Source organism: Pituophis catenifer, unplaced genomic scaffold, assembly GCF_029215685.1.
Source record: "Pituophis catenifer annectens isolate HBS135680 unplaced genomic scaffold, rPitCat1.0.hap2 SCAF_2, whole genome shotgun sequence".
Classification (NCBI taxonomy): Eukaryota; Metazoa; Chordata; class Lepidosauria; order Squamata; family Colubridae; genus Pituophis; species Pituophis catenifer.
Window position 1 is genome coordinate 97,990,770 of NW_027256882.1, and position 53,651 is coordinate 98,044,420.

Consider the following 53,651-nt stretch of genomic DNA (forward strand, 5'->3'; position numbering starts at 1 on the left):
AGCTTCAGGCAGAGATGGGTTTCAGCAGGTTCTGACCAGTTCTGGAGAACCAGTAGCGGAAATTTTGAGTAGTTCGGACAACCAGTAGTAAAAATTCTGACTGGCTCCACCCCCATCTATTTTCTGCCTCCCAAGTCCCAGCTGATCAGGAGGAAATGGGGATTTTTGTAGAATGGAGATTTTATAGTATCCTTCCCCTGCCATGCCCACCATGCCACGCCCACCAAGCCACACCCACAGAACCGGTAGTAAAAAAATTTGAAACCCACCACTGGCTTCAGGTCACTTTCCTTAAATGCTGGATATAGCGTGACCTAAATAGTACTCCTTGTGGATAGTGGCACCTACCCTTCCCCAAAACCTGCATGTTCTTACCCTCTTGGTCTTCCAAAAAAAAGCTCCTTGAGGACTAGGTTTTAGTGAGTATTAAGTTTTGATGATAGTGTTGCTTCGCCTGCTCCAACACAGTAAATTGGGGTTCTGTGTTCAATTGCGGGCAGGGATGAAATCCAGCAGGTTCTGACAGGTTCTGGAGAACAAGTAGCGGAAATTTTGAGTAGTTTGGAGAACTGGCAAATACCACCTCTGGCTGGTCCCAGAGTGGGGTGGGAATGGAGATTTTGCAATATCCTTCCCCCAGGAGTGGGGAGGGAATGGGGATTTTGCAGTATCCTTCCCCTGCCACGCCCACAGAACCGGTAGTAAAAAAATTTGAATTTTACCACTGATTGCGGGTGATCTGAAGTCTCAATGAAAACCTCTTGGCCACTCTCTGAGCCCCATTCCTGATCAATATTTGGTTTCGTGCTTCCTCTACAGACTGAAATTCACCCTCCTCCTCTGAACTTGCATTCGAAGAAGGGTCTGGGGGTGGTTCCATGACAAACGATAACACTTATTTCTATTTGTGAAGTTGAATTGAGAAATAACATAAGATACACAGTAGGTTTTATAACTGAGATTTTAAACATGGGCGCCCCCACCTCTTGATAGTTTTTTTTTGTTTTTCTACACGAGCATTTACCTTTGAATAACCAAAGTTAATCAAAAGGAAATGCTTTACTTTGTACAAATGCAGCTTGACATTCTGTAACTGCTCATCAGAACTTGCTAAAGGATGGCTTGGCAGACTAATCTGAGGTTTTGATTCTTTTGGAAGGAAATATAATTATGATAGTAATTATGCATACATATACACTTTCATCCACATCTAGGGCATCTTGCAAATTTTTATATGGCAAAAAATAATAAAAGAAGGTGACACATTCCTCTTAGTTCCAATCACAAACTAACTAACCATTCCTTCTAAGAGCAAATTCAATTGTCAAGGAATGGGACCAGAAAAAGCAGTGAAAGATGTTGGCATGCTAAAGGGAAAATTATTTTTCATAAATCCATAAATATTTCAATTGCTTTAAATGTCCATTTTTCATGATGACAGATTATCTATCATTATTTCAGGCCGGCATGGAAACTTAAGACTATGGAGATCTCCATTCACCCCACATGATTCATTGCAAGGATTTCCCTTTGCAGGTCTGGGAACAATAAACATTTCAAAGACAAGAGCTTTTCTCCAACTCTATAAAATTTTTAAAAATATACTCCGTGTGATGATAGTATAGGGGATTTAATGCTTGATTACACATTTTCAAGGCAATTGCTTCTACTGAGTAGAGCAAATTCAAGAATCTGGATCTGCTCAGTCATCTGCATCTCCTTTGTTGGGGGAGAACATCTCTCAAGGCTTTTGGCCCAGTCATTCCCCAGAGATTAGAGAAGAGAAAAGCTCTTAGAAGAACTAATTGTCTCCTCTTTAACACTGCAACATCTCTTAAAGCATTTGCCTCTTGCTTCAAAATATCATATATTGATGTCAATGAAGGTACTTAAAAACTATGATTGGTAGATAGTGGAGGCTTTGAATCAAGACGACCCCCCAATTTTCTTCTAAAATTAGGCTTTAAAATCACTTCCATAGATGTTGGTGACAGAGTATTTTCAGGAGAATATCTGTGTTGTTGTCTAGACGAGAACATCAAGGGCTACATATCTGCCTACCTGGTGATGTTATGTGGCTACAAACACATTAATCCAGAGCCAATCTGGTCTTTGAAACAAAAAGAGTTTCCTACATATCCTAAAAAAGAATGCACCCTGAAAACAATACTGTGATAAATAGTTCTTACGTACTTAAATTAATTTTAAATTTAAAAACTTCCAGTTATGAACAAAAACTAGACTGCATCCTTTCAATGTTCTTTTGCCCGGCTTTTTAATTTCAATTTTAATGGGATATTCTGTCCAGTATAGCAGCAAGAAAGAGGTGTCTTAAAGCTTACTTCTTCTGAAATGAGTGTGAAAATTACTGTATTTGTGCATTGGACTATGTGGCTTATTTAAAACTGGTGGAAAATGTTGTATAGTTCAGGCACTATGAAGTGCTATGGCTCTTAAATAAAAATAAAATAAAATAAAATAAAATAAAAAACATTTTATTTTACAAACCAATATTGAATTCAGATATGGTCAGGGGAGGTTCATGTAAGTGGAGAGGTTTATTTGTAAATTAACAAGTCTGTTTTAATTTTCATATAAAAATGCAAACTTGAGATTCCCACGAAAAAAGAATCCAGAAATGCAGGTATGAACAGAATTTAATAGCCATGATGAATTATTATTTGTATTTTTATCTTGCCTTTTTTTATATATTTAGTCAACTCAAGCCAGCGAACATTCCTAACACTCCATATTTGTCTTAAAAAGCATCAGACAAAGTGCCCATAAAATGAAGCAACTGTCTACAATCTAGTTATGGCGAAACAGTTACATTCCTTGGAAACATATGTCATTGTGCTGCCCCTTTTTTAGTGAAAGGAATTATGACAAGTTTCAAAAAATGCTTAGAAAGTGGAATTATTGGGTTGTCACCCAGTATGTCCCAAGTTGTGAGGAGAAGGATATGCTGTGAAAGCAGAATGTTTGACTACTGGCTCAGAAATGGTTCCTGAATTATACTGATATTTCCACAGTGTTTTACATGAACATCATTTCTGAGAATTTACGCAGCCACAAACTGCCTATTTTTAGTGGGCTGTGCAGGGTCAATATCTACTATGAAATGTCACACTGTAAAGCTTCACAGGGAAGAGAAATGTGGCCTTCATTAAGGGAAAATTAAATCAATACAATATGATTTTCGTTTAGCTGCCTCACACTAGCAATAAAGTGTATCACAATTGCAACAACTCTCTGAAAGAAAGATTTAAGCAAGCTACTGAAGATTAATCATCGCTTATAATGTTGGAGCCTTCCACTTGCCACTAGGACTCTGGAAATATTTATGTTCTTCAAAGAACACTGAAAACAGGTATACAGTACTTCAAGTGTCGTCCATTCATACAATATGAATACGGTACATACCAACACTACAGTAGAATATATGTAAGAAACAGCCATGATTTGCTCAATGAGCCATACGATGTGCAAAAAGTTATATATTTACTGCTTCCCCCACTCCTCCCAGCATTTATTCTGCCTTTCTCAAGGACTAAAAATGTAAGAGCCAAAAAAGACATTAATACCTTGGGCTGAAGCAGTATTTGCTACCATGAGAGCCCTCACCTCCTCAGTCAGAATCAAAAAGTACATACCTAAAGAATAATCTTCTTTACCAACAGTTTATAGAAATGGTCATTAATCACAAGGGGTAAGTTGTGATGCCTACAAATCCTAAAAAAGTTATTGTTGCTGTCTGCTTGGTTTAAAACTGCATTGTGTGAGTTTGATCAAGGACTCATCTAAGGCAAGGAATTACAGGTAGTCCTCGATTTACAACAGTTCATTTAGTGACAGTTCAAAGTTACAATGGCACTGAAAAAAGTGACTTATGACCATTTTTCAGAGTTACAACCTTTGCAGCATCCCCATAATCATATGATCAAAATTCAGATGCTTGGCAACTGACTCATATTTATGACGGTTCAAGTGTCCCAGAGTCATGAGATCAATTTTGGGGATTTTCTGATGAGCAAAGTCAATGGGGAAGCCAGATCCACTTAACAACCGGTCCCAAAGGTGGTTTTTCAGGAGGTAACTGGACTTTCTGGTTTTTCTTTGAAGACGTTTCACTTATCATCCAAGAAGCTTCTTCAGCTCTGATTCTTAGATTCCTAGAGCTGAAGAAGATTCTTGAATGAGAAGTGAAACATCTTCAAAGAAAATCCAGAAAGTCCAGTTGCCTCTTGAAAAACCATCTTTGGGACAACCATGACCTGGAAGACTGAGAATCTCCATAGACACTTACTAACTTATCAACTGCAGTGATTCACTTATTATTGAATCATATTGATTATTGACTCTTACTAGGAAATATTGATTATTTCCTAGTATGATTCGATTGATTATTGTACCATATGATTGTCACTGGGTGTTGTGCCTTGTGATTCTTGACAAGTGTATCTTGTCTTTTTATGTACACTGAGAGCATATGCACCAAAGATAAATTCCTTGTGTGTCCAATCACACTGTCCAATAAAGAATTCTGTTCCGTTCCGTTCCGTTCCATTCCGAGGCAAGAAAGGTGGTACAATGGGGCAAAGCTCTCTTAACAAATGTCTCACTTAACAACATAAATTTTGGTCTCAATTGTAGTCATAAGTCGAGGAGTACCTGCACTTCAGCCGGGAGAATTAGCTGCGGTGAGGGGGGAGGGCAGAGAGAGAGGGAGGGAGGGAGAGAGAGAAAGAGAGAGAGAGAGAGAGGGAAGGGCAATGTATACTTCCATACATTCTTGGACTGCATCCTCCATCCGGCCGCAGTCATCACCAACATTACAGGGGTCACCAAAAGCAATAACCTGTCTACATCGGTAGGCTTACCCTACCTCGCTTTCTTACAGAAGCTCCCGCGCAGCATCTCCCAACTCTTCCTCCTCCTCCTCCTCCTCCTGGACCCTTCGGGGGTCTCTCCCTCCCCCGCCTCTCTCCCCTTCGGGGTGGTGGGGGGAGGGGGCGTGACTTCAATCCCACTTCCTCATCGAAGGGGGAGGTGAAGAGTCGGGTTGGTGCAGTGCGCCTGCGCACCGGGCGCGACACCCCAACCGAACAGTCGGCGGCTGGCGGTTCGGCCGTAAGAAAGTGTGTTGGCGAGCGCGGAGGAGCGCTGTCGGTTTGAGAGGGAAAGGAGAGGCCGACGGTTGCTTTGGTTGGTGGGTGGGTGGGGCCGCGCGCGCTAATAACCTGCCTGTAGCTTCGGGGCGCCCGGGACGAACAAAGGGCAGGGTCCGGAGCAGTGGGGCTGAGGGCTTCATGGAGCTCCCGCTCCTTCCTCCGTTGCGGACTCTCGCCTGCCGTTGGGAAAGGTCTGTGGAGGCTACGTGCGTGGAAGGGCTCCGCCTCGGGACCCAGTCAGAAGCCTGAGGTTGACCGGCGGCTGCGAAGCCTCAGGGGCGATCGAGAAAGCGACGTTCAACGGCCTCTCGCTCGGGGATTGCAGCAACCTGGAGGAGGAGGTGGCGGCCTCAACGACGACCGTCGTTCTTCGAGCAGAACGGCGTCGCTAAAGCCTAGTGGCCCCCGTCCTTCCCTCCGTGTTCTTCTCCTGCTTCTCTCTCCCGCCGCCCGTTTTCCCCTTCCCAGAAAAAAACAAAGCTCTGTCCGAGGAGCTGTTGCCATCGGCTGCGCTTCTTTGCCCCGGGCTTGACGGGACTGCGATTCTGGGGAAGCCCCAAGAGAGGCACCCAGGCAGGCCGGAGGTGGTGGTGGTGGGGAGCTCTTTTGGGCCACCCAAAGGGAAAGACTGCTTGGCCTTGGCTCCAAACGGCGGGATACGAATATTTCTCCTCTCTGCCCGTGAATAAACTGGCTGCATAGCCTCAGGCGTATCGCTTAGATTAGAACAGGTCCGGGTTTATTGGATGTGATTTGTTTCCTCTTTTTTTTTTTTTTTTCTCTAACCGTGGCAATTTTTTTTTTCTTCACTCTCCCACCATTTTAAGTCTTTTCGAACAGTATTGAAGTGGGGTGACTGGATGGAGAGATATACGAGATTACTTTTTGGCTTCTTTTGATTGTGGAGCAGATTGATATGACTAGGTGCCTGTAATAAACACGAGCATCTCGTCCAGAAGGATTTTTAACAATAAAATAGCGATTTTTTTAAGAGCTGAAAATGATTCTGAAGTGGATTTTGCCTTACTGGAGCTACTTGTCCTCTGTGCCCATTTTGGTCCTGTTTAACTGTTACCCTCTCCGAGCTAGTGCAGATAATTCCAATCTAATATATTATACAGCTCTCATAAATGTCACTGTGTTGAATCCTGATCGTTCAACATCTGCTTCAATAACACTTGAACGTGCACGCTATGGACAAACTTCCCCCAAAATAGGTGTCAAAGGCCTACTTCTGGCACCTTTGCCAATCAATGGAGGTAAGTCTTTTTTGTAGCTTTTCCTTCTATGTGCTATGTTACTATGTGCTGCAGTTCGGAGCAGTTCATTTTGATTAAAAGTATGTGCAGAAGTCTCTCTTCATTCCAGAATCCAAGAGTTCAGGATGCATTTTTACATATCCTTATTTAAGTAATCTACTATAATGAAGCTGAAGTATTTTGAAGCTGACTAAGGTAAATTTGGATAATATCTATGTGTACATTATGTATAAAATTAATAGAAATGTACATATAAAGCCACATTTATAGTTTATATGTTGTGGTGTTTAATGCTGTAAGCCACCAGAGTCACCTGTGTGTGAATTCAGCGACCATATAAATGTTTAATAAATACATGGAATAGTGTATCATAAGAATAGATCTAGACAGGACAGGACAGGAGTTGGAAGGGACCTTGGAGGTCTTCTAGTCCAACCCCCTATACCATAGTTGTGTTGGAATCATAAAAGCATGAATCATGAAAATCATGATTCTTGAGAGCCAGTTTGGTGTAATGGTTAAGGTGCTGGCCTAGAAATCAGGAGACTGTGAGTTCTAGTCACATTTTAGGCATGAAAGCTGGTTGGGTGACTTTCAACCAGTCACTCACTCAGTCCAATCTACCTCACAGTGTTACTGTGGAGAAAATAGGAGGAGGAAGGAGTATTAGGTATGTTTGCTGCCTAGAGTTACTTATAAAGTAATAAAGGGCGGGATAAAAGTCAATAAATAAACAATGAAGGCTTACAATGGTGCATTTTATTGGTAATGTTATCAACCAGAGGAATAAATAATAGCTTCCTATTAAATTGCTTCTTAGAAAAATCTTGATTTGTTTTCATAGAAAGTATGGAATGAATTTTAGTGAGTATTCAAGGTCATTGAAGAGCATTTTTAGGTAAGCTTCTTTTAAAAAAATAAAACCATAGAATCAAATTGGCTGTTGAAAAAAGTTGCTGCTGAATGTCATGATTTTGAAGAGCATAGCATTAAAATGTATGTAGGGATGAGTGGTGTGCATAGAATCTTTCATAAGTTGATCTAAATAAAATATCAATTGTATTTAGAATTTCAAACTTGTATTGTCATTTTTGAAGGTAAGAAATTGGGCCAACTTGTTTGAAAAGAAGAGTAGGATATAAATCAAATACGTAAAATTAATGTTTTCAATAACACAAACTTTGTATAATATTCAACACATCCATATATTTCTTGACTGCCTCTAGAAATAGTAATGATTAAATTACTTTCAATTATCCTGGAATTTTATTTAGCTTGCTTGTAAAAATGCTTAAGAATCCTCATACACAAGAAAAAAATATAAGTTGACATATTTATTTAGAAGTTGTTTATTCTTTTTTCTAATATGAGTTGAAGGAAAATGTGAGAAACCAAAGTAAAAATGTATTGTAGAATCTATGTTTTGAAAGTGAAAGTATTTGCGTGTATTGGTAATTTTTTTCCTTGAAGGATGAGAAAGTGCCATAAAGTTCTACTGTGTGTTGTTTCAGAGCTAATTTGAAAAATAAGTTTATATTTACATTTATTTATTTGTATCCTGTCTTTATTTTTTTTATTTTTTTTATTTGATTTATATGCCGCCCTTCTCCGGAGACTCAGGGCGGCTTACAATGCGTTAAGCAATAGCCTTCATCCTTTTGTATATTTATACAAAGTCAGCTTATTGCCCCCACAAACTGGGTCCTCAATTTACCTACCTTAGAAAGGATGGAAGGCTGAGTCAACCTTGAGCCTGGCGAGATTCGATCTTACTTTAATTGCAGACAGCTGGTGTTAAATTGCAGAGCTCTGTCTGTTGAGCTATCCAGGCTCCTTATTATTTTTACAAATAACTTAATATGATGAACATATCCGATATACCTTTGTCCTCCTATTTTCCTCACAACAGTATCCTGTGAGATGAGTTGGCTGAAAGAGAATGTCTCACCCAAGGTCACCCAGCTGGTTTTCATGGCTATGGCAAGACTAGAACTCATGGACTTTCGTTTTCTAGCCTGGTGCCACAACCACTAGACAAAACTGGCTTACCTTTCTAGCCTGGTGATTTTATTTACACACAAACATAAATATACACACATTTGATATAGGTAGCAAAATCTTAATTGCCTTGAACTTCAGTTTCATTTCCTATTCTTTTGAGTCTTTGGGTTTTTTTTTTCAATATTAGGTATATTATTTTTTGTATTTTAAATTGGCTGGAAATATGCATTTGGGGCACTTTTGGATTCAGTATTCAAAGTGTCTTAAAATACCATATCATGTAAATCAATTATTGCTTCATAAAACAGCTGTTAATTGCAAAGAATTAAAAGTAAAGTTTTCATGTTGTCAAAACTGAAATAGCTAGAGAATGTTTTGAAATGCTAATGTATGGTGCAAAGAAATGCTGTTGCGTATTCTTAAATTTTATTTGCCATGATCTTCAGAAGATTTCTATGATATGGTAAATCTAGACCATTTGGAATATGATAATTATCAAGAGACATCAAATGGGGGGGGCAGGAAGGGGAACAGAGAATTTTCAGTTAATCGAGTTGTGACAAAATCAGTAGTCTTTCTCCAATCCAGTGTAACAGGAAAGAGAACTGGAATTATGCTTCAGTGCAGTCTCTTCTGAAGTAGGTCATGATGGCAAAGTCTTTACACTCTCTTGTAACACTCACTGCACATAAGCAAACATCCCCTTGTACAAAGCAGCCAGCTTCTCTCTTGTACTGAGGTCTGAGACCCTAGAAAGAGTGCAGAAAAGAGGAACAAAGATGATAAAGGATCTGGAGGCTAAATTGTGTGATTAAAGATTGAGAGAATGTCTAGCCAATCAAAGAAAGGTTGGGGGAAGGGGATGATAACTCTCTTCCAGTACTAGAGGGGCTGCCTCAGAGAAGTGAGGATTGACCTATTCTTCAAAGCACCAGAGAGCAGGATAAGAAGTAAATGGGTGGGCATTTGTTAAAAGAGACCTTGAAGTAAGGAGAAATTTTCTGATGAGAACAAAAAGCTTGTCTCCTGGAGTTGTGAGTGATCCATCACTGAAGGTTTTAAAAAAATAGAATGGACAACCATTTGACCGGGATGGTATAAGGTCTGTTGCCTTGAGCAGGAGATTGGATTAAAAGACTTCTGAGTCCCATCCAGCCCTATGGTTCTATATTCTGTGTGCTAAATCTGCTCTAGAGAACCTTTCAAGTCTCCAGAAAAGAGTTGTGTGAGGAGGGAATGGGAAGTCTGTGGAGTGGTGGGGGGACAAATTGACTGTTTTGTTGCTGGTATATTTGCTACTGTAGAATGGATAGCATCCTTAGTTGTTTATACCATAAAGTGGCATGGGATTTTGGCAGGATAATGTGCTAATGGGGCCTGTGAATAAGTGAGAATTTTAGGGCAGTAAACTGTAATTTGAAACTATGGCTTGTTGGCTTCATGAGATGAAATAATGTTTTGTTTGTGGGTTCCTCAATTATTTCTGCTTTGTTTTTGTTCCTTATCTAGGCCTCTGACAATTCCATAAAGGCTTAAAGTGAATGGGTTTAAAAATGGCAAATGCAATTTAATATAAGCACATGCCAAATGATGCACATTGGCAGCAGAAACCCTAGAGGTTCCATATACGTTAATGGGAATTGTGCTGATAATGACAGGACTGATCATAGAGTCACAATGGGAAATTCAGTGAAAATGTCAACTCAGTATATAGTTGGTATTTTAAAAAGATAAATGTCATGCTTTGAATTAATGGGTAGGGAAGTGAACATAAAGCTACCAATATAGTCCTTATATAAATCTCTGATGAGTCATATTAAGTTATACATGGTATGAAAAAATATGACAAATATTACTTTTTTGTCCCTCTCAGTCTTAGAATTTAAGTCATCTATTTAAATGTAGGGACAGACAAATCTTAAATTCTTTACAAAGGTAAATGTTTGATTGCATTGTCAATTAATTGAGGATTTAAAAGGGAACAGGATTACTTCATAGAGGTTTAGAGTGATGGTGGCCAGGAGTCTTGGAGGTTTACTTTTTCTGAATCACAATAACATACCTTAACTACCAACTGCTAAAGAGCGAAATGAAAAAGGCTTCCACCTTTCTTTTTATATGAACTTACTAAATAAAATTTAGTTGGTCAATGATATCTAGAATGCTAGATAAATCATTGAAATGATCCAGCAGATTTCTCATCTTAAAGCAGAAGCAACCATAAAGTGGTGAAGAATCAATCATAAAATTAGAAATACAACATATACACGTGACTCATTATTAGTAATAACTCTGTTTAGTAAACTAATAGTTAAAGCAAACCATAGCTCAGCGTGATGTATGATTTAATAATGAATCTTCTTATGGCTGCTATTTTTCCATGGGAGAAAATGTAATAGGTGTATGCTATTCTGCCCCAAACAGACCACTATTCTGACCAACCCCAGGGGGAAATACATATATTTTAGTACTTTAAAAATTAGTAATAACGTAATTCCATTGATAATTGTACAATATTTAGGAAATGTCTCAGCTTGGAGGGATTGGGGACAGTAAGTACTTTCCTATCATAGTCTGTTGCTCATGATTGTTTTAGTTTATGTAATGTTCATATATATGTAGCAGACCATGTTACGATACGATTTTTTTAAAATCAAGCAAGCAAGCAAAGAGTATGGTAGTATTTTTTTTAAAAAAATCTCTATCAGTAGTTGTATCCCAAAGGTTGTTTTTTTAAAGAATTTAAAATAATTCTTTTGTTTATAACTTTTCTAATTTTGAATTCATATATTAAAATCTTTATTTTTGCAATTTATTAACAGTCTTAATGTCATTTTCATTTATTGATAGCTGATGGGCTGTCTAAGGCAGTTGCGGGAGGTTCAATATAAACCACACATGAGTGTCTCTCTATTTGTAGGGAACATTTTCAGCGCCAGAGCAAACCTCCCAGGGTCTCCCCTACACTTCTTAACCAGGATGTCATCCACTTAATGATTGCAACCAGAATTGCCAGGATTACGGTCATTGAAGAAAGAAGTCATATGACATCTGTCTCACTTGATGATTGTTTTACTCAGATTCCAGTCCCAATTGTAATCTTGTGAGCTACCTATAGGTTGGAAAAGTCTACCTATAGATTGGAAAAGTGCTCAGTCCAACAGTTTTGTACTCCTTCTAGTTCCTTAGTCCTTCCTGGTATTTGAGCAGGCTTCACCCATCAAACTGCAAGGGGGAATCTTTATGATATTGAAGAACTCTCTAGTGACATGTATGTTTGCTATAGTGTTCCATTTACTTAGCCTTTATTTGCCACTACTCATCCTGCATTTCTCATAGTTCTGCCTTTACCGTGAATAGCACTTCAAATTTACCTGTCTTACAGACTAATAATGGATCAATTTGTCAGTCTGTATAGGCCTTGTTCTTGGTCTGGAGGGCTATTGAAATGGTGATTTTCATCAAGCCAGTCTTGGTGCTCTCTGTTTTCAGTCTAAGAACAGTTTTTGCAGTCTGTGTGATGACATCCTTAAACTACATCCACTTTTCAGAACAGGTTCCTTCAAAAGGTAAATTGCTGGAGGGTCTTTCATTAAGTATATCTTGAAAACATTGGACTTATCCTTGCTGTCTGCCAGTGTTGAATGGTGTTCTTACAATCCTTGGTTGCATATGGCATAAAGGTTATGTGCAGGTTGAGGACTCACTGGACCAGCCTCTGATCTGTCCAGCACTCAGTGCTTAGCATGACTGAAGTGAGGTGTCTTTAATGTCATGTTGATGTATTATGATGTAAGTGCCAGTGGGTGGAACTCAGATACATCCAGCTAAGTGTGTATTTGTTTGCAAATCTGAATATTGTGTTAATGATGCACAGGTTGTGCTCAGCATACGTGCTTAGAAACAGCAGACTATTACTGTTTAGTTTCCCCACCCCATGCCGCCCAAGGACTCTATCCCAGTTGTGGCTGTTTGTTTGTACCCTGGTATTAAAGTCACTGAGAATGATGACAGTTGCAGAATTGTCATAGCCATTGAGTTTGAATAATCTGGTCCGGATTCATGGTTCATAGAAACATTCCTTATTCTTGTTTGCTCTCATGAGAGTTGGTTTATAGATAGTGACAATGTTGATGAGGTGGATTTGCTGAGAGGAAAGCAGAAAGTTCATAATACATTCAAGTGAATGGAATAGAGATCCTCTTCAGCAAAGCAGTTTTGATTGCAAACTCTACTCCAGGAGTCCTGTTGTCTGACTATGCTTTCCCTTTCTAAAGGGACATATAGTCCCTTGCTGTTTCCTATTACAATACATTGTCTGCATGTCTGGCATAACACTCTTAATAATCAGCTCTAAATCCATTATTAAAAGGTTCTTAATAAAGTATCACATTTCTCTTGCTTTTTCCCAACTTTCATAGCCATACATATCACTGGAAAGTTCATTTTAAAAAAAATTCTGATATTTGTTTTCATGAAATGTCTTTGTCACTGCAAGAGATAGTAGGTACAGCTTCAAGGAAAGATATATCACAGGTAGCCCAAATTGCGTCCAGTCGTTTGGTGACCATTCCAACTTACGATAGCACTGAAAAAAAGTGACTTATGACCGGTCCTTCACTTACGACACTCCAGCATTTACCGCTCAGGTGGACTGTGGGAATAGAGCTCAGATCTTCAGAATCTGTGCTCTGTTTCTGCACAGTGCCAAAATTGTTCAGCTCCACTCAGCAGGCAGGTCTTTCAATTAGTCCTCAGAGATAAGAGGGAATCCTCTTGATAGGCAGCACCAACCTTTCCTCCCGGCTTCCCCACTGACTTTCTGAGGAAGCTAGCAGAGATTGTACAATTATGGGGCACTTTGTAACTGGTTGTGAGAACTGGTTGCCAAGCACCCATATTGCAATCATGTAACTGCAGGGGGGGGGTGATGCAACATTTTATGACAGCTGGAAGGACTTTATGGGCAATAAAGCACAGTCCATCATAACTTTGGATGATTGTTAAAACGGCTATCATAAATCAAGGATTACATGTAGAAAGATAGTAGAAGAGTGATCTTTCCAAAAGTTAAGGGTCTTAAGAGGAATAGCTGTGCAGAAAGACTTAGGAAGTAAATAGGCCAAGTGACAGAATCAGCATCTGATGGGAAAACAAAAAAAAAAAAAGTATATATTGAGCTTTTCTGTAAAATGATATAAATGACATCAGATTACATCTTTTTAAATAGGTGATTTGTAGAAGTTTGAAATTACTCTTAAATTGCTTTTCATTATATCATGGAGACTTTCCAACTTGGATATCCAGAATCTCTAGCTTGGGAAAAATATATGTTATAAATGGATTCTGAATAACTGATCGTAGATGACAGATGGTAATGGAAAACTATTGATAATTAAATTTGCTGACATAGTTGTCTATGTCCCTTAAAATGCTGATTGATAAATCAGGCACTTTAGGTGTATAGTAGTATTCCTTATTTCCAGTAACTATTGAAATATGCTTTGGATACCCTAGTGATTGCTTAAATAATTGTTATGGGACTGTACAAGTTTATTTATTTATTTATTTATTGGTTTGATTTATATGCCGCCCTTCTCCGGAGACTCAGGGTGGCTTACAATGCGTTAAGCAATAGCCTTCATACTTTTGTATATACCTGCTTAGTAGGGCTTTCGCCCCCCCCCCCCCCCCCCGCCCCAAAAGCAGTGTTTTTTTAATACAAAGTCAGCTTATTGCTCCCACAATCCGGATCCTCATTTTACCTACCTTGAAAGGATGGAAGGCTGAGTCAACCTTGAGCCTGGTGAGATTCGAACTTGCAGTAATTGCAGGCAGCTGGTGCTACTTAACAGCACTTTAGTCTGCTGCGCCACCAAGGCACTTAACAACTGTTGCAACATACCCATGGTCACATGATCAAAATTTAGGTGCTTAGCAACTGGCCTGTATTTGTGACAGCTGCACTGTCCCATAGTCCTGTAATCACCATTTGTATCTTTCCCAGCTGGCTTTTTACAAGCAAAGTCAATGGGGGAAACCAGATTCACTTAACAACCACATGAATCACTTATCAATTGTGGCAAAACAGATTATAAAATGGGGCAAAACTTGCTTAACAACTGCCTTGTTTAGCAACAAAAATGATGGGCTCAATTGTGGTCGTAAGTCAAAGAATACCTGTAATTTGATGTTGGGGTAATTTTTAAGTATTTAAGAGTTAAGTAACATACCTCAATTTATGCTTTGTTTTTCTTAATGTTTGTTGCATGTCTAATAAAAAGATGAGTAGAAGAAGATGACATGGTAATTATCCCAACTTTTATTCTAGCATGAAACCTGACCTGGTAGTCCCAAGATTCATAAAATGTATATTAGGCTAAAGTTCTGCTGGTAGAAGATAAGAGATATTAGGCACAGATCATTTGCCTCTCCATGATGATATCTATTCCCAAACTCTGGAGCTCCCTCTGTTTGTGTCATTGCAGTGAAAGTCATTAATAGATTTCATGCAATCAAAAGTAGCAAACTTCAAATCGGGGGATAAAAAATCCAACCTAACAATAAAACAGAACTGGACCATTGCAATGCCCACTCTCCTCCAAGCCCTCACATAATGGAATATTATGATTTCTTTTGTCACTATTAACTTTTTCTTTCTGATTTCCTTTTATTCAGTGAATAGATGAATGCTAACTCCAGTATTGAGGATTTCAAATGTAAGATGGTAGAGGAAAAGGATTATTGCAGGCTATAAAACCTAAAGATAGTTTATCAGTTAAGGCCACAAATAACAGAAGTTCAAATAGTATAAATGAATAAAATCATGCAGTTTATATCCCAAGAGTATACCACGGTATAATATCAGATGCTGCGGGTGTGATGTTGCATTAGTTTTTTGGCATTCAATCTGTCCTTCATCTTGTCTTTTTGAATTTAATAAACTAGTTTACAACCTTGAAATCATTATGATAAGTGCATTTTTCCTTCTTTTTCGCTTTTCCATTTCCTTTATTACTAACTTCAGAATACAAAATATATTTTCAAGAAAATATTAGCTTGTGTTTCTTTAAATTGTAGACCAACAAACTCTGTTGCTGATTTAATATAATAATAAGAAGTGGCCGAAACATTGCACTATAAATATGATATTAAAATGGTGTCACAATAAAGAACACAAACAAGAACCCTTATAATAATACATTCAATGAAACCCATTAATTAGGAAAATCTTAAACTTGGAAAATTGGTCTTAACATGAAAAACAACAGTGTTGCATTCAATAAGAGCTAATGCAATCTTTCATTAGTATTCAAATCAAACTCAAGATCAGAGATTTAATGATATGGAATGTTTTACATAAAGGTTCAGCTGAAGTTGGAAGGTTGTAGAAGATTGCAATAATTCTGCCATTTTTATGAACTAGTTAAAATACTATGATGTATGTACTGTATATCTGCTTTCAGGTTAAATTTGCTTTCCTGTGGATTACACAGAGATATCTATGCAGAAAGTTGACTTTCATGTCATTGCCTTCTGGTATTTTTTTCCCCAATTTTTCAATTTAGCCATGATTTTCTCATGAACTTTCATCCAATCCAATACTATTGTAGAAAGAACCTCTTTTTAATCATTAAAGCAATCGTGGCCCTTTCCCAAGCTTCTGTGGCTGTTTTGGAAGATTTTTCCAACTGTCTCTGGATGCGTTTGTATTCAAGGAAGGAATTTTCCTTGGATCTGGAAGATAAATCACCCAGATCCATTCCCAGTTGGATGCCAAGCTTGACGCAAGCCCTGTGGAGATGCTCAGGGAACGGACTTACCCAGTTAAGCCATAGACTCACAGCTCTTGCTCCGAGTGCAGGTGTCAATCATGAATACAAAGATCTTTGCTCAACTTTGTATTGTGCACCAGTTATACCCTTTCCTGGATAGGGAGCTCTTCTTTTTATCACTCACACCCTGGACATCTCCCATTTGGACTGTTGCACATGAGAATGCAACCACACAACCACTAGGACACCCAGAGATAGTGTATGTAATACCTCTGCTTTAAGGCCTGCATTGGATGCCAGTTTGTTGCCAGATCGAATTCAAGGTATTGATTATGACCTTAAAGCTCTAGATGGTATGGGCCTAGGTTACATGTGGAACCATTTTTACATCAGCCTGACCCATCCGGTCAGGCAGGGAGGAGGGTATGTTGTTGCCTCTGCCAGTTAAAGAATTTTAACTGATGGGGTCCAGCAAGAGAGCCTTCTCTGCTGCTGCCTCTACCCTTTCGAACATTCTCCCCCAGAGGTAAGGCAGGCTCCCATTCTCCTTGACTTTTGTAAATTATGCTAATTGATGTGATTTGTTAATTAGAAAATATCTTATTTATTTATTTATTTATTTAATTAATTAAATTTTTATACCGCCCTTCTCCAAAATAGGACTCAGGGCGGTGCACAGCCAAGGTAAAAACAAGACATATATACAAACATGGTGAATCTAAAAAAAAACTATTTAAAATAATTAAATGTTTTGGCCGAATTAAAACCATTTCCAATTTAAAATCAATTTAAAAATTAAAAATTTGGTCAAGCCAGCCCAGCTTGTTGGAATAAATAGGTTTTTAGGGCCCGACGAAAAATCCGGAGGTCTGTTATTATGCGTAATTCTGGGGGGAGGGTGTTCCAGAGGGTAGGCGCCACCACAGAGAAGGCTCTCCCCCTGGGGGTCGCCAGCCGACATTGCCTGGCGGACGGCACCCTGAGGAGGCCCACTCTGTGTGAGCGTACTGGCCGGTGGGAGGCTATTGGTGGCAGAAGGCGGTCTCGTAAGTACCCCGGCCCTAAGCCATGGAGCGCTTTAAAGGTGGTCACCAACACCTTGAAGCGCACCCGGAAGACCACCGGGAGCCAGTGCAGCTCGCGCAGGAGAGGTGTCACGTGGGAGCGCCTCGTCGCCCCCATGATCCCCCGCGCGGCCGCGTTCTGGACCAGCTGGAGCCTCCGGGTGCACCCCAGGGGGAGCCCCATGTAGAGAGCGTTGCAGTAGTCCAGGCGGGAGGTGACGAGGGCCTGAGTGACTGTGCGTAGGGAGTCCCGATCTAGAAAGGGACGCAACTGGCGTATCAGGCGAACCTGATAAAAAGCCCCCCTGGCCACGGCCGTCAAATGATCTTCCAAGGACAGCCGTGCGTCCAGGAGGACGCCCAAGTTGCGAGCCCTCTCCGTGGGGGCGAGTGATTCACCCCCAATAGTCAGCGATGGCGTCAGCTGGCTATATCGGGACGCCGGAAGCCACAGCCACTCGGTCTTGGAGGGGTTGAGTTGGAGCCTGTTTCTCCCCATCCAGGCCCGCACGGCCTCCAGGCACTGGGACAACACTTCAAGGGCATCATTGGGGTGGCCTGGGGTGGAGATATACAGCTGGGTGTCATCAGCGTATTGATGGAACTCCACCCCGAAGCCACGGATGATCTCACCCAGCGGCTTTACATAAATGTTGAACAGAAGGGGCGAGAGTACCGACCCTTGTGGCACCCCACAAGCAAGGTGCCTCGGGGTCGACCGCTGCCCCCCTGTCAACACAGATTGCGACCGGTCGGAGAGGTAGGAGGAGAACCACCGCAAAACGGTGCCTCCCACCCCCAACCCCGCCAACCGGTGCAACATGATACCATGGTCGATGGTATCAAAAGCCGCTGAGAGGTCTAACAGGACCAGGATAGAGGAATGACCCCTATCCCGGGCCCTCCAGAGATCATCCACCAATGCGACCAATGCCGTTTCCGTGCTGTGCCCAGGCCGGAAGCCGGACTGGAGCGGGTCTAGATAGACAGCTTCATCCAGGTACCGGGGAAGCTGTTGCGCCACCACACTCTCAACAACCTTCGCAACGAAGCGAAGGTTGGAGACTGGACGATAGTTAGCCAAAACAGCCGGATCCAGAGAGGGCTTCTTGAGGAGGGGCCTCACCACCGCTTCTTTCAAAGCGGCCGGCAGGACCCCCTCACCCAAAGAAGCGTTAACAATCATCTGGAGCCAGCCTCGCGTCACCTCCCGGGAGGCCAGTACCAACCAGGAGGGACACGGGTCCAATAAACATGTGGTCGCGTTCAGCCGTCCCAGGATCCTGTCCATGTCCTCGGGAGTCACAGGATCGAACTCCCCCCAGATAACACTCTCAAGACCTGCCTCAGTCATCCCGTCCGGACATACCCAGTCAGAGGCCAGCCCTTCTCGAATCTGAGCGATTTTGTCATACAGATATTGCACAAAATCCTCAGCTCGACCCTGCAAGGGGTCATCCCGCACTTCCAGATGGAGGAGAGAGCGGGTCACCCTAAACAGGGCGGCTGGGCGATTATCTGATGACGCGATAAGAGCGGCAAAATAGCTAGTTTTCGCCGCTTTTATCGCCACTAGGTAGGTCTTAATATGAGACCTCACCCGTGTTCGGTCAGATTCGGAGCGGCTGGTCCTCCAGCTACTCTCCAGGCGTCTTTTCCGGCGCTTCATCTCTCTAAGCTCCTCGGAGAACCAAGGAGCTAGGTGAGTTCGGTGCCGGGTCAGAGGCCGCAAAGGCACGACTCGGTCCAAGGCCCCGGCAGCCGCACTGTCCCAGGCGGCCACCAGGTCTTCCGCCGAGTCATGAGCCAGAATCTCAGGAAATGGCCCAAGCTCCATCTGGAACCTGTCAGGGTCCATCAGGCGCCTGGGGCGGAACCACCTTGTCGGTCCCGCCTCCCTGCGGCAGGGTGCAGCGGTTAGAAAGTCCAGTCGAAGGAGCGAGTGGTCAGACCATGACAAGGGTTCGATGACTATATCCCCTATATCAAGGCCACTCAACCACTGACCAGAGACAAAAACTAAGTCCAGAGTGTGTCCCCCTGTGTGAGTGGGGTCATGAATTAACTGAGTAAGGTCCATGGCCGTCATGGAAGCCATGAACTCTCGAGCCACCTCAGACGTTTCACCGATGGATGGCAGGTTAAAGTCCCCCATGATGGCAAGTCTGGGGGTAGCCACCGCCACCTCGGCTATAACGTTAAGGAGCTCGGGCAGGGCCGTTGCCACGTGGCAGGGAGCCAGGTACGTGACCAACAAGCCCATCTGTACTCCATGACCCCACTTCACAAAGAGGGACTCACATCCGGCTATCTGTGGAACAGTGGTCTCCCTTGGATCTAGACCTTCCTTTATAATAACCGCCACCCCCCCGCCCCTGCCCTGAGCCCTCGGTTGATGAAATGCACGGAAGCCTGGTGGGCATATATCCACGAGGGGGACTCCCCCCTCATGGCCCAACCAGGTCTCCGTAATGCCCGCCAGGTCCGCCTCCCCCTCCTGAATAAGATCGTGAATGAGGGGGGCTTTATTAACAACGGACCTGGCATTGCACAGCATCAGCCGGAGGCTCTGGCCCTGAGAATCTGGACAGCCTGGGGAACAAGAAAAGCATTGGGGGCCGGAGTGCGCAATCGCTCTAAGATAGCGAGTGCGCATTCCCCGCACATGATATGGTCCCCAGCTTCCGCCATATCTGCCCCTCCCACTCACTATGCTGATGGAACAGCCCTCTTCAAATCGAACTCCAACCCCCTCCCCGACCTCCGGTTCTGCGTCCCTAGTGTCGCAGCCCTTCGCTAAGGCTGGTCTTGAACCCAGTGGATTTCCCCCAGAACCCACCCTAATCCCCCCCGAACCCCTTAAAATTTTTGTTAAAAACCCACTAAAAAACCCACTTAAAAAACCCCTCAAACTCTTCTTAGCCGCATGCCATCTCTCGGGGCTCCAACGCCCGTCATCAAGATAGGCCCTCGATAACGAAGAGGGCCAAGCCTGCGAGAGGGGGGAGTCTCGCAGGGCACGAAGGTCATTCCCCGAATACATCAACGTCAAGGGAGGTGATAATTCATGGCCAATAGCCAGGGGCCAATTTGATGTTAACACAGTCAGAAGGAGTGGAATGCCAGATTTCAATAGAGTTCCATTGGGGCATGTGAGACCTCAGTGCCCTCTCACGGCAATGGCGGGAGTAAAATGCTGTTTCGATCCGGCAGGGGTGACCCAGCCCCCCTCTCACGGCGGCTGGTCAACCACGATCGTCCAGAAGGCCGGAATTGAGACAGTAGTTATAGACCCACTCCACCACGACTTGAATCCCCAGATGTAAACCTCCATTCAATGGAGGGAAAGAATGGGATCAGGTCAGTCCACAAAGTCCAAGCAGGCTCAAATAGCGGAGATCATAACCGTCATTACCTCCGGGGAGGTCAAGATGGCACCTAGACCTGGAGATGAATTGTTCAGCAGGCATACCCAGCATGACATCACCACATACAGGGGGGGGGGAGAGCGAAAAGGAGAGCAGAGGCAACAAACTCCATAGGGGGAAAACCCCTCAGTCATAGTCCAGCTCTCCCCTACCCCTCCCAGATCTTCTTTGCAGCCATGCTGCTTGCCTCGCCCAACCTCGCCCAGCCTCCATAAGTCCACATGGAGGCCTCTGGGATGACCGAGGGGCCAAAACAACGCCCCACGGTCGCCCAGGAGATCCAAAACGGCCAGTGAGCGGCTGCCAACCTCTCCGACGCTCCCACGCACCAAACTATGGCGGCTTCTTTCTTGTCCCGGCGGCCGCCATTTCCACGCCGCCAGCATCGCCGTCGCCGCCGCTGCCAGCCTCCCCGTCCCTACCTCGCCCCCCCCTCCGCCCCTAGCACATGTCCAGGGCGGATTGGGTTGGCGAGGATCCCAGCGAGGGTGCTGCATCGCCGCCGCCGCGGCGCCGGCGCCGTCATCCTGGCTCTGCCGCCTTCGCAAGGAAAATCCGCCGCCGCCCTCCTCCTTCGGGCCGCTCTCGCCGTCCTACGGTCTCCGCAAGCCTCAAGGACACTCTAAGAGGCCGGAGACCCCTCAACAGAGAGCCCCAACACTCCTCCAGCTGGACCAGGGCTGCAGCGGTCGAAATTCAGCCCTCCAGAGGCCCCCTGGAGCCATAATCACCCCCCCGAGGATCACCCGGATCACAGGGAAGCTGCCATCTTGCGCATGCGCAGAAAGATACATCTTGATCAATGTATATTTATAGGGCTTTTGTTTAAATTGTATAATTAAATTAAAACCAGGATTCTATATTTTTAGTTCCAGATCGTTTAGGATGTGATCCACGAACACGGTTTCAAGTTCCTCCAAATACAAAGCAGTGGATTGCTCTATTACAGCGAGGAAATTGTACATTTAAACAAAAAATTCTGCGAGCAGCTTCACATAATGCTTCAGCTGTGGTAATTTACAACAATGTATCTGGCAATGAGCCTGTTACCATGACTCATCAAGGTAAGAGCTAAGATATTAGACCTTCTTTTCAGCTCAGGCCATTTCATCTATTATTTGGAGCTTTTAAAAAGGTTTATTTAATTAAAACTACAGGTTGTGATTAATTATATAAATAAATGTTACTGGCTGTCATTCTGAGCCAACTAATGCCCAAGGTAGCCCTGGTCCCCATTCCTCCCAGTTTTACCTTGATGGAGTAGATTTGAAGTGAAAGTTTAACTGTGGTTATATTGTCAGTTTATTTTGTAATAATTAAATATCTTAGTTAATAATTACTGCTGTTGTTGGCCTTCAACCTTTTTCCAGTCAATACTATCAGATGATCTTGAATTCTGGCTTTTAAGAGAATTTTTGTTATGGCTCTTCACAAACTAATAAATTACAATAAATGTATATAATTTATAAGTATTATTTCATTGAGCCTTTTCAGTAAAGAAGAGTTTGATCTATAATGAAAGTTCTTTTCTGCTAACTGTCCCAGTTTTATAGTTTTCCTGAATTTCTGAGTCTCATTCACATAAAAATTCATAAAGCCAATATTTTGAAATTCTTGCATTTTCAAATTTTAATTTAATTCGTTCTTTTTGGTGCTGCCTTACATTGGAGTAAACTCCATGTTTTGGAGAAAGAAATGGAAGACATTAATCATTTTTATTTCCTGAAGATGCTGGGATTAAAGAATGGTGAATTTAGAACTGAGAAGATGAATGTTTTTTTTAATTTTCATCTTTTCCTGGTATTATAATTAGCAGTTATGATATACCGTATATCATTATGAAATCAAATTATAGTAAGGAGATACTTGTGACATATATGAATATATTACTTAGAATATTTTGGTTATTTCCTAGTTTCTTATGTTACTAATTATAGATGTTTTAAAGACCCTAAATTTAATAAGAGTTCTTGTTTCTAATAGCATTATGTATAGTTGGAAAAATTCATAATGTATATTAACATATCACTCAAATGGTTTCTCCTGTATATATATTTATTTGTTTATTGTAGGAACTGGAGACATTGTTACGGTCATGATCACTGAAATGAAGGTTAAAGAAATCTTGAATTACTTAGAAAAAAATATGTCGGTCCTAATTGCAATAGCCGTGGGAACACGCCATCCAAGCAAAAATGTTAATCGAAGCTCCCTTGTCTTTGTATCCGTATCATTTATAGTTTTGATGATAATTTCTTCAGCATGGCTAATATTTTATTTCATTCAGAAGATCAGATATACCAGTGCACGTGATCGAAACCAGGTAATCATTCTAATCATAAAGAATTTGAAGTTTTATCTAGTGTTAATGCCTTGATAAAAAATATGTATACTAAGAATGCAAAAGGAGCTTTGCTGAATGTTTAGTTTTTTTTTTTAATTTATAAAACAAAAATAATACTTTTGTGGCAGGAAATGTATTAAGTTTAAAAGGTCTCCTGCTTAGGTGAGCTATTTTTTCCATTCTGTTTTTAATGTCATAAAAAAAACTTAGTTTCTGGTAAAAAGAATGACATTAATCCTGGGAGTTGCAATTAAGTTAATGTAAGAATATTATATAAGATGCGCACTCAGTCACAGTAACTAAATATTATTGTTGTTCAGCAAAAAAAACTTTCACTCTGAATGGGCTACTTTTAAAGGGTTTTTAAAAGAATAGCATTACCATACTCATGAAAAGTGTCTCTCCATCCTGCATATAAAACAATAAAATATTCTTTATGAAAAGCATCTAGTCTACTTTCAGAGTGGAAGTTCCTATATTTGCCCATTAAATTGTAAGGAAGTTTGAGTGGGACTTTAAGCTGATGTTTTTAAGGGATAAGGACAAACAGAGAATCGTTATTAAATACAGAACAGTTTCAATTAATTGTTCTGAAAAGTATAATGCCATTTGTTAAGGAATAGTTTAGCATCAATTGGATTGAAATGCAATCTTTACTTTTATAGATGTGAAATGCAGTTGTCATTTCTCTAGCATTAAAAACATTGTAAATATACTATTTTGGCTAGCAATATAAAAGTTATATTAAAAGATTTTGTTCTTTTGTAGTACTGCTTAGTTTTCTTTTTATCTCAGAGAAACTATAGTTCTATGTTAAAGTACTTGTAATTAATTTGAATGTGAATATCTCCGATTGAAATGAGCTTGATCACTGATACCTGAGAATCTAGAATGGCTGCTTTAGTTAGAGTCGAACTTTAAAAACTCAAGTCAAACATCAAACAAATTCTGTGATATAAAACTATCCCTGCAGTTTTCTTCATAACAATATAAAAGTGGTTTTCATAGGTTTCCTCAGGTCTTCTTTTGGTTTTTTACTTCTCACTCCAGCTGAAAAGATTTCCTTGTGGTCTCCAAATATTAGCTAGGTCTAAACTTGGAATTCTAACAAAAATAGTTAGCTGCACCCATTCAGTTTTGCAAGAGATAATAAAACATGTTTATATACAAGCACTGATCTGCCATTGTATATGCAGCTTTTCTCTATTAAATTTCTACAGTGTCAGCTACAACTTTGAGGCATTTCAGATAAAATGACTGATAGAACTCCATCTAAAAATACACTGCACAAACATATTGGACTAAGAGTATGAGCATGTTGAAATGGGTAGGAAGAGGAGTGAGCTAACTCTTTTAGTTCTGAAAGCTCCATTCTAGAATGTAATTACTACTTTTCATATGTGCACATAAATATATATTCATGATCTCTCTCTCTACACACACAAACAAAAACACAAAAGTGTTGATTTTTTTTCAATAATTAGTATTCATATGTTATACTGAGTACACATTAATACACATTAACTGTTTACATTAGCATAGGCCAAATGGGTATTTCATTTTTCCACAAAATATATGTTTTTGGTCTCTTAGCCAATTCCCTCCATACACAATGGATATGTTTCCCTTGTTTGCCATTAATATTTAATCTAGTATACAGGTAGTCCTCAGTTTACAAGCAATCATTTAGCGACTGTTCAAAGTTACAATGGCATTGAAAAAAAGTGACTGATGGCCAGTCCTCACACTTACAACAGTCACAGCATCCTCATGGTCACATGATCAAAATTTGGGCACTTGGCATCATCAGCATCTATTTATACAACAGCATCCCAGGATAATGTAATCCCCATTGGCAACCTTCCCAGCCTGTTTCCAACAAGCAAAGTCAATGGGGAAGTCAGATGCGCTTAACAACCACATGATTCACTTAACAATTGCAGTGATTTGCTTAACAACCTTGGCAAAAAAAGGTCATAAAATCAGATATGACTCACACCTTGCTTAGCAATGGAAATTCTGGTCCCAATTGTGGTAATAAATTGAGGATTCTCTGTAGGCTTTGGTAGCTGAGAATAATGGGAAATTGATTAGCAGATTGGAAAGAAAGAAGCAGGGAAAGAAAGAAACAATAGTGATATATAATTGGTTTACTCTATGTGAACTACACTTATTCTTTAGAGTTCTGGAGAATTTTTTTTTTTAAATTCAGGCTATTGGTTGAGAAAAAGTGCTTTATCATTTAAACTGTTTGTGGGATACAATATCATTATTAGTTGCCTAAATATAAATATTGAAGCATTCTTTATAACAATTAACTGCTGTGGCAGGAGGGGAATTTTAAGCCAAGATAAGAAATTCTGAAGGAATAGGGGATTCTGGGGACTACAATTTGCCCCCCTGGTTCCCTTCACAGGAGGGAAGTTGGGGAAGATACTTTCTAGCTGGCAGTCATACCACAATGAATATAGGCTATAGAGCATCTCTCCGTTATGTGGAGAAAGTCTCCTTTGGTGTTACTTGTCTAATCCAGAGCTTCTGCCAGTAATTAGCACCAAAATAGGTTTTACCTACCTTCTCTTATTTCCTAGCAATCATTGCAGATATATTCTCTCTTCTGCTTCATTCTATGTCCTTGAACTGGATATCTTCCTGGCTTTCACATTAGATAAGAGAATTTTAGGGCTCCCATGCGGAAGACCCAGGCTCTCTTGTGAAATAAAATACTGTTTGTTCGGTCAATTATCAGCAAAAGTATCCCCTGTGGAAAAGCAGTAGACTTTGTCCATGTTCAAAAATCCTGCTACACTAATAATATTAGAAAATCCTTTGTAATTCTCATTGTCTCCATCAGAAACTAAGATGGATTTGTAGTTTGAATATTGGTTATTGAAGTTCCCTTGTTTTGTATACAAAGCAGCCTATAATCATATAATTATATTTCTCGTTATTTTTCATTTATTTTATTATTCTATTATCTTACTTTTGGTCACACTTTTCATTTCCTCCTTTTTATTTTTATAAGACGTCTAGAGTAGCCCCATAACAGGTAGCGAATAAATAAATAAATTAAATAAATAAATAACACCTAACTTCCTACATCAGAATTCATGAAGTTAGAAATCCTTCAGATATTAATTAAAGCAAATGGGGAAACCGGTAGTATATGAGTTTCATATATCATGAACTTCACAGCTTATGTCTTTGGTATCTCCTCTCCAATTACAACATGTGTGTAATTTGAGTGTGTAATTACCTAAAAATAATCACTATCTTAAAATAATCACTTTTCTGACAGGATTTACTGGCTTGATGGGTTAGCTACAAGAAGTGTATCCTTAAAAGGGAATATTAAAGAAACAAACTGGTAATATTTTCAGAAATGGGAAAGGGTGTTTAAAAAGAGAATATAGTTAAATTAACAAGAATTACAAGGGTGCACAATATGTTAGATTTACATCTGCTAATAACAATAGCAGTGATACAAAGTTTCAATAAATACAGTTTAACTGATTTATTGCTATCCCATGATAGCAATAAATTATAGAAATACTTCTGAAAGGAAGTATCAAATAATACTGTACTGTTTCTTCAGGCTAAAACTTGAATATTGTTCCAACCCCTTTTAAATAGTATTGTTACAGATTTGTATGCAGAGATTTTAAAAATAGAATGCATTAGAAAGACATTTAAAAAAAAAAATTCTGGTCATTGTATGATACAAAATACTCTGTAGATTTTGCCGGTGTATTCAAATGTTCATGCTTTGATAATGTTAATGGGAAAGTATGGAAAGTCAGGTACTATACTGTTTTTCATCTTATTTATATTACACATTCCAATAGGGATAAAGTCAATTTGTCTGACTTTAAAATAACTGTTCATAGTGTTTAATTATTTCTATTTTCAAACTTTTTATCATGATTTTCTCATCTCTTTGCCATTTGAAAAATGTAGCATGTAAGCACTTGGAATGCAGTGATCCCATATAGACAGCATTCTGCATTTGAGATATCCATATCAAATAGCTATTCTGTAGGTTAAAAACTTAAGACCTTTTCTTTCTCCTGTATTTTATGAAGGTTGAAGAAACTTAATGTAAATTTTATGTGGTTTAAAAAGGTTGTCTTATTAAACTTTCATGAAGAAATAGCAACAGCTAAAGAACAGTTGAAAATGTTTAGCTGTTTTAAAGGAGAAAACAGTTGTTACTGTTCTGGTTGCAGGTAGCTGATGCACACAAACACAATGCGTGTAATTGTCACACAAAATAATTCCTTCAGCTGAGGTTCACAGATTTAAAAATACTACTTATATGGAATACATGTAAACCATAACTAACTAGGACCAGATTGACATGGCATAAAAAAAATCCCAGTAATAAGCTAGATACAACAGTGCAAATACTAAAATTTAAAGATTAGTAAAACTGGGATAAAAGGGTTTAATTTTTTTTAAGGGAAAGATTTTAGAGAAAGATTTGACAGGTTGAAAAGTTCTTCACAGAAAGATTAGAACTAAATGAAGCAAGGAACTGTTTATATCACAAGCTAAATAACAACAAATGCTCACTCTCCTCCCAACTTTTTCAACTTTTTTGTTTCAAGTATATTACATGATTCTTCATTATCTATAGTAGTAGACTAACTGGACTTTCCCTTGGACTAGTATTTAAATAGCATATTGGGGACTATGTTGCAGACTGCAGTCTACATTTCTTATAATTTGGATTACATAAAATAGGAGATTCATGTTTTTGGTTAAACAGATTTTAATTACCAAAATATCCTTGTGCATATACTATTCCCAGATCCCCCAGATTGTGTCTCTGCATGTGGATGGATAGGTAGAATAAGTGAAATATTGTAAAGTACCATCTAGACTAAGCATCAAAGCAAATGTAAGAAGTGCAATTTTTGTAATACTTAATCACTCTGTTGTTTCTCTTTTTTTCAAAGCGTCGTCTTGGAGATGCTGCCAAAAAAGCTGTTGGTAAACTAACAGCAAGAACTGTAAAGAAAGGTGATAAGGTATCACTCTGTTACTTTATTAGAAAATCTGTCATTAGCCTTTGGCTATGTCTTCTTCTTTCCAATTTATTTACCTCACTACAGTGATTGGTCCATTTTTTGTTTTCAGTAATTATTCACAGGGCTATTGTCAGTACATCTCCTCTATGTATATGTATATTTATGTATATAAATATACATATGTATATTTTTCCTAGCCTATTGCCTTAGTTGTGTCCTTTACAGCCAGAAAGATTATTTTTAATTTTCATAACCCCATTTGCTCTTGCTGATTTGTGGGAGCAAAGTTGTATAGTGATTAAGACATTAGCCTGGCATTTGAGAGAGTCAGGTTCAAGTTTATCCTCAGCCATGGAAGTTTACCGAGTGCCTTGTATAACCCCTTGCATTCCTGAAGGAGGAAAGGGGGCACAAAAATCATACATGATTAAACTAATTTTGAAATAATTTTTATGTAATTGATATTGACTTACTATTTTATACTTTATTAACATTCATTATTTTTATTTACTGATTGCCTCAATGCTTTATGTATCATGTACAAGATTGCCAAGAGATTATCAGGAAATATACCAATCAGGTTTTGATCCAATGCGATTTTTCTGGAAAAATAAATAAAAAAGGCTTCTCTGTGTATGCAAATCAGTTCTAGATTTTGTTGTTGAATTGTCACAAACTTTATTGTCCTATAGCCCCTTTATAAAGAGAAAATTTAATAGCAAAAATGTGCTAATGCATGTTTTAGAATTCTCTTAACAGAGAGGTAAATCCAAGATAAAAAGACATCAAGATTATAATGCAGCAGCAGATGTGCTTATTGTTGGCAGATAGAATGTATCTGCCATTCATCAGTTTTAACAACCAAGATTCAGAGTATGAAATAGTTTTTGTCTATTTGCAACACTGAGATTGCTAATTTTATAGTATTTAATATAATATAAGAACAAAGGAGCTTTGTTCTTATATTAAGTGGAAAAAGTATACACATTATGTATGCCACAATTGAAGATTATAAACTAAAATAAAGGTTCTAAAATCATAAAATGATCATGGTTTAGAAACATGATTGCCAGATTGATGTGGGCAGTACATAAATGTTAGTTTGTCAAAGAAAGAGTTTCCCATTTAACGTATAAACCAAGCAGTTTGTTTATATGTTAAATGGGAAACCCTTTCTTGAGTCCTAATATTTGTACAGTCCTACTGATAAATTTTGCAACTCAGAAAAGACATTTAAGGTTTTACAGAATTGGGCAACAGGAAGATATTTATTTGAACAACCCAGCTTTTAAGGACATGTGTTCCTTTTTACCACTGCAGTAGTTGCATCACTGGAACTTTCATAAGGGGTCTGCAACTAATGTTTCAGTTTTGTGTGAGAAATACTTCCTTTTAATATTAAGATGACAGTTAATTCAGGTTGCATTAAATAAATTCATCATTGTATGATTTATTTTTATGATCTCTGCATGTCGTATTCTGGCTCTCAGGATGGAAAAACTGAAGTAGGCAGGACTCAGCAATTTCAGGCAAAAGAAAACTGATATGTAAACTTGAAATGTGTAGTTGCTGATGCTCAGGTTTCAAAAAGGAGGAAGAAAAAGGTCTCAGATTTAAACCTTAAGGCTGATTTATGCATACAGAGCTTGATCCTGTGTTCTCCCTTAAACAGATTTTCTGCATGTGTAAGACTTTTTTCCTACTTGCAGTAAAGACTCTAACCTAGCCATGTTAAAGGCTATGAAACTTCTTCTGCTACTGTATGTGAAACTGGGTTTCTAAACACTTTGTAATTATGCCTGGCAAAATCTGACACAGGGATAAAAATGAGAGATTCTAAAATAAGCTCCCTTGAGCTTCTGGAAGAAAGGTGGGATAGAAATCTTGTAAGTAAATAAACATAGTCAGGGCTAAAACTATTCTAGCCCTTTGGCTGCTTGCTAAAAGTATTCTGCTGTAGATAGATCTTACTGGAATTTTCACTCTGTTCATTTTAGGAAACAGATCCAGACTTTGATCACTGCGCTGTTTGTATTGAAAGCTATAAGCAAAACGATGTTGTACGCATTCTACCATGCAAGTAAGCCAATAGTGTCTCTTTTGAGTTTGGTTTATTCTTCAAAATAAATTAATTGCATTTTAAAATGGTTTTGCAACGCCTGTCATTAGAAATCCTGGGCTTAATTATGATTTTCTTTCTGATGAGCATGACTATTTTCATCAGTGCACTGATGATGTTACCTAGTTTGGGTAATGAAACTTCTGCAAGACAACAAGCAAACTCAGAGAACACCAAGGATCCCCCCCATTTCAAACCTGAGCTACAAATACTCTCCTTTATTAGTACAGCTCTTTATATATATCCTGTTCAAGTTTGAGGTCATCTTTCATATATCATTCCTTCCATTGCTATTCCAGTCTCAATTTACTGTTAGGCTTGAGCTTTCAACTTTATAGGGACTTGTCAAAACATGCAAAACATTTAGTAAAAGATATACTATTTTATCCAGATAATAAAATTATTATTATTATCCAGATAATAATAATTTGTTTTTTACATTTCTTTTTCATTCTTAGGTAGTTCTTCCTTCTATCTTATATTAATATTAATTAATATTAATTAATATTTAGAGTAGTTATTTTTATGGGGGGTTCTACTTTGGTACACCACCCACAGTCCACTAGAGTTAGGCAGCCAATACATTTAAATAAATAATAATAAAATAATAAAGAGTAAAAGGAGCTAATTTTCCCATATAAGTCATGCAAAAATAGTCCTGTGTACCCCAAAAGCTGCAATACTTTACAATAGCAAATATACCTTACTAATCCAGTCTTGCGTTTAGTTGGCTGACTTTTAACTGCTGATAGATTAAATGCGAACAGGATATTTTAAATCCGTTTGCACTAGTTTCTTTTCTTGGCCTTTGGCTTTATTTTCGTTAAATTAAAGAATTCTTTCTAATGATATACAGGTTCGTTTCCTGCAAAATGTAAGACCATTTCTTGTGGGTGCCCCAGGCTTTTTTTTTTTTAGTTTTTAAATAAGAATCTAAGTAAACGGTCCTTTCTGCAGAATATAGTTTGCAATCCCAAAGGATATATGCAATGTCTTCAACAACTGGTGTGCCATAGTTACACAGTTTTTCTTTAAGTGAAACTCCATGGTACCTTCTGATTGGATCGGACTGGGAATTGAATGGAGAATCCATATTGTGAGATGGCATTTAAATGATTAAAATACTGCACTTCAGTGTTGCCAATTGCTTAATAACAATCTTAAAATCATTTCCAAAAATAATGCAAATAGATATCTACAGAATTATTGTAGATAAAGGTCCAGGAAAAAGCATCTTGTACTTTTTCTAAATTTATGTCACGTGGTTCCTCACTGCTAAGTGTGAGTGAGAGAGTAAGAAAGAAAGAAATTGAATGAGGCAATCTAATAATGGGATTATTGCCTAAAGATAAGGCAGAAAAAATATAAGAGCCAAATGAATTTTTATATATTGCCATACATACTTTGGGCAGTATAATAGGAGCAACTTGTATATACAGCTGTGAGATATTTTTCATTAATAAGCCTTATACAGCCAGATATTAGCTCATTTCTTTCTTCATGTTTACTTTTTTCTTTCAGGAAAAATAACAATAGTAGCAAAAAATATATTTGAAATATGCAATGCATAAGTTTCAATTATAATGTATATACTAAGGAAATGGTAATATAGTTAAAAGTACAAATGTCAGTTTATTAAAACTCCCAGGCAAATTATTCAGGATGCTAATCAATAATATTAAAACCTCTGCCATATATTGATGGTTTACAATTATTCCCATTTATTTTTAGGCATGTTTTTCATAAAACCTGTGTAGACCCATGGCTAAGTGAGCACTGTACCTGTCCTATGTGTAAACTGAATATTTTGAAGGCCTTGGGAATTGTGGTGAGTTGAAGCTTTACAGAAACAGTTAATACTGTTGAAGTATGCATTCTAAAATACCTCAAATCACAAATTCATCTAACAAGAGACAAGTTCCAAGATGCGTTAGTTGATTGCATGAGACAACCATGCTATCCCAATAGTTCATTTGAAACTAATAACTCAAAAAAACCTTTCATTATTCAGGATTGTTTTTATTAGTTACAGCTTGACATTTTCTGCCAAAACCTTTAGTCATGAAAAAGTCAAAATAAAACTTGATTATCTTGACATAAAGTAACCCATAAGTAATTGCTGTCTTCTGTGACATACCTATTTCACAAAACAAATTTGTCCTATTAAAAGATATTTTAACTAGATTAATCCATTAAAAAGCAGATTTTAATCCAATTTCCTTACTAAGTTTAAAGATTTATTTATTATTTGTGGGTTTGTTGGTGGTAGAAATCAAGGCAACCTTCATTAATGCACCCATGAAAAATATTTATATTAGGCTGATTAAAAAATATGGGCTGAATTTCTTTCCTTTGTAACTTTATGACATCACCAAAATAAAGCATAACTCCACTTGGAAGATGTCTATCTCTTTTTGGGGAGTGGGAGATTCTGAATAAACTTGAAGGGAATGCAATGCCACCTACTTCATTGGTTATTTTGTTTATATACTACCGGGTTTGTGAGCTATAAAATAGTTTAATTAATAGATTATATAATGAAGAAACACATGCACATAGTTGGGAATAAAACATTGGGGGGAGGTGCTCAATTTGATAATATTTTTTTTTATTAAAAAAGTTTTTTATTTTATAAACAAACAAACAATACATAATCAATAATTCAGTATATCTTCTAAATACATCTTTTTTAAAATACAAATTTCCCCCCCTTTCCCCCCCCCTCCCTAACCCCCCCTCCCCACCCATCCCCCCTGTGACTTCTTCATAACAAGAAAAAAAAACCTAATTCATAACAGATTGCTTACTCCTTCCTCTAAATATTGACCTTTACTTGCTAAAAATATTATTAATATTATAACATCCCCCTTTATCCATACATTTCAGAAAAGAAAAAAGAAAAAAAAAAGACATTATACTATAACATTATAGAATAACTTCTAATTTAGCATAATAGTATTATAACTCCCAATTTGGCAATAATCTGGCCTTTTTCTCCTCTCCCAAACTGTATCCATATGTTATTGCAACAATTCATAACCACCTTCCACTTTAAAACTATACGATAAATCCTACTTCAGCATTTAATCTTCTGTATATATTGCTATAACATTTCAAAGCGATCTTCCCCATAAAATCTAGTTTAACATTTATTCCACTCTATCCATTTCCTCCACTCCCCTAAATATATCACCTAAAAATTCCTTTTCTTAGACTAATCAATCTACTAACTAGCTTAATCACCCACTATCATACAAAATTACCATACACAACAATTGTTGATATCTTTGATTCACTGCCCACACTACTTAAGAATATAAGTCTATATATTCCATTATATCTAAATAAAAAAAAAGAAAAGACAATAACTTTAAATTTATAGTCCATATAATATCTTCTTTAAGGTCTTTCCACTGGATTGGTAGAACCAACATCCATAATAGGGTAACGTAGCTTGCTGATGCAACAGTTTATTCAGAATCTTCAATCATATCTGCCCCCATCAGTAGTAAATATCCTCTTATATGTATAAAAGTAAAAACAACCACCCAAGTGACATTATAATTATATTCCATATAGTAATAATTGTGGATTTGATAATATTTTGAACCAAGTTCTTAATGGATGGGATTTGCTTGGATTTGCTTTGGTGTTGGTATTTATGTTTCAAATGTCATGATACTATCTCATGAATGTATAATTTTGCTAACAGTATAAAAATGGTATACATTAATATGGCAATACTTATTTTCAGACAAATGTACCATGTGCTGACAATATGGCCTTTGACATGGAAAGACTAACCAGAGGCCAGCTAGGTAACAGGGGATCAGTTCTTGGTGACCTTAACAGTGACAGCTCGCTCACACTTGAGCCCCTACGTACTTCTGGTGTATCACAATTTCCGCAGGATGGAGAGCTGACTCCAAGGACAGGCGAGATCAACATTGCTGTAACTAGTAAGTAAAATTTACCTTTAATATTAGAATCACTGATCATATATTGCTTTAGACTTGTTTCTCTTCAACATAATACACATAATTTTATAGAGTTTACCAAATGAAGGAAAATACGAAATTTTATTGTGATCAAAGTTACAGTAAATCTGAAGAAGACCAACCTCAAAATGTTGAATTTAAAAATATTTCTGACAAAATATAATAATCAACAATTGTTGCATACTATTAAGGAGGACATATTGCTTAAATCAAGAGAAACAGGGTGTCACTTTCCAAATGTTGTTGGAGTGAATCATGCCCCACCGTTGGCCTTATTTGCTAGGCCTGATGGAATCTGAAGTTCAACTTTATCCGGCATGTCTTGTTTTGCTACCTTGGGCTTTGAAAGACTAAACAATTTGTGAAGATAACCTTGATGCAAATGGTGGTGCTTTCTAGGCTTTCTGCACCATATCTTTTAATGTTTTAGAGTTAAAAATGGGAGATTAGTGTACTGGAAAATAAAGTTCAAGCCCCATACTTATTTATGTGTCTAGGATCCACATGAGCACCAGATGATAAAAAGTTTATTTGATGAATGCTGAACAACATGGGGTGGGGGGGGGAAGAGAAAGATAAACTGAGGGAAGTGACCTTGGGGAATAATCAAAGCAAACGGAGATAAAGTATATTATTTATTACATAGTTTTACCTCAACTTTCTCTACTGGTAAAAGGTCAAATTGGCTACCAAAATTTTAAAAGTAAAAAGCAGAACATAAAAATTTATGAGAATAAGTTAAAATTAGCATTAAAAGTATAGTTAAATCAATTATATAGAAGTATGGCAGAAGAGGTTCATATTTACAGAATTCCTAAGTGCCAAGAAACTGGTGTCCAGGTATCCCAATAGAATGTAGATTGAGAACAATGCAAAAAAAGAAAAATCTTTGCCCCTGTTTTAGAAATTCAAGTCTCTGGCTGCAGGGCTTCTTCAGAAGGACCTGGCCTCGATGTTACTGACCAATAGGTTATTAATAGAAGTCAATATCAGCTTCTTAGGAGGTGCTCAGGAAGCAAATGACCTTTCAGTATATGATCTCTGTATCTTGTACCAATTAGCAACTTAGTTACCACATTTTGTACTAATTGCAACTTTAAGACCATTTTCAAGGGTATGCCTATATACAGTGGATTGCAATAGTCAAGATAAAATGAAGCCAAATGTGATATCTGTCACAGACAGAAAGGGACGCTATTGCATAACAGGCATAATTGAGGGAAAATTCTCCTCGCTACAGTTGCCACTTGTAAATTGAGCAACAGTTGAGAATCAAGAATTACTCACATAGCGGACGTATCTGTGAGGATAAAGGTTCGTTCTCCCAGATTGTGGGTTGGTTTCTGAACATTTCGTTACCAGCTAGCTAACATCTTCAGTGGAGTTTAGGGGATGTCAGTGTCAGTGTTCTGTTTATAAGGACTTCAGGTGTGGGTGTGTCAAGTGAGGTGTTGTGACAGTCTTGTGATGGGTCAGCTATGAGTCATCAGTGTGTCTTGTCACAAGACCCTCACTTGATACAGCCACACCTGAAGCCCTTATAATCAGAATATTGACACTGACATACCCTAAACTCTGCTGAAGATGTTATCTAGTCTGGTAACAAAACATTCGGAAACCAACCCACAAGCTCAGAAAACAAACCTTTACCCTCATCCTACACGCAAGCTACAGACATTCGCCACTATTGCAGAGGTATCTGTGTCAGCAGTATGATAACACTATGATCTGAATTTGTCAGCAGTAATATTTCATCAGTTAACAGTAACGTGTTTTAGACCCAGTTCCCCATTCTCAATATGAATTTTTATTGCTGTTTAGATTCATCCAATAAAGACTCCAAAGTTTTTGAACTTCTCAATATCAATTCAGTTTCAAAAAGAACTGAAAATATTTCACCACTGGTCTTGACATAGCAATAATAGATCTAAGATCTGGCCCAGAAAAATATTAAACTTTAGCTCTCAGGAGGCTGCAGCACCGTTATTCTCACGATCTTACATTATGCTCACCCCATTAGAGATGATAACGATTTCAAAGTATATGATACTAGAAGATAGTACTTCTGTAGGAGATAACTTACAGCCATGCTGATTAAAAATGATTTAGCATTTGATGGGAATTGAGAATACAGATATAACCAACAAGAAGAAAGTTTGGGGTACAATTAGAAAGATGAACAAACACCCCCAAAAGATGGAACAACATCATAGCGTAACAGCCAAATGAATTGACACACCACCACTTGCCCCTAAATGGCAACTCTCCAAATAGAATACAGAAAAATGGCAAGAATTATGAATCAAATGAGCATTTTAAGTGATAGAAGTAGCAAATTCCACGAACTTTTCTGGCCTTAATTATCTGCAAATTGAGCAAATATCTTAGATTGGGCATCATAAAATAGTTGCCAGAATGTTTCAGAAGCATCTGAAACAAATATGCAAGACATGGAGACAATCAGTGTTGCAACATTGTTGAAACTGGGCAAAGGCTCTTCAGGTCCAAAGAGCTTTTAGCCAATCTCACTCCTATGCCAAATCATGCATACAGTTTTTGATCTCTTGGCAGCATATCTTGCCTGTTAATCATCACATGTTACTTTGAAAGTTGTACAGTTTGACAGAGCATTTTGAACTAATACAAAACATCCAAAAATGTAGTCATAACTGCCATTTTAGTATAGAGCTTGGAGGCAAATACAACCAACCATCCATAAATTTAGTAGAATGGCTGATCAGAAGAAAAGGTGCTGGCACCATTCCTCTTTAATGTTGAAGTGAATGATCAATTAATACATTCAAATAGAAAAAGATTTATCTTTGATGATTGTGTAGCTTTAACAATGTAACAAGGTTTATTTAAAGGCAGTGATACAAGTAATTAGAAAAACTGACTACCTGTTACGCTGGCAGTCCAATTAGTCAGTGCCTTGAGCTCCATTATTCCCAAACTCCCAGTGGCGCTGATAAAGAAGGCACTGACCTCCTTTATCCATTTCTTTTTGATGATCTGAGGTCATTCTTTACTAGGTTTAGTTAGTGATTCAATCATTCTACTTAAGATTTAATTTCTGATCTGTATTTTGATTCTGCAAATGGAAAAGAGTGACCTAAGCTTTACCTGTGTTTTAATTTAACTGCCAGGTAGTCAGTTTTTCTAATATTTGTATCATTATCTTTAATCTAAATAAACCTCCTTGTTACACTGTTAAAGCTAGACAATCATTAGATGCCCTGTCTTGGCTTTATCAGTTCAGTGTTGATTATACACTGAAAAGCCACTTATTCAACAAAATGTGATTAGTTATTGAACAACAGGTGCTAAATTATTACAAACTGTTTGAAGCCCTTTAAATCCAATACATTTTATGTTTTTTTTTTAATTTGATTTATATGCCGCCCTTCTCCAGAGACTCAGGGCAGCTTACAATGCGTTAAGCAATAGCCTTCATACTTTTGTATACTTATACAAAGTCAGCTTATTGCCCCCACAAACTGGATCCTCATTTTACCTACCTTAGAAGGATGGAAGGCTGAGTCAACCTTGAGCCTGGTGAGATTCGAACTTACAGTAATTGCAGACAGCTGGTGTTAATCACAATGCTTTTAGTCTGCTGAGCCACCAGGCCCAATGTTGCTGGAATAAGCCCAGCAGATGTTAGAATGGAGAAAATGGCAGCAAAGGAATGAGTCATTTGAAAGTCCTAATTGCCTACATATTCAAATTAATAGATCGAGTGTGTGTACTCTACTAAATCATTGACCAGTGACTGGGACAAGAGGTATATTGTCAAAATCTACTTAGGATTTTGTTAGGGGAAAACAGTTGTACACTTTTGGACCATACTGTGGCCAACTCACAAGCCCTGAAATAATCACATCCAGTGGAAAGTATGACTTGGGGAATTGAATAAGATGGGGGAACATATCATTCCTACAAAAAGGCATTTATTGTATACCATAACTTGCGGTCAGTCACATTTTGGACTATTTAAATATCTGAAAGGGATAAGGATTGAATATTCCATGTGATCTGTTGACATCCTTGAGATCTATAAGGAAAAATAAACAACAGAATTGACAAAATATTATCTATAGGCCAGGGGTTAAATGTTCCCGGTTCGGACCGGATCGCCCAATCTGGTAGCGATGGCAGCGGGTGGTTTGGAGAATTGGTAGCAAAAATCCCTGTGCGCCCCCCCCCCCATGCCCAGCTGAGCCACACAATCATCAGAGGCTTTTTTTTACTTTTAAAAGCATTTTTTCTACAACTTTTTCCGCCGAAAAAATGCTTTTAAAAGTTAAAAAAAAAGCCTCTGATGATCGCGCGGCTCAGCTGGGATTGTCAGAGCCTTTTCAAAGCATTTTTAAAACCACCTCTTCCGCTGAAGAGGTTGCAGAAAAAAATGCTTTAAAAGCCTCTCTGACGATCCCAGCTGAGTTGCCTGATCGTCAGATAAGCTTTTAAAAAAATATCTGAGGATCAGACAACTCAGCTGGGATCATCAGAGAGGCTTTTTAAAAAATGCTTTGAAAAGGCTCTGACGATCCCAGCTGTGTTCTCTGATCAGCAGAGGCTTTTCAAAGCATTTTTTTGCATTTGCAGAAAAAATGCTTTGAAAAGTTAAAAAAAAAAGTTGGCCACGCCCACCCAGTCACATTACACCACCACCACCAAGCCACGCCCACAGAACCGGTAGTAACAAATTTTACATTTCACCCCTGCTATAGGCTCTGAGTTCTTTCTTTGAATTTGTACTAACTTGATGTGAGCTGATGTTTTCAAAGCATTGCTAGTTTGCTTTTTGCAAAAAAGTGTTTTGCATGGTAGGGTGATTTGATACTCAGGACCCATTTATCCCCTGTACATAATTTTTTCTCTAAGTTACTTTTTTATGCTCAACAGGTTAATAAATTAATGATAATAGAAGTGGTAATATTTTGTCATCTGAAAAATTGATGCTTTTCCCCCCTAAGTCTTTATGGCAACTATTTAGTAAGATCATCCATTCTGAAAGTTCAAAATATTTTATGAGCCTTATGAGCTTAGCAGTAACACATGGTTTCTGTTTCATTTTACCGATTAATAGTGTAGTTTTCAAGGAAAATATAATATACATTAAAGATCCTTGTAGTTCTTGCTAGACAACTTTGTGAGTTTTGACATATTTTACACAAGTGTAGAGATCAGTTTTGATTAAAGTCTCCAATTCAGTCTGATTCAAAAAGTCATATCAACCTGGAGACCTGCTCAAATTATATACAAATTTAACCTTTTAACACAGCTGTAGTATTTTATTAATTGAATGTATTTCATTTGTTGAAATTAAGTAATTTGAGAAGGGAAGTAGTGCTTCTACTTATGTTTCCATATTTCCTGCAAAACTGGTTACAAAAATCTTTGTCATAGAAGATTTCTGTAAAAATATGATACAGTATGTGGTGCTGGAAAGCTTTACTTATGGCGTTATAATTTTTGTCTTTTCATTTCATTTTTGCAAAGTCAATATCTAGATTGAAAGTTCAGACTTATTCTTCCTACAGTTTCAGTTCTATAATCATAGACAGGGCTAAGTTCAGATTGAAGAGTCAAGTTATGTCCATTTTTAAAAATATTTTGCATGTTTATATTATGCTTAGAAAATAATGCACCATTTTCTGATTTTTAAAAAAAAATATATGTAGAAATGGAATAAATTTGTATTTTAAAATGTAGGTCAAATTTCAGTGGTCAAAAGCAGTTCATCAAAACACATGTTTAAAAGCAACCATAGTAACCTGTTTCAGTATTGTTTGCTCCCCTGGCCAAGCAGACATAGAGATGACAATAATTAAAAATATGAAGCATTTTATTTCTATCTGAAAGCTTTCAGGTTTTGCTTTTTAAATATGGTCAGCCAACCATGTTACCATCCAGTTAAAAATGTTATACAGATAGTATTTCTTAAAGTTGCATTCATTAGATTAAAATTATGGTTTATTTTGTGCATTATTATTGGTTCTACATGAAATTGCGCCTTTAAAAAGTAAAAAGACAACAGTTACAGGTTCCATGTCATGTGTGTATGCTCCTAAATACTTATTTGGAAATTATCAATTTTGTCAATCTTTAATTGCAGGTAAAACTTTTGCTTCTGCTTTCTCAACTTTGCATTTGATTTAAGCAAGTCATTTATAACTAATTGTTTGGGTCTGCTAACCAGTCTACAAGTATACTGCCTACTTTTTTCACTTTTCCCCATAACTTTTTGGCTGCCCTTCTCCACCCAGTATCTTCCATTGCTAAACTTCTGCTTTCCTCTGGAGCTTCACTTCCCGGTGCTTCATGACTAGAATGTTTATCTTCTGCTTCTGATCTTTGAGGGCTGTGTTTTCATCGACATATGCCTTCCACGAGTGATTTCCTCCCTTTCCTTTGTCAACAGAAGAATGGTTTATTATTGCCAGCTTTGGCCTCCTAAGTGCCTTGACACTCTGCTACATGATCATCAAAGCCACTGCAAGCTTAAATGCTAATGAGTAAGTAATTATACAGATTGTTGCATTTATGTGCATGGCAGATTTGCAAAGAAGCATCAAGTAGAAGATGTAGGTAAATTGGCATATTAAGCCAAATAGTATTTTCCTACCATTTAAGCTGGGTATACAAATATGCTTCAGTTTTCGTTCAGAGCAAACTGTTCAATATTATCCTGTTTAGCATCAAGGATAAGTTGTAAATACAACAGTCTGGGAGAGAGAAAACATATGAGTGCCTGTTTTGCTCCATGGGAAGATAACAGTTTTATTTATCATTATACTAACAAAAGAAATAATCTATCAGAAAATATATAGGAAATATGAAAAAACAGCAAGGACAACATTTTATTCAGCACTTTTATTCCAATGGGACATACACCAACAGGTATATCTTTCCCCTGATACTGTTCACAATCTACTTACAGAAGTCTAGTTTCCAATTAATCAAAGGCTTGTTCACATAGCATCTCTGTATTTATAAAATACATAAACAGAGAATGAGAAATGTTTTTTCTCAAGTTTTCCTTTACAAACCATCACTTTTTAAATAGTGGGAACTTTTTCATTAGGTAGTCTTAGAAATAGTCCAGTAAAATTTCTGGTAAGAAATCGGAATCGATTTATCTAGGCCAGTACATTTTCACTTTTAAGTTTCAGCCACTAATTACTAAATTTGGTGATCATGCAATATAATTATTTTGACAAATACTACAAATACATATTATATCTCTTTGCAAATTACTGAACCAGGTTTACTGGTTTTCTATTGCTATTTAAAAACCAACGGTATTTGGCAATGTTATCTTGCAAATTGCCTCTATCATTATAGTTGGATGGCCACTAAAATCCTTTAAAAAGGTCTTCTCTGGGTTTTTCAGTCTAAAGTTACTTTAGTAACTTTAAACAGTCTTTTCTGTAGTAGCACCTGCTCTCTAGAATAACTCCTTCCCAATTTATGTGAGGCGGTTTGTCATAGGTTTTACCTTAGCAAATATCATGGATGACTTTCTGTCTACATTGTGATGAATTCTATTTATAGTAGTTTTATCATATTTTTGTTTTTATAATAAACAACTTCAATATTAATTGTATGGCAATAAGTACTAACTTACATTAAATTAGAAATGAATAATGCAACTTCCCATATACCTTTCAGTTTTGCTAAAGAAACAATTGTATCTCTCGTATCATTTTCCTTGATTAAAACATTTCCACTAATATGAATACATCATTTGATCTTATCCAGTTAGAAGTGTATCAGTTTCGCATAATACTTCCTTGTAACCAATAAAAAGTTGCAAAATAATATTTAATTTCACCAAGATTTTATGATCTTACAATGACATATTCAAAATAGGGTATAGATGATTTTTATATCTCCATCTTCAATTTCATAGACATAGGAGACTGTATTTTGATATGATGACACAACATAGAAATGGGGGAACCATCTACCCTACGTTCACTCTTCCTAGGATGGTTTGATTAACATAATTCATACTTTGGGGGAAATTACCAATATGTCGAATAAAAAAAGTGATAAATAAAATTCATTTTGTATTATTATCTTCTGAAGCTGCTTTTTATTTCTAATTCCTAATGTCTGTAGGTTTATCTTTACAGAATAGAATAGGTTTGTCTTCCTTCCCATTGACTTGAAAGTACTGTTTGTTGCCTCAGAATACTCTGCTTATAACTGTTTTTGAAATTTTCACAGTTTTACTAACAGTACAATATTATTACTAATATTATATGTTTGTTCTTACTTTCTTACAGAGCTGAATGGTATTGAAGATACAATCTAATCAGCTGCTGCCAGGAAGAAAGCACTTATTTCTATTATCATTTTTTGATAATGTAACAAGAATCTGTTGGTACATTTTGTTTGCATAATTTACTAATGCTAAAGCTTTGTACTAAGAAAAAGATCAATAAATTTTTTGAAAAAATTAGCCCAAAATTGACTTTTGTTTATTATTTAACCACATTGCAGTGAAAGATGTCTGTTTTCTTACCTTGGAAATCTTTTGGGCTGATTCTACTAAAGTGAACCATGAACACATTTTTCTAAGAACATGCTACTAGAAATTACATAATACAGCACTAGCTCTATGTAAATCCATTTAAATGTAAACCCGTTTAAAAACTGTTGCAAACAAAAAACATATATAACTCCGCTACCAGAGAAAATGGGGGGGCTGGTAGTCTGGTACAAATGTGCCCTTAAATACTATATTACTAAACTCCAAAATGACATTTTTAAAAAATTTTGTAGCCACCCATTTCAACAAGCTATTTATCTTTAGTTGCCTCTTATGTGCTTTCTTACAGTGGTCTCATTTAGTGCTATTTGGTCTTTATGCTTTGATATATACCATATAATTGTTCCTTCTCTGAAATTTCTATATATTGAATGCTTCTCTAAATAGCTTATATTGAATCTTTCTAGCATTTGGACTCTCCAAATGTAGTGTGAAATCTAATTTCATAAGAGAACCTCTCCAGTTAATGTCTTTTAACTAATGTTGGAAGTCTGTATCCAAGATACTAAATTTCTGAAATGTAGACAGTTCTCGGTCATTCAGCACAGGAACAAGTACCAGTAGTTGCTTCTTCAGACCTTCAATTGATTCACCAGTGTAGCATCCTCATTAATGTACAGTTGTAGAGCACTGATCTCCAGCCAAAATCCAAGATCAGTGACCAATGAACTAGGCAGACACCAAGGTATGAATTAGAAGATTCACAATAATTTATGCAATTCTTCAAATATAGCACTTTATTTCATTTATTGAAACATTACTGTGCATTTTTCTTTTTAAAAAACTAATTAATAATAGGATTTAATTATTTTCCAAGAAAGATTAGAAAGTGAGACACTTAATGCTTGGAAAAGCAGCCAAAGCGTATGTTAAAAAATATTATCAGTTGTCAAAAAGCATTCAGGTAAGGGAAACCTTTATAATTAACAATAAAGTGTCTTGAAGTTTAACTAATACAAATATTTCAAATAGTCCTTGCAAATTATTGAGAAAAATATCAAAGAGGGAAGAAAGGATTTTGGTTTTGAAAAGTTGAGTAATTTATATAGAGGAAATTTAGAAAATTCTATATAAAAATTTATAATAGAAAACCGTTTATATAGCTATTCTTAATGTGGCTATAATTTTCACGTTTCCTAGATTTCTTGCAACAACTATGTTAGGAAGGTTAGTCTTACTAAATTTAATATTAAATGTAATATTAGTCATGTTAAATATAATTTAAGATCGCTCAATGATTTATAGAGAAAGCTTATGTTGAAAATCGCCAAGATATCTGCTTAACTTCTCTGAGCATGTTATAATAGACCTTTAAATACACACCTAGTTTGAAGTGTTTAAGGCACAAGGTATGTTATGGCTGTTAGTAATATATGTGACTGCAACCAATGTTAATTGGTCCATGCCATGCGTTTGTGGTACTGCCTTATTGATAGCAATTGCATCATCTTCATTAAGACTGTTAATGTTTAAGTGATACAGAACATACTGCTTCATTCTTCTGTTCTGATGGGTATGATTAAGAAAGCACTAAGTTTGGTCTTACACTGCTAAGAGTTCTATAGAAGCTGTGATAGCAAACACTCAGAATTCGAAGAGAGGGGAAAGTCCCACATTTCATACTACCGTATCATTTTTTATTATCTTATTCAATGCATTAGCTCATTCAGAATTCAAATGCTTATCTTAATGTAGTGTTATGCTTCCAAAGAGCCTTGTGATAATACTCAAATAGACATATTTGCATAATTTAATTTTCATGATGCCATGACTTTCTAAAATAATAAATTAGTCAGACCCCTTCAGAATATTGATAATATTGATCATAATAATGTAATATATCAATAGCTACTGGAAGAATTAAACTCTGTTCAGGTGTATTAAATTTTTACACAAGGCAGTTCTGTGTGCAAGCTATCAGAGCTGCACAGATGCAAAACTGAAGCCCTGTCAGAACTTGCTCCTGTTCTGCCTGACTATTCTATGTTATAGCTCATCATTTTGTTTTTTCACAATACAGTAGTCCTCATTGGGACCTGTGGTTTTGTCATTAAGTGAAGTGGTTGCTAATTGGGAAATCATGTGACTGCAACAGTGCTTTCATTCCCCAACTCCTCCTCCCCCTCTTTGGAAGCTCATCCTAGCTCTGGGATAATTAGCAAGAAGGGAAGTAATGGTTGTATTTACATTTGTTGGAAAGAAAAGTATTTCAAGAGTAAGAAATAATGGGTACAATGCTCTGGTGTGGCAGCCCTGAGTTGCTACCCAAACAGCCTAGTGCAGGGGTGGCAAACTTGATTCCATTGAGGGCTGCATCAGGGTTGTGTTTGACTTTGGGGGGCCAGGGGGCGTGGCTAGGGTGGGCATAGCCAGCTCGGTGTCACTTATGTCAGGGGCGTCTGTGGTGGCTCAAGTGCTCTGCCAGTGAAAACAGGCTCCCAAGCTCCATTTTCAGCTAGGACAGCCTCCTGCAACCCTCTGCCAGTGAAAATGGAGCTCATGAGGGCTGCCCGCGGGCCAGTCCTTCGCTGTTTCCAGGATGGTCCCACAGGCCAGATCTAAGCACCTCGTAGACCAGATCTGGCCCCCGGGCCTTGAGTTTGACACTCCTGGCCTACTGTATTCCCCATTGTATGCCTGCTAATTCTTTCATAATCCCTTCCTCTCCAGTCTCTCTGCATTTCAAATGGCTTTGGCAGTGGGGAGAGAAAAACAACAGAGCAGGCACAGGACAACATGTAACCATAATGGCAATCATGTCATTGCAGGATACTAAAAGTCGTAAATGTAGGCATTGGTCATAAAGTCATTTTTTTCAACACCGTTGTAACTTTGAACAATCATTGAACGTGGTAGTCAGTAAACAAGGTCTAGCTACAGCAGCATCTGTCTAGAGTGCACATTCCAGATTTCTGAAATCTGTCACACCACTGCCATTATTACCCATTCTGCCCATTGCCACCTTCTATCTCATTTCTTCTCTGCCACAACAAGCAAGAAGCAACCAAGAGTTCTAGATTACTGTATCTGTGGTCCTTGACCACAGTCTTGTAGCACTGACACAATAGAATAAAATCCCAAAGTCCTGAACTTCCAACTTAGTTCTTTTCTCTTTCTATTACCATAATCACTTTCAGAACTTGAATCCTGCAGTTTAAGCCAATGGAGGAAAAACAAGGGTAGGAAAAAGTAAAAGCAACCTGACTGGGTAACACTGTCAGAGCCTATAATGGGGAGAGGGTAAAAAAGGGAAGTGGGGGAAGAAAAGGTGGTTGAAGTGAGTGAAATAGACAGTAGCAGGCTTAATATTTCCTGAAAATACAGGGCCTACAATAATTATATTGATTCACAATCAATATGTGAATAAAACACATGACTACCTTGTTCAGGTAGAGTAAGAACATGGTATCCAGCTCCACCTTTATCTGCAAATCCTCCAAAGGGAACCTTCCAAAATTAATCATAACACACCATTTGAAACTCTTGATTTAGTGTGATTGACAAGATCCCTCTCCTCCAAAAATGGCAAACAGGCATATTAAATGCAGATGATGTAAATCAATTGGTCACTGTTACTGCCCTGTGATAGAGTTGGATATCTAATCTCAAGAAATTGGCTATTGGTATTCAAATGATATGGTATAGAATGTCTAAGATACAAAAATAAAACTTTATGGAAGTTAATGGTTGATAGATTTTGTAGAAAAAAGTAAATAGTGTTTTGCAATGTAATGTGATATATTTTGGCACTTGGATCATAAAAAGAATTTGACGAAGGTTCAAATTGCATACTGCTTATATATAAATATCTCAGAACAGCTGCTTGGAAATAGTAGCCATCTCATTCTTTATACATTTTAAACTATTAAGTGAGGCTGCGATGTCTAATAAATAAGCTAAGAACATTTTAAAGAAACAGGCAAAATGATTAAGCCTCATGAGTGTCTCATGTGATGGTCTTATGTTACATCATTGTGTTAAAGAATATGTAAACAATTTTTCCCTTACTAAGCTATTTAGTATATTTTGTTAATTGAAGTTGCTGTGAGGAGAGCAATTCCCAGATAAGGGTGATAGTTTAAAACATAATAAGCGTATTTATAGCAGCAAAGTTATAAAGGCGTTCCTATAAGATTTAATGAAAACATTTTTCATGCTGCTCTACATATATAGGATTATAATCCATCATAATACCAGGATACATCTTTGGCTAGGATGCAATTTTGCCCATAATGGTGCTTTCTTGGCAGTGAAAAATTATCCCCTGAAATCAGTTCAGGCGATCTGAGAGTTGATTGCAGTAGAAATTTGTTTTCTCCAGCTTTGCCTATAATTAAATAAAAAGCTTTTTTAGGACCACAATAAAATACTGAGAATATGGGGAAATATTTTAAAGGACTACTGCTACACTGAGGTGCAGGTACAATGACCTAAAGACTAAGGGGTTACAAGTCATGGTTTATTTAAATAGTATACAGGGGAAACGAATAAATGAAATTGAGAAATGCATGGCATAGAAAGCAAATTGAAAGATCACTATAGGAATCCAATTAAAACATCGCTGATAGATGGCTCCCCAGTCAACGCATCCAGTGACAATAACAATCTCTAGTTAGATTGTTGAATTGTTCAAATGGAATCTGCCACCTATTATTTTGTGTCATGCCCTATCAGATGACAGAGAAGAGGCATTGAATAACTTCTTGTGACAGTATTTTAAAAATGTTAAGTACTATCGTCTTCCTCAGATTTTGGAAGAATAAGCCTTCAAATTTCTTTCATTTATCCTCCATGATTTTTCAAAGTTCAAGGGGGGAAAAATCAGGAATGAAAAATTCTCAGCTTTCATTACAGAAGTCAACAGGGTAAATGGCTGTTTGGTTTATCTATAACATTAGCAAACTATATTCTGCCAGTGCAAGAGAATGAGAGAATTTTTGCAGAAAAGTAGTTGATGTGTCATTTGACCAAATGAACAGAACCAACATCAGTTATACAGTACGTCCAAACCAGAGGTGGGTTTCAGCAGGTTCTGACCAGTTCTGGAGAACCGGTAACGGAAATTTTGAGTAGTTTGGAGAACCGGTAGTAAAAATTCTGTCTGGCCCCGCCCCCATCTATTCTCTGCCTCCCAAGTCCCAGCTGATCAGGAGGAAATGGGGATTTTGCAGTAACCTTCCCCTGGATCGGGGAGGGAATGGAGATATTATAGTATCCTTCCCCTGCCACGCCCACCAAGCCATGCCACACCCACTAAGCCATGCCACGCCCACCGAACCGGTAGTAAAAACAATTGAAACCCACCACTGGTCCAAACTCATGTTAAATTTAACAATTCACTTCAAATTAGAACTGAAGTATGGCATTGTAAATCTTTATTTTTAATATCAAAAGAGTAGCTTGATCTGTAATGAGGATTGCACAAATGATTTTGGAGCAAATTATTTTAGTTCTATACAGACAGGATAAATAAGTAAATAAATTCATTCATTCTTTTATTCATTTCCCCCAAGATTGCGGAATCTGATTTCTAATTCTATACAGACAATATAAATCCATCTATCCATCCGCTTTTCATAGATTCATTTTTTCAGTTAAAAACATAAGCCTTTAAGCATAATATTATGCCTGTAGGAAGCATAATACTGAAGGAAAATCAAAGACTGAAATTTTTAGCTTAAGCATGAGAAAATATTCATGGTAACTGGTTTCTATGTCACCCAATCACTGCAATCTAATACATTTGTACTTTTTAAAAGCGCTTTGATAATATAAAAAAGTCTTTTTATCAAAACCAGAAGAGGGCACCATCCTTCCTTTCTCAGAATAGGTCCCCAGTTCAATTCCGGAAACTAAGAGCTTGCATAGCAACTGAATCCTGGAAAGTCTTCAAGTCTGCCCAAATTAATTAAAGCTAATGCTGACTGGTGGCTCCTTTTCTGGCTGCCGTCCTTACTTAGATTAATAAAACCAGATCAATACCAGACAATTGGTATATAAAGCAAGACTTTTTTTTCTCATTCGTAAGGAAGAAAATAAATTTGATCCTTCCAATTATAAACCTTTTGTCATTTGGCAGCAAGTGTTGTGTTTCTCCCAGAGACTGTCATGTGGTGGTAACTTTATAAAGTTATAAAGTTAACATTAAAGATGTTCTTGGGTGGAGTATAGTCTTAGCTAAGTGATGTAAAATTGTGCGTTTGTCTATTGCTGGGAATCCAGAGCTGAATCTAAGTTGCTTGGTGGCCAAAATATTCTCTGATAGCATCCAATTCAATATTTTATTTGATATTAATCCAAAATATTATTTGCTAATTAGATATAAAATATTAATTGGTTGACCATTAGCAGGATCACATTTGTATATACTGTGAGGGTGGTAAAATTAAGCCAGCCTTTTGAAACATAAGGAATTATTTATAGCAGTGAAAAAAGACGTTAAATCTTTGCCTGGAATGTTGTTGCTTTTCAACTGAACTTTACTTTGGGGTTTTCTCTTTAATTTGGAAGCCAATTGGGAAGGGAATAATTTATTAGCAGGATGTAACAGATATTGCTTAGAAGTGCTTTGAATGAGCTACAGAAGTGTTTATCCCAGGCCTCAAGAAGAATTAAGTCGCTACTTGTAGAATAGAAGAAAAAAGGAAGTATCTGGGGAATAAATTTTGTAACTAAAATGGTATTTTGGATTGTATGATTCCTTTATATACCATTTTAATTATTTTAATTATTTCTTGAAAAATAGACATGAAACAAATATTTCTATCTAACACTAATGTTTGTTGTGATCCAAGAAATTTCTTATTCACTTTGATCAATCCAAAACGGTTTCATATGATGTGATAAACATATTTGTTTTTAAAGTTATATTTAACTGAGAATATTTTAAGACTTCTTATAAGCTTTATTTTCCAGTGTTTCCCAGTGAATATATCCAAATGTAGTTTGAATGTTTTTCTGATTTTCCGCCAGTTCTTGTATCGAATAATATTAAATACAGCATAATTCCAGGATGAATTTACATGGAATAAAAACAAAACATTGGCAACACATTGTTAATCACATTCCTTTTTATTTCTCTCCTTGTTTCTGACCGTTTTTATGTTGCTTCTTTTGTAGGTGGCCATTTTTTCCACCGTAATTCTCTCTCCCCTCGGAGCCTCGTCTACGAGAATGATTTCTCTTCGATCGAGCCTGTCTTGGACATCTACGATGAGAACAAGACCTGAAAGGGAATCTGCATTCTTCTTGCTTTGCTCTCTTTCCCTTTCCCTTTTCCGTTTCTCATTCCTATTGTTGTGTACTCCTTCCATGGATGTCCTTTGTCTGAAGAAGAGCTGCCTTTTTCCAGAACTTGTGCCTGGCTGCCAGGCTGCAAAGGTGAAGCTCAGCTGAGGCAATATCTGAGGATGACGTCTCTGAACAGATGAAGTATGTGCACAAGGTCGGCTGTTGGAGGTTGCCGAGTTGACAAATTGCCATTAGCAGTGCCAACGTGATGGTGTCAGTATGCTAGAGATTTTGCCCTACTCCGTTTTAATTTTGTACAACAGTCCTGTCTCTTGAGTAGGCACGTGATAGTTCTCTTATTTTCCAAACCAATAAATTACCGTGTTTGCCAGCTTACTTGCCTGATGCAGGAGCTGATAGGCTAACTGCCCAAAGTACTCCAGTTACTTTTAATTTTGTCCTTAATCTCACATTGAATACTTCCATTCCAAAGGGATCTACAATATATATATATATATATATATATATATATATATATATATATATATATATATATATATACATATATATTAGTAGTTGATGTTGCTGTTTAACAAAACAAGATATCACAACAGCAGCATAGCAACCTATGACATTTTCCTGGATTTGGAGGATTTTTTTTCACATCCTATTGTGGCTAAATATGGTCAGATGTTGCTTGGTGAGAACGGAACAACAGACACAGAAAGTGACCTTTTTACAGCCTTTTACTGACTTTCAAAGATTCCGTTGAGATTTATAAACCCAATCTTTGAGTGCGACATGATTAAGACTTCTTAAGAAGAATCCAGGAATCAAAAATATATATTATTGCTTGATTTTTAAGATACGTGTTCTTTTTTCACTCAGATTTTTAAGAAGCCAACAATGTTGGTGTTATATACTAAAAAAAAAAAAATCTGGAAGCTTCCTTCCTACATGTTTTTACTTGAGGTAACTGTATTCGCAAAGCAACACTTTTCTGAAGCTAATTCTGTTCCTGAGGAGATCGCTATTATGAAGCACGTGAGGAAGACAGGCAGCTGGGGCATTAAATGCTGGAGGAAATCAGTTTTGATTAGAATGGTGAGACACGGTAAAAAAAAAAGTATTCTGATGCAAAAACGGACAGGTAAAAGGACAAAAACAATCATGTTTTTAAAGCAGCCAAAATGCTGCTTCAGCAAAAAAACAAAAACCAGATCTGAACTATGTTATGGGGTTCCTTAGTTAGTTTTTCCTGCTAAGGAAGCTCTGTAAAATAAGTGACAAATGTCATTTTTCCCCATTGCAAATTTGAGCTCTATAGATATAAAAATGATACATTATGTGAAAACAAGCTTGATTCTATATGAAGCTTGATTGATGAAAAAAAAAACCTGAAACTAATTGAAAGGTAAGCTATGTTATGTGTGTGACTTGTCGCTTAGACAGCTGAAGCTGTAAATGAAGAGACATTATTGGGGTTTTTTTCCTACAAGGGTTGGGCTTTGAAAATAATCACTTCTGCCCTGGAATGTAGTCATGCTGAAACTTCAATGCAAAAAATGTGAAATTAGCTCTGGACTCTTTGCTAGGTGGAATGCTTAGCCAGTGTTGTTAGGAAGGTCATTCTATAGAGCTGATCATTCTTGACTGGTTGATATATAGAATTTTAAGGATTTAGCACTGGCAGTGTGGACGTATATGTACATGTATGTGCCAGATAAGTTTCAATATACTCCATTAGCCATAAAAAAAAAAAAAAAACCCTCGCAACAAAATTCTTTTAGAAGCACAGTTTTGACATATTATGAATTAAAATTTAAATGGTTAGGGTGGGGGTTAATAGTATTGAGGACAGGTGTAAGACCATTGTGATATTACTTGAATAGACAAGACAGAAAAACCCTGCATTTTTTTTCTTTTCAGACTGCCAGTATCCTGTAATTATATTTATCTATCAATAAGAGACAGTGTTATCTTATGTGAAGTGCTCTCTTTTGGAAAAGTGTGTAGTGCATAGCTGCAGTTGTGATAATTCTAAAAAATATTCAGTACCTTTCATATTAATTATAAATCTACAATTATTGATTACCAACATCATTGGCATACCTTATGTTTTAAACATAATCTAGCTAAACTTATTTTTAACCCAATGTTGACCAAGTGGAGACCTGACCTGAATTATTATGATACTGAGAACATTAAAATCTTTAATAGTCATTGAAACTTTAATAAGATTGGTGGGCTAATTAAAATGTCTCGTATTGGAACAGCTCCACACAGTTGACTCATCCCTGAAAATACATATATATCTTTGGAAACAAACACATATAAGGAACTTTAAGAAAAGAGGAATCCAGAATTTTTCCCATTTCAATTCCATTAAACTCAACCATTAAGGAGATTTAGGTATAACTAATATATTTTTGATTGGGACAAGGCAGAATTTTTTAAAGAGGGGGAGGTCATTTCACTATATGAATTGTAAATTCAAAAAATGTGTTTTAACAGATATGGAAGTTTTCTATATCCCATGTAGGATATAGGATTTAACTTTTGTGCTGGAATCATTCTATATGGATAATTAGGGCAATTATGGTTTGGGCTACCATCTAATCTCCTGATCCCCAGTTGTGTATGTGTGCACTTTACTCCATAAATCGAATTTTTACCTGACGTATACCGGATAATACCAAAACACAATCTCATCTCTATTTTCATTGGCAATGGCATGCTTGGATCTTGGAGCATAAGAGTCCTTAGATCTTCTGAAACTGGAAATACTAGGGATAGAATTTTCATGCAAAGACCTTTGCTTTACCACTAAACTCTAATTCTGCCTGGTTTCTTTTGCAGATAGGTAAGCTATAACTATGAGTTGTAGCTAGTTTTCCAATCACTAATATTTTGATTGTTGCCCAAGTCATTAAAAGCAGCATTATCTGGAACTGAAAGTTCTAAGATTAAGACATGAAATCGTTAATAATTCTAGTTGCCTGTCAACTCATTTTGGTCAAGATTTATAATACACAAATGTTTTCATATCCTGAGATTTGATGTATTTATTTATTTATTAAATTTATTGGCCATCTTATCACAGGGTAACTCTGGTTGGCATACAGTATTAAATTGATAAAAGTATATAAATAAAATGCTACAATAACACAGAAATGCAAAATACAATATGTAGCCTTAGCTAAAAGATGGTGTGGGAGAGAGTAGGATGAAGGGGGGGGGATCTATTATATGTGACACATAAAGTGTTGTTTCCTGAAGGAATTTTATCACTGTAACAAAAAAGCTGTTATGTGTTTTGTTTTACAGGCAGTGCAATACACTTGTCTAATCAAGTGAACAAGAGTCCTTAGCCCAGCTTCAAATTTTGGGAAAGCATTTTATGGACATTTGGGCATAACTACTTTTTACCCCTAGGTTATGCTATTAGAAATTGAAGAAAGGGATTCAAAAAGATTGGTTAACTGTTAGACATTATGCTGTTGTGATAACTACGTGGACTCTTTCAGAAAATATTGCAGTAAATGTAACACTTAGTTATACTAATATAATAGTCTGAATTTCACAATGTTCCCAAACTACACAATTGGCAGCCCCAAGAATACCCATTGCCTGAGGCCTACTCCTCTGCTCTCCACCATCCATGTGCTT

General features: G+C 37.5%; 1 protein-coding gene across 1 annotated transcript; it reads left to right on the plus strand.

Moving 5' to 3' along the window:
* Positions 1–5,233: 5,233 nt before the first annotated feature.
* Positions 5,234–42,654, plus strand: RNF130 (ring finger protein 130). Its single transcript, XM_070937232.1, has 9 exons — positions 5,234–6,430; positions 21,568–21,762; positions 22,771–23,021; positions 28,001–28,072; positions 30,070–30,152; positions 31,923–32,019; positions 33,946–34,150; positions 40,617–40,710; positions 42,487–42,654. The coding sequence occupies exons 1-9, from the start codon at positions 6,172–6,174 to the stop codon at positions 42,500–42,502; spliced, it is 1,272 nt and encodes a 423-aa protein (XP_070793333.1). The 5' UTR covers positions 5,234–6,171; the 3' UTR covers positions 42,503–42,654.
* The last annotated feature ends 10,997 nt before the right edge of the window (positions 42,655–53,651 follow it).

Excerpts from the sequence above, each read along its gene's own strand:
- RNF130 (XM_070937232.1), top strand. The coding sequence starts at position 6,172 with ATGATTCTGAAGTGGATTTTGCCTTACTGGAGCTACTTGTCCTCTGTG. Across the intron at positions 21,763-22,770 it reads TGTTACCATGACTCATCAAG|GAACTGGAGACATTGTTACG; the intron begins GTAAGAGCTAAG and ends TGTTTATTGTAG. Across the intron at positions 32,020-33,945 it reads TGAAGGCCTTGGGAATTGTG|ACAAATGTACCATGTGCTGA; the intron begins GTGAGTTGAAGC and ends ACTTATTTTCAG.